Here is a 71,195-nt window from a genome sequence, read left to right as displayed (position 1 = left end):
TACCTTATCTCAATTTCATCCAATTTCTTTGATTCAATCCTTTTTCTGTGGCTTCTCATCAACGATTTTGCTCTTAATTCGGCTAGATCTCGTTTTGATCACTTTCCCCTAAATTCTAGGTTCCGCGTTCTGTTTTTTGTTCAATGTTCATCTAATTTCATGTGCGATTCACAATTCATGTTCAATTCGATTTTCAATTTTGTGTTTTCGCAATTCAGTTTCGATTTTCGGTTACTTCGACCACATCGTGTTTTTCTCTGTTCGTTCTACTTTGTTCTGGTAGTTTTGGTTCAATTTCATTCGTGATTCAAAAGTCTTGATCGAATTATTACTCGATCGCAATTTCCAGTTTCGATTCCAATTCTTGATTCGAATTCGTCTTGCGACTCATCTTTAACATATTTTTCGAATCAAGTCGGAGTCGTTTTTCGCATCGATTCTCTGCATCGTTGATATTCCAACTTCTTCCTGGTTTTAAAGTTGTGTCGTATTGACTATTCAGTCTTCAAAAATGTGTTGTGTTGACATTGCAGTATGTGACTATATTGCTCACTAGGTGTTTGTGGAAAGTCCTCGCTGATTTTTTTTTGGTGTTGCATTCAGTTTTCCAAGACTGGTTATTGGTGTTTGTTCTGTATAGTTGCGCATACATCATGGTATAATTGTGTGGGAACTGCTAGCTACTGGATTTACTCTCTTGCAAGGAGATGTGCAACATTGCAGAGTTTGTGTACTACAGTTTGGTATTGGTGCTGGTTTAGAATCCATGACAACTAATCCAATGGCATGGATGCTAAACGTGGTGGTACTGATGGGTCCATTCATTGTTGGAGGGCTGTTGAAGGTTTGCCCCATCTGTTTGAGCTTAGAAGCTCACAACCCAATAAGAATATTGAGGTTCGACTTTGGGGTCATGATGGTTCGGTTACTTCACTTGCTTTAGATTTGAGAAGGATTTATAGTGGCTCTTGAGACACGACTGTTCGTGTTTGGGACCGGCACTCGATGAAATGCACTGTGGTGTTGCGGCATAGTGACTGGGTGTGGGGACTTGTCCCTCATGATACTACAGTTGTCAGCACATCAGGTTCAAATGTCTATGTTTGGGATACAAATAGTGGTAATTTGGTGACTATTATTCTTTTATGCTCAAACATGGAAACCCAACACAGTACAATCCCTTTTCCTACTAGTGCACCTTTGATCATTGGTTATGGATTAGTGGATATGATTTGCTTGGTCTTCATAGTTTGGAGTGGTTTCTTTCTGAAGCTTTGTGATTTGGCCTATTATTTGTTTCTGGCTATTGTGACAATTGAAGAATTTTTTTGGATTTGGTTTAGCTTCATTATTGGAAGCATTGGTTTTGGCCTATGGTTTGAATGCATCAACATGGATTTGTTTTCTATGGTTTGAAGACACATCACATGGCTATGCATCTCTATTGGTTTGCTTTTGGTTTTTCTTGTCTCGGCTTGGCATAGGAGGGCATCACTTTTATCTTTGGAAGCTTGGTCTTGTTGCTTCATGGTACTTTTGGTGTGAAGTTTGTTCAACATTTGACCTCCTTCCATTGTTGACTATGGCTCTTCCTTGCATTTGGTTTTTCTTGTCTCGGCTCGGCATAGGAGGGCATCACTTTTATCTTTGGAACCTTGGTCTTGCATATGACCTCCTTCCATTGTAGACTATGGCTCTTCCTTGCACTTCTTTTTGGATATCATCATTGATTTTGGATATCCTTGTTCTTCTTGTCTTGTGCTTCTTTCTTGAGTTCTTGAGAACTCTTGATGGTTAAGCGTTGTGCCTTAATTGGCTTTGTTGATATTGGCTTCTACCGGATGGTGGTTAAGCGTTGCTTTGATGCTCCTTCCTTCCATTGGTTCAACCTTGAGTTGTGTTGCTTCTTGTTGGATGAGCACTTGTTTGATATTTTTCTTAGCCGATGTATTTCCGGCATCTTTCCTTGTATTTTCTCATTTCAAGTTGGATGTGTTTTTGAACACCTTCCAACTTGAGGGGGACTATTAGAGATACATAGTTTAGTTACAAGGAGTACTAGTCCTATTAGTATATATAGGTGTAACCTCCCCATAAGTGGGTTAACTCTCTCATATTGTAACATTTCATTTTCCATCAATAGAAAGAATTCACAAGCTTTTCTCTCCTTCATCAATGGATGCCATGTTTCATAACACTAGTGAAAAATATTCAAACGTGACACAGTCAATTCTACACCACTAAAATTAATTTTAGCACCACCAAGAATGAAATAACAAATATTCACATATTACTTGTAGCAAGTCAATAATGACTATATAATATGCAAGTTAGACAATGAGAAAAATTTCCAACAATATCTTCCCATGGAGTCATAGACCTTTACAGCCCTGCACTTTTCAACCAATTATTTAGATATATAGATTGAAATTAAGATTAATTGCTCCACTTGAAGTAAATTGATAAATTTACTCATTCATTTAAAATGCTTAAACATATTTGAAGACTCAAACCTCAAGTATTTAACCTTATCAAACCTTAACGAAGCAAAATACAGTAAACAAGTCAAATAACATGTGTATTGAAAACTATACCAAACCACAAATATTAACTAATCATTCATAGAGGTTTGCATTTGCTTACAAAAATAGAGCTAAGACGAGAAACCACTTAAAATATCAAGTGAGAACATAAAAACCTAGCAGGACTTGCCTATAATGCACTCATACATACTCTCAAGCTCATTCAAGTGATCCTGAAGAACATCAATTTTATTTTGATGGTCATTCTCGTCAAGCAACTTTGTGGCCTTTTTGATTGCAGCATTGATCTTCTTGTTTTCTTTTGAAGCGAGCTTTAAATTAATATCTTTCTTCTTCAATACATTTCCCAATTTGTAAACACAGTCGTCCAGTGCATTCATTACTTTCGCCTTTCTTAAGAATTTCTTATCATCGATAGAATAAGCCTCGACTTCTTTAATCAATCTTTTAATTTGTTCATCCGACAACCTTCCTTTGTCTTTTGTTATTATAATCTCATTCTTACTGCCAGTGGATTTGTCCATAGCAGAAACTGTCAAAATACCATTTTGATCGACATTAAAGCATACATCAAAAGGATGGCCACGAGTAGCAGGGGATATGCCAGAAAGAGTGAAAGAACCAAGAAGATGATTGTCACTTGCTCTTGGTCTCTCACCCTCATAGACGTCAATTACGGTCGTTGGCTGGTTATCTTTAACTGTAATATATTGTTTAGTCTTCTTGACAGGAATGGAAGTGTTCCTAGGAATCACCACACTCATGACATCATGTATTAAATTCGTACCAAGAGATAGTGGTGCAACATCGGTCAACACCAAGTTTGGAACATTCTTGACGCTTCCACTCAACAAAGCAGCCTGAACAGCAGCACCATAAGCAACAACCTCATCAGGGTTGATACTCTTGCATAATTCCTTCCCCTTGAAGAAGTCCTGCAATAGTTCCTGCACTTTCGGAATCCTAGAAGATCCACTGTAACAACCCGTTTTTCGCTAGAGTTATTTTATTATTTATTTATGTGTTATATGTGCTCTTATGTTATTATTTGCCTCTGTGTGTATTTTTGGTTGGGAATTGTAGAATTCGGTGTTAGAAGGGTATTTTAGTCATTTTGGACTTGAGAGTATTTGGTCATTTTGAGAGTAGGGGTAATTTGGTAATTTTGTTGAGAATTTTTTTTTTAGTGCTTAGTGAGCGTTGTTATTTTACTAAGTTACTGGAGAGTGTAGTAATTTATTTTGTTACCGGTAAGTGACCGTTAGTATTACCTTTTATCGTTAAGTTAAGTGAGTAGTAACATTTTGGGTTAGAATAGAAATGAGTTAGACACATTAAGATGTTGTGAGTTGAGCCCAATTAAATAAGACCTATATAAACTCTTGTTAGTAGAGAGAATAGGTTTTTAACCAACATTTACAATAGAGAGAGATAGAGATAGAGAGAAGATAAGGGTTGAAGAGAAGAACAAGAGAAAGGGGTTGGAGGCTAGAGCTAGAAGAGGAATTCATCATCTAGGAGCTAAATTGAAGCTTGGGTTAGAGATTCTTGGTGCTAGAGGTAAGAGGGTTAGATTTCAACCATAATTCATAACTTTTCCTTTTTACCCATTTTTGCGAAATTGCTAAATTGAATCTAATTGTTGTAAATTCGTGCATAATTGTTGTTGTTATGTTTGAGAACATGATTTGTATGATAATTGTATGTTTGTATGTGAATTAACATGTTGAAATGCATAATTGTTGGTATATTGTGTTCTTGAGCAAATTTGATGAGAAATGAAGTTGTGGTGTTGAATTGTGCATGAATTTGTGTTCATTAGTTGTTGTTGTTGATTGTTGAACTGTTGGAATCGAATTGGTATAGTTGGAATCGTTGTTTATGGATTTGTGGAGAAATTTTAAGTTTGTTGGTGTTTTGAGAAAATCTTATGATTTTGGTGAAATGAGTTGGATTGTTGTTTCTAATGCTTGATTCATGTTTGTTTAAGTGTATTGAAGCTACTTTGACCCATAAACACTTTTTGGAACACGTTTTGGGGCTTTTGGGGTAATCAAAATCGGGATTTTTGGGTGAAAATGGGTTGAACCCGAAAGTTTAATTTCTGAACTGAAGTAAGCTCGTTTAGAAGCTCGTGTTCAGAAGCTCCTGTTCAGAGCTCCTGTTCAGAAGCTCCTGTTCAGAAGCTCGTGTTTAGAAGCTCGTGTTCAGAAGCTCGTGTTCAGAAGCTCCTGTTCAGAAGCTCGTGTTCAGAAGCTCTGTTCAGAAGCTCCTGTTCAGAAGCTCGTGTTTAGAAGCTCCTGTTCAGAAGCGAGCCTGTTCAGACAGCACGCCCTGTTTTGCGTTCTTGCGTCTTATTCTCACATTTCTGTTTTGATTTGGCTTTTGACGTAAACACGAAAGTTGTAGATAATTGAATTAGCTTTCCAATGGCTTTGCATTGACTTGGAAATGTTTTATGGATTTTAAGTTATGACGTAAATACTCCATGTGGGTTTTTAGGAAATTTTAAGAAAACTAGCATAACTTATTCCAAGTTAGCCCAAAACCTATAGTTGGTTTCTAAACTTCAAAACTTAAGTATTAGAGGTTAAATTGAGGTGTTTTATGAGTATTTAACTTATGTCTTGTTTAATCAAATTTGATTTTCCCTTTGAAAAATGTTTTGGTTTTGCAGAATGATAATGTGAGACGAACTTCGTAAATTTGTGAATTCTTCATATGTGGCCGATGAAATGCTTATGTAACCTCTACTGCATGTATATGTGACTTGTGAGAATACATGGCATAGGCAATTGAGCTTGTTTACTTGGTTTTGACTTAAATGCTCAATTATTTTTAATGTTGTGAACTTGAGAGACGAATTTGATTGAAGATGAGTTGTGAGAGCCAATTGCATATGAATCCTTTATGGATAGTTGTTATACCTTATGTGAAGATGATTGGTGGTGTATATATGTGACAACTATATGTTGCTTGAATTATGGATGTTGTTGGTGATTGTATATATGTTAAGTGGTGGTGAATTGTTGTTGATTGCATATATACAAGTATTGGTGATGTTGAGGTGATTTGTTTGTGTGAACATATGCATTGTAGTCGAGTCATATGTTCATGAATTCATGACTGATGGTGGTGGATTATATATCCAATTGAGGTGATTACGATGTTTTTGTTGCATCGAAGGTGACGACCTTGAGGTGATATGGTACCGCATGCATCTAGATGAGTCTAGAGCCATTGCATACATTGTTGGTGAATTGAAATGCATTTGAGTTGTGCATGATGATTGAATTTGTTAATTGTTAATTGACATGGTTGGAATTGTGATACGTGTATGATACACTTGTTGATATGAATTTGGGATGTTGATATTGAATGATCTTGAATGATATGAGTGTGGTGAACACTTGTGGGTACTTGTATGATTTGTTATTCATCATTCTTGAATTATCTTTCATTCTCATTGTTCTTGTTAATATTTTTCTATGGATTATGATGATGTAATGCTAACCCTCAGTGGTTTACCACCTGCCTTTCCGTATGGAAGGGTAGATGGAGTGCAGGGTGCTTAGACTGTTTGCTTGATGTTGCCGAGGAGCGGAGTTCCTCCTTTTTGTGGAAGTGTCTAGATTAGGGCTCTGATCTAGGATAGTACTTGCATGTTGGATTTTGTTTTGATTATGTAGTTTGGAGTTGAGACATTGATTGTATCTGAGAGATGTATTTATTGTCATGAGATTTGAAGATGTTATTCATAAGATTTATACTTATGTTCCGCTGCTATGTTTATGAGACTTGACAATTTATACATGTATGTTGTTTGTGTTTTGATGACGTAGCGTCTATTTCTTGAATATTGTTATATTCGGGTGTTTAACCGCTTATTATAAGTAGGGCGTTACAAGTTGGTATCAGAGCCGTGGTCAGTCTTGTCCGGACTAGCATTCGTTGATTTTTCCTGTTAGTATGCGAATGGTAATGAGCTACCTTCGGTACTTGTTTGTTGTGTTGTTATTCTTATCTGTTGGTTGGTTTTGTGTAGTCTTGAGATGGCTGGTGGTAGAGATGATGCAGCGATTATGCTGGCTTTGGCTTCGATGGCTCAGGTGTTGGCTCGGGCTAACGAGCAGGCGGTGGTTGGTCATCGTGATCCTGGAGAGGCTGAAGAGCGGAGGCTTGATCGTTTCTTGAGAAACAGTCCGCCGACGTTCAAGGGTAGGTATGACCCGGATGTGAGTTTCAATGGGAAAGTTGAGATTTGACTTAGAAGATCGTCGAGGTTGTGGTCATCATAGAAGTCTGTGAGGTCGAGGGTATTGAGGTTGGTGAACCTTTTTAAGAGAAGAGGGAGGAAAGGACGAGTTTCCACTTTGACTCTGAGAGAAAATAGAAGACGATTGGTAATTAGGGCCGGCCTTAGGGCATAGGCCGCGAGTGCGACGGCCTAGGGCCCTTGTCGGTAAGGGGCCCACAATTTTTTTTTAAGGTCAGGGGTGTATATAGAAATATTTGGATTTTTGGGGGTATATATAGCAAACTTCTCTGAAAAGGCCCAAACTTTGACATGATATAGGAATGGGCTGAAATCTGTTAATGTTTTTGGCCCTTTTAGTGAAATTTGCTATATATATCCCATGCAGAACAAAACTTTCTATACACACCCTCCTATAAATTTTTTTTGGTTGTTTTTAATAATATGCTCGAAAATTTATTATGGAAGAAATTGGTGATATTTTTTTGGGCCCTTTATTCCTAATAATATGGTTTACTAATATTAAAAATATCGACGATATTTATTATCCAAGAAATTGGGATAATTTTCATAACAAAGCAAATTCTATTTTAGTTGAAAATGGGGTGCTAAAATTTCAGTCTACTTCACATGTGCTATTTTTCTCTACTTCTACAATATTTTATTTTGTTTTGGTGTATATAGAGTATTTAATTTATTTTCTGATGTTGTCTAAAAAACATTTATTTGGTAGTAAAAAGCGAAATAAAAAAAAACGAGATGAAGAGCTAAAAAAACACAACAATGAGCTAAAAAAAATATGATGTATTATGTAAGGGCCCTTTTTTCATATTATGCCTAAGGCCCGTAAAACTCTAGGAACGGCCCTGTTGGTAATGGAGAGGAGCTGTTTGGATACGAGAGAAAGAGAATTCAAGCAAGATCTATCGTTGATAATGAATCTGAAGACGCATTCCCAACACTCGTCGGGTAAATAGGAATCTGAAATTCTCTTCCTCCTTTTCGTTGGATTTTCAGTGTGTTTCGGTAGTGGTAAATTTTCCTGTGAAGATTTTAGGAAAGAAATTCTTTTCTTCTGTTTCATTGGATGGTTTGAGGATTTTCGATGAGAACAGAACAGAACAAGATGTAGTTTTTACCGTAAATAATGTTCCTTGGATGTTTTACCCTATACCCCTACATTTATACCCTTACCCTTACATTTTATCCAAACTGTCCATTTTACCCTTTTTATAAACCTTTTTTTTTTTTCATTTGTTCCACGTTAAAACTTGAACCCAGGAACTTTTTTTTGGAGCAAAACTAAGAAATTGGTTTTTTTTAGGAATTGGGAAATTGGTTGAACAATAATCAACTTTTTATTTTAGACTTTTGTGAAAATTACAGAGACATCCTTTCTTCTTCTCCGACACCAAGATTTATAAATTATCATTCAACAATATAAAATTCAGATCTATCATTATTCAACAATACTAAAAACCAAGATCTCATCTACTGCCACTGCCATGTTAATTTAATGTTATCATAAAATTGATCATCCAAACTAAATCCATTTCTAAGTCCAAACACACCCATATCGATTCCCGAGTTGTGTCTTAGCTGATGTGGGTCGTTATCCGCCGCCGCAGCCGTCCCCCGTATCGTGCGACCTCCACCATGTCAGTTTTGGTGTTAGGCTCCCTACACTTCTTTTTATCGTATATGAATCTCTTTAACATAACCATTTCTTCTGCAATTAAATGAAGTAAAGCAATTTGTAATTGGGACTTGGTTTGTCGGTAATTAGTTTTTTCTAAAGAATTAAAGTAACCAAATTCATTCCATCCAAATTCATTCCTAAAGAATCTTGGTTTGGTACTTGAAAAACATCTTGTCCATTAACCTAAAAGATAACTCATGGGAAAATATTTTAAAGGTTATTCGGTTTTAAAAATTGATCATCCCGGAAATGTTATAGAAAGCTTTCTAAAATTAATGTGTAAATGGTTGCATGTGGGGGTGAACTCATGTTGTAAGTGAGGGTGAAAAATAAATGGGTAATTTTGGAATTATAAGTGATTTGTTGGGGTGAAAGTATAGATGCAGGGTATAGGGTATAATTTCCCTATTCCTTCCTTCAATATATAAACAACCTAATAGACTTTTTTTTTTTGAAGGAAACCTAATGGGCTTTTTTTTATTACTCAAAATAATTTAATTTAAAATTATAAAATAACAAAAATTGCCAATAATAAAGTGTTATACCCCAAATTGTATGTATCTCTTTGAAGCGCCAATATATATCTCAAATAATTACTTTTTTTTTTTTTTTTACAAAATCTCAAATAGCTACTTCAATCAACATTGTAGAAAATGGCCCGGTTAATCTTGTATTGAACAAAAAATACTTGAGGTCTTCCGCCATTTCACTCATCCCAACTTGAATTTTATGACCTAATTTTTTTTAGTTTTAGTACACTCCTAACATTCATGTTACAATTTTGGGAGACATAGACTTAACTTATGCTTCCTTCATTTTTTCAAAAGAAAAGAAAATAAGTGCAAATAAAGTTTAATTGTCAGGTTATTGTTATTTCAACAGTTGCCTAAAGTAAAGTAAAAGTTATTTGTAATTTATCTTTAATATGCAAATATAAATATGAACAATGGATCCTTAAAGGAAGTGTTAGACTAACCTGTGGACCCTTAAAACTATCATGTGTTGCTTTGGGCTGGCATTCAGCATCCGGGTCAATTTTGTCAAGAGAAACATTGTTAGAGAGGTCTTGGCATAATAGGTTTGTTAGAGATGGAAGATGGTTGTTGGTCTCTAGAGGCCCTTCCTTTGGGGAGGGTCAAAGGGGGCCAGAAGATCCCTTCAGTTCGTTGGGGGAGGTGGGGGTAAGAGACTTAAGACACATGAACAAAGCTATGTTGGGAAACAACAATCTTTTAGAGTGTGTTTGTTTCAATCTATCTTTGTATATTTCTAAGAATAAAATGATATAAATGTGCATGCTTATGTTTGTTTATATTTTCGATATATAGTATTTTTTTCCTTAAAAAAATACTATATATCGAAAATATAAACAAATTCTCAAATAAAAGGGTTGGGGAATAAATTTCCAAGAATATTATAATATTAATTTTAGAGAGTGTTTGTTCAAATTATTTTTGTAGTTCCCGGACATAAATTGATTTAAATATGTATTCCTACGTTTATTATAAGTTTATTCAATTTTATTCTTGGATATAAAATGTTCCATGGAATAGAATAATTTTCCCAAAGAAAGGGGCGGGAATAAAGATGTCATGAAGATGAGAATAAATTTATGCATAACTATCTTTTAACCTCCCTATTATAAAGGTTCATATGAATATTGTTATACAACCAAACATTTTTTTTTTTTATAAAATACTTTGAAATAAAACTCCCATACTTATATTATCAAGAAAGTTATTCCTACGAATAAATGTCATCAACTTAAAACAAACACCCTCAGTCGTATTATTATTATTATTAGTTTCAAAAATGAATAAAACTTCCATCCTTACATTTTCAAGAAAGTCATTCGTAACAATAAATATTGAAAACTTGAAACAGACAGTCCTTAAATAATTGAATCAACCTAAGCAAATTTTAAGAATTTTCATTAAACTTCCTTAAAAACATGTTCATAACCCTAAGCAAATTTTAAGAATTTTCATTAAACTTCCTTAAAAATTGAGTGATCAAATTATAGCACTATCACAAAAGTTCTAAAAATTTAGAGCCTGTTCGATATAGTTTTGTTGTAAGGAAAAAATTATTAATTTTTCTAAAATAATAATCACTTTTAAGAGTAATCACTTTTAAGAGTATTGCATGCGTTTGTTATAACTTTTTAAAAAATCAGAAACTAAAAAGAAACAAGGGGACATATACAATGCATTTTCCGAATTTGTAATAAGGCATCCCATTTGTTGACGCAATTTTCCCTTACAAATGTAATTTAAAAAACACCAAATTGAACCACAGGCAAGCAAATTTCTAATCATTTTTCATGTGGGCATCAAGTTAGAGTACCATGTAGGCATAAAGTGTAAAAAATATCAATTGATCTAGGCTTTACTTACATGTGAGGATGGATATGTATTAAAATTAGGAGATTTTAGACATCTGATTAAAAAGTAGCAGATGCTCTAGATGCTTTCCTTCTCAATCGATATACATGCAATGTATCTGAGGGAATAGACATAAAAATTATAAGCTAAAATCTTCAATCATCTATTCACAGTTGAAGATGCATTGGAATGAGAATCTTCAAAAATAAAAAGACGCTGTATTCGATATCCATTTTGTGCAGTATCTGTACATTAGGGTCAAAAAATTTGCTATCCATTTTCATCACACTAATTAACATCTTGACATGTTGAGTAATTAATTGAAAAATATGACAACCATGGAATGAGTAATTAATCCTTTGAGGTAACATTCATAATTTGGCGAAGGAACATTCATTCACATATAGAAATAGAGGTGTATGAGATATTCTTTGAGTTTATTCATATAAGTTGGAATAACAAAATAGTCATAAAAAGGTGACAGACATATAACACCATCATCATCAATTATTGAAATTATGGACAAATAATAAAGCTGCATAAACATGATAAAACATGCACAAAACCCATATTAGAATCATTCCGGCTCCATAGCATTCATAGCCTGGTTAGTTTCTTCTTTAAATTGTTGAAGAATTTAACTCTTTCATTGTTGTTTTATTTGTTACTGAGTTTGAGTGTAGTGTAGTAAAATTTCTTATATACAGTGATTAGATCTAACAAAACTCACATACACCCATATTAGAATAAACAACACTGACGACAACAAGAACAAGTATTGTTGTTTTTGGATTTCCAAACTGTTGTATTTGGATTTCCAAATTCTATTATCTACCGAAGTTGTTACTAGGTTGAGTCACGACCAGGTCGCTCTCTTTAAGACGTTTCGTGGCACTACCCAAAATTGTGCAAGGTAGACTATCAACCACGCCGCCTCCAGGATAAAACAAGCCCAGCTACAACTGTGCGGTTAACTACTGCACTGTAGAAAACCGTTCGAGAATTACACCTTCAAATATGGTACTAAGACCACTCTTTAATGCTGAAACCACTTTAATATGGTATTATTACCATTCTATATGGTTCTAAGACCACTCAAATATGGGTGTTTCCACCATTCTAACCCTTAAGTTCTCCAAACTATCAATATGGTACTGTGACCACTCAAATATGGTGTTACCACCATTTCTCCTCAAATAGAAAAATATTGTTATAATATTTATATACCGTTAAGATCATTCTTGAATCCGACGGGACATTATTATTCCAAATAGGGACTATGATCTTAAAAGTACTCTTTATTCCGAAGGGACATATATTACCGAAGGGACTATGAACTTAAGACCATTCTTAATTCCTAAGGGACATTAAACCGAAAAGGGACTATGGTCTTAAGAACACTCTTAATTCCGAAGGGACAGAAAGGAGTAGAAAAAGGAGAAGGACTTGTTAAACAAGTCGAAGGAGGGAGAAGAGATGAAAGACTCGTCAACACAAGTCAAAAAAGGGAGAAGAGAGAAAGAGTTCCCGACAACTCAATGAAACTCTTTTGTGTGTGGAATGCACTGTGTGAGCTCTCTATTTATAGAGAAAATTCACAACTAATAAGTGAGAAACTTTGGGAACAAGTAATATGAGAAACTTTGGGAACAAGTAACATATTACTTTGCGATTAAGTAATTCACATATTAGATCTAGTACAAAAATATCTTAATTGAGTACTAAAATATATTAAATTTAGTACAAAAATATATTATATTATGTACCAAAATATTTTAGCAAAACTTGGGGACTAAGAAAGCACTTTCTAATAATGATTAAATTAATTATTTAATTTATCATTTCCAAATAATAAAATATATATCAATATATATTTTTTCTCTAGTGCTTATGTACCCCCATTAATTAGAGGTACACCCCCACTATATAAACACTACTAATGTGTGTGTTCCATCCGATGTGGGACTTCCACTTTTTTCAATTCACACAACACTAGTTCTACCCAACATGGGAATTTGTGTTTAGTCTTTTTAACTCAATTTCCACACATGTTCCAACAATCCCCCACTTGAATTTAAAAAATGGTTTCATAAATAACGTCAAAAACGTCTCCATAAGATTTGCTAGTAAACAAAGGTGTCGCCTACAACTTGAACCTTTGCATAGCGAGTAAAATTCTGATTAACCAGAGTTGCTTACAGCATTGAACTCTATCTCAGACATAGAACCCACACACAAACCTTTTCATAAGGTGTATTCTAAAAGCCCGTGCGTTTATGGCCTTGCACGTGTATCCCGGTTTTAACGAACGCTCTAGGTATTCTGCCCCGAATCCCATAGGAACCGGCCCTTAGTTCCACATTCATATAGGTGAGTCTATCAAGAGTACTCCTGTAGCTATGTACTCCACTCCAAATAGAGTATAGATCTCATTAAGAGTTTCTATTATCTCATCCTTCTATCGCTGCAGGAATCATGCTTTCTTACTTTTATCATAGCATGTTCTATCACTTGTGACTTGTTATTACCCATTGAACCTATTTCTTGGGATCTCCAGTCATGTAGGTCGGGTTACCATCACTTGTGACCTTTGGGCATTAGTCTCATCCTATTGGATGTGTTTAGGACTTTCTTTCTAGTAATTCCTTTCGTCAAAGGATTGACTATTCTTTATCAGTACGTGCACGATCTACTTCAACTGTTCCTTTTGAGAGTAGCTAGCTCTCTAATCCTTTATGTGTTTGTGCCTTAATAATCGTCTCTTGCCATTGTAGTAACGATTCTCAATTTTGTAATAGCTGCAGACTATCACAATAAATTAACACTTCTGGAAACAGTTTTACCCACTAAGGGTTCTCAGCTAGCAAGTATCTTATCAACTTGCTTCTTCACTAGTTTTCTCTAGTGTTCTCATCCCAGATTAATTCCATAGTGGACTGAGTCAATATCATTTGTTTTAACAAACAACTCCTCTAGTGATGCTCAATGTACAGTCACTAGTCGCTTTAAGACTCATCTGAAGGATGTTCTATTTTGTATCTTTTACCATTCATGTACAATATGATACTTCTCATTTGTATCTTGTACCATTCAAGTACAATAGGATACTTCTCATAATGTAATCTTAGAGTCATAGTCTTTTAAGGCACCTCATGACTCTTTCAATAGCATCACAATGCTTTTCTTTTGTCTACTAGTAAACTTGCACAAGATTTTTACGACATCGACAATGTCGGGTCTAATACATTCATTGGCTTACCTAAGGACTGCCAATGATGCTCGCATATTCTATTTTTTTAACTTCATCTCAAGTGTTCTTACACTTGGATCATAATATATGCTTTCAAGTTTACATTCAAATAATAACATTTTCTTAAGATCTTCTCAACTTTGTGAGATTTATCAAAAAAGTTCTCTTTTCTGATCTAGTAATCTTGAAACCAAGAATTACTTCAACTTTGTCTAGGTCTTTCATATCAATGTTGTTGATAAACAATGATTTCACATAATTCATAACATGAATCTTTAAACCAAGTATGAGCAAGTTGTCTTCATAGAGACATATGATCGTGCAAATATTATTTGTCACTTTCATTCACTTTATACTCATTCGATAACATTAGAATGTCAAATTTTTCATGTCATTCCTTAAGAGTTTATTTTTAAACCTCACAAAGAATTATCTAACTTACATAGCCTGTTTTTCTTGTCCATGAATCGCAAAACTTTCAAGTTGTTCCATATAGATTTCTTCTTTCAGTTCACCATAAAAAATGCAACTTTCACATCCATTTGGAGTACTATCGAGTTATGAACAGCGGCTAAAGGGACTAGTACTCTTATGGATATGATTTTCGTGACTGGTGAATGAATGTCGAAGAAGTCTATATTTTTCTCTTTGTCTAAAACCTTTGACTACAAGCAAAGCCTTGTATTCATCAACCGCACCATCAGGTTTTAGTTCCTTTTTCCAAAATCCAAATACAACCAATTGGTTTTGCAACTATGAGACAAGTCAACCAAGTGTCATGTTTTGTTAGACTCTAGAAAATTCATTTCATCGTTTATTGTTTTTGCCATAATTCAGCATCCAATGAGGATATAACTTCTTTAAGGCTTAATGAATCTTCTTCCAATGTATAAACCAAGTTCATACTCTTTAGCAATTTTAGCTTTCTTACCTCTTTGAGGTTCTATAACATCTCGTATGATGTTTTCATAACTATTTCTAATTACATGAATGTGATTAGATATAGTGCCCCCACTAGTTCTTAATTTTTAGAAGGGAATTTATTTCGCCCCCACTAGTGCCCCCACTATTCTTTAATTTACAGGGGTATTTACTTCATAGAAATCAACATCTTTTAATTCTATGATCACTTTAACATTTAGGTCATAAAACCTATATGCTTCGTTATTTATAACATACCTAATGAATACACATTCATAGGCTCTACTAGTGAGTTTATCTCTCTTGGGCTCAAGATCCGAACTTATGTCAGACAATCCCAAGTTCAAAAATAAGACAAGTTGGATTGTCTTTTCTTCAAAAATTTCTTAATTAGAATTTTTGTTCTTAGACTTTGGTACTCTATTCAATTTTGTTATAAAAATTGAACATATCAAGCGTATCAATTTTATTTTCCAAAATTCACAGTCCTCAATAAATATGATAAAAATATCATTTTATCATTTCTAATTAATTTATGTGCCATCAATTTCACACATATCATAATTTATTATGTTTAGAGATTCAAATTCTCTAAATTCTGATTTATATGAACTTTTGGTTCATATATCTTGACTGCAATAAATAAAATTGTCTAATCATATAACGTTGGAATTAAGTCCAAGTTACTCAAGTTTAAAATTAAACGCTTGTTCACATGTCAAATATTAAAATCACACAACTAATAGAAAGATGATTTAATTTTTGAACATATACCAACAATAAAGTAGTCTTTCCCAACAAAAATGTTGTATACAAGTCACTCAACTTGTTCTTAAAGGAACAAATCCAAAAATAATTTAGCAATCGAGTTCATATCTGTCAAAAAATGGTACTCGAGCTCAAATTCATAAAGATATACGTGTGGTCTAATTTACCAAAGAAAACTTAGACCAAGTGCTCGAACAGGAGGTTGGCTTATTGAAGCAAAGCATAAGATCCTTCTTATGTGGCAAGCTCATCCTTAAATTTATCGTTCAAGGGTCACACTGTACAAATTTTTTCAATACTTGACAACCAAATTTTATCCAACTCTGATCCGTTGCTTTCAGCACTTACGAGAAATATTTGTCTTTGTCAATTGTCAAGAATCAAGTAAAAATTTAAGGACGGTGCATCAACACTTGTTGGGTCTATTCCCTTGATCAATAAAGTTATTTATTCACATTGCAATTCTGATTTTGAAAATAAATTTCAAACAAATTCCGAGTCACACATGTGAATTTCTTAGTGTTATTGTTATAACAACAATCACTTCATTGTTTCAATCGAAGGATGTATTTCTAAAGCTTGATTTATCCTTAACATATTTAGGGACAATTTAACCTCAATAAGTAATTTCTTCGGTAGACATAGTAGATCGAAACGTCTTAAAATTGTTGTTTTTGGATTTCCAAACTGTTGTATTTGGATTTCCAAATTCTATTATCTACCGAAGTTGTTACTAGGTTGAGTCACGACCAGGTCGCTCTCTTTAAGACGTTTCGTGGCACTACCCAAAATTGTGCAAGGTAGACTATCAACCACGCCGCCTCCAGGATAAAACAAGCCCAGCTACAACTGTGCGGTTAACTACTGCACTGTAGAAAACCGTTCGAGAATTACACCTTCAAATATGGTACTAAGACCACTCTTTAATGCTGAAACCACTTTAATATGGTATTATTACCATTCTATATGGTTCTAAGACCACTCAAATATGGTGTTTCCACCATTCTAACCCTTAAGTTCTCCAAACTATCAATATGGTACTGTGACCACTCAAATATGGTGTTACCACCATTTCTCCTCAAATAGAAAAATATTGTTATAATATTTATATACCGTTAAGATCATTCTTGAATCCGACGGGACATTATTATTCCAAATAGGGACTATGATCTTAAAAGTACTCTTTATTCCGAAGGGAATAGACATAAAAATTATAAGCTAAAATCTTCAATCATCTATTCACAGTTGAAGATGCATTGGAATGAGAATCTTCAAAAATAAAAAGACGCTGTATTCGATATCCATTTTGTGCAGTATCTGTACATTAGGGTCAAAAAATTTGCTATCCATTTTCATCACACTAATTAACATCTTGACATGTTGAGTAATTAATTGAAAAATATGACAACCATGGAATGAGTAATTAATCCTTTGAGGTAACATTCATAATTTGGCGAAGGAACATTCATTCACATATAGAAATAGAGGTGTATGAGATATTCATTGAGTTTATTCATATAAGTTGGAATAACAAAATAGTCATAAAAAGGTGACAGACATATAACACCATCATCATCAATTATTGAAATTATGGACAAATAATAAAGCTGCATAAACATGATAAAACATGCACAAAACCCATATTAGAATCATTCCGGCTCCATAGCATTCATAGCCTGGTTAGTTTCTTCTTTAAATTGTTGAAGAATTTAACTCTTTCATTGTTGTTTTATTTGTTACTGAGTTTGAGTGTAGTGTAGTAAAATTTCTTATATACAGTGATTAGATCTAACAAAACTCACATACACCCATATTAGAATAAACAACACTGACGACAACAAGAACAAGTATTGTTGTTTTTGGATTTCCAAACTGTTGTATTTGGATTTCCAAATTCTATTATCTACCGAAGTTGTTACTAGGTTGAGTCACGACCAGGTCGCTCTCTTTAAGACGTTTCGTGGCACTACCCAAAATTGTGCAAGGTAGACTATCAACCACGCCGCCTCCAGGATAAAACAAGCCCAGCTACAACTGTGCGGTTAACTACTGCACTGTAGAAAACCGTTCGAGAATTACACCTTCAAATATGGTACTAAGACCACTCTTTAATGCTGAAACCACTTTAATATGGTATTATTACCATTCTATATGGTTCTAAGACCACTCAAATATGGGTGTTTCCACCATTCTAACCCTTAAGTTCTCCAAACTATCAATATGGTACTGTGACCACTCAAATATGGTGTTACCACCATTTCTCCTCAAATAGAAAAATATTGTTATAATATTTATATACCGTTAAGATCATTCTTGAATCCGACGGGACATTATTATTCCAAATAGGGACTATGATCTTAAAAGTACTCTTTATTCCGAAGGGACATATATTACCGAAGGGACTATGAACTTAAGACCATTCTTAATTCCTAAGGGACATTAAACCGAAAAGGGACTATGGTCTTAAGAACACTCTTAATTCCGAAGGGACAGAAAGGAGTAGAAAAAGGAGAAGGACTTGTTAAACAAGTCGAAGGAGGGAGAAGAGATGAAAGACTCGTCAACACAAGTCAAAAAAGGGAGAAGAGAGAAAGAGTTCCCGACAACTCAATGAAACTCTTTTGTGTGTGGAATGCACTGTGTGAGCTCTCTATTTATAGAGAAAATTCACAACTAATAAGTGAGAAACTTTGGGAACAAGTAATATGAGAAACTTTGGGAACAAGTAACATATTACTTTGCGATTAAGTAATTCACATATTAGATCTAGTACAAAAATATCTTAATTGAGTACTAAAATATATTAAATTTAGTACAAAAATATATTATATTATGTACCAAAATATTTTAGCAAAACTTGGGGACTAAGAAAGCACTTTCTAATAATGATTAAATTAATTATTTAATTTATCATTTCCAAATAATAAAATATATATCAATATATATTTTTTCTCTAGTGCTTATGTACCCCCATTAATTAGAGGTACACCCCCACTATATAAACACTACTAATGTGTGTGTTCCATCCGATGTGGGACTTCCACTTTTTTCAATTCACACAACACTAGTTCTACCCAACATGGGAATTTGTGTTTAGTCTTTTTAACTCAATTTCCACACATGTTCCAACAAGTATAAAGTATTTCTAAGGCTTATTTAGTAGAGCTTTGATTCTCTCTCTTTCTGAAACCCTTTCAATTATTTCAAAGCAGAAGAAAACACAATCTATAAGGTAAAATATCTTCTTTCCTAATCGAAAGAGTCAAAAACCTAAACAATTCTGACTTTGATAGTTTCATATTCCAAACAAAACACTACTACATATCTTTGATGAATCTCTAATCTCTTCTGCATATCTACTCCAACCGTGTATGCCTCCTTGCTCCCTTGTAGAGTTCTCCAGCTAACTTCTTAAACTGCAGCATAAACGACAAACTTAAATTTATACGATAAATTTGGTATCAAACAAGCAAATCCAAAAATAGATACATTTAAGCATGTAGATGAACAAAGAACATGCAAATTGCCATATTATGGTACTTACTAGTTGTGTGCAGGGATGTCATTTTAACATTACTTCCAAGTTCCAAGCGGTAAAAACAAACGAAACTAAAATTATATACATATCTTGAATATTCAAAGAAAGATTACAAACATTCTTGCTTTTTGATTATTAACATCATCATTAGATTCTTATCTCATTTAAAAAGAGGCAGGAATGACACATCCAAAAGATCATACGTATAAAGCAAAATAGTATTTTTCACAAAGATTTCAATAATATTGGCAATTTATTAGAAGAAAAAACGCTAACAAGAACGGTACTTATCATGGACATATGTTTTCACACTGTCATAGAAATATTATCTGCCTTACAACTTGATCACACTACACTAACCTTTGATAGTTACTGTCCACAATTCACTCATGCATGAACTAATACATTTTATTGGAGAAGCAATTGTCCAAAGTCAAAATAGAACACAGAGCAGATATGTAGAAGCAATTAAAGAAATTCATTGAATTCACACTAATTGATACTCCCTCCGTCTCACAATAATTGTCACTTTACCATTTTTCTTTTTCTCAAAATAATTGTCACTTTAGAATACCAATGCAACATTTATTTTTTTTTCATTAATATACCCTTATTTATTGAATTTCATCTAACTTAACTACTCCACTAACTACAATTAATAAGGGTGTTTTAGTAAATGACACTAATTTTACTATCAAAATCAACCCAACTAATCATTTCCTTAATAACCGTGCACAAACTTTAAACTACTATAATTTAGAGACGGAGGGAGTACTAAAATAAGTTATGTCGATCCCAAACATATTACCGCACACAAAAATGTTTCTGATATTTTTATAAGCCTTGTCCTCAAAATACAAATCTTAATGACTATAATCTCAAGTTATGCAGGACACTGAATTGTCTATAGGATGATTTATCTGAAAGCCATACAAAAGACGCACAGGTACACATATTATAGAGTTAAACATACATGAGTTATCATACTTCAAACACATATCATTAATCAATTCATAAGTTATATGCCTTATTTACTTCATATTAGCTTTCAAGTTAAATCAAAATTTAAATTAAGCTTGACAGCTGAATTGTGACTTATGGCGCTGCCATGGTGGGCATCAGCATTCCTTCATAAATTGACTGCAATGGTTGTAAAAAAATCTGTCATCCTACCATGGCGTAGCCTTTCAACAACGCTGGAGCCAACTATTTGTATTGCATTGTACATTATATAAACATGTTGCACTATTACTTGGGCAATTATAATTCAAATTTGTAAGATGCATTTTAAAAAGGAAATTTCTTAGAGAAGTAAATGTTGAAACAAAATGATCTTACAGTGTTCAAACTTCAGCATTGCAATTTCAGAATACTAGCAAATATGGCATCTTTATCTCTTAAATGAAATCCCGCCATATTTATCTCTCTCAATTGTGTGACTCCCTTACAATTTTCAAGTAATAATTGCAAAAGCCCACAACAATTCTTTGAGATCATATAAAGTGTTTCATTATCAACCTCTGTATTTGACAAGTTCAACACCTCCAGTTCGGGAACTTCAAAGTTCATTCCACGTAGTTTCACTCTTGAACAGAAGGCTAAGTTTAAATGTTTAAGCTTGCAACATTTCCTTAAAACCTGACAAATACCTTCAGATATTTTTGGGCAATCCTTCAAATCAAGTAGCTGTAAATTTGGGAAAATGGAAGCAAATAGTATGATTATTTCGGGTGAAGATCCTCTCCATTTCCTAAATAAAATGGAAATGTCAATTACTATAGTTTTGAAGTAAATATATGATATAAATGCACACATTTCAAGAATTGAAGACATTAATTGCACATTTATACACCAAAACTTTGGTAATGGAACAAATGGAGAGAACTTAAAATGGAGAGGATCTTCACCCGATTATTTCATCTCTTAACCGTGAATTGTAACCCAAATAGAGAGACTTTAATTGAGGGTATACACCAAAATGCCCTACAGTCTCTTTCCCAATAGATGTGTGTTCCATTTTAATCTCACCAAGTGAAGGACAGTTTCTAACGAGTGAAAAGAATGTTGTTTCTGTGAGATCAACACACCAACTAAGGTTAATAGACACCAAATTACCAAGAAACAAAGAGAAATCAACAACATATTGATCATTTAGAAAAGAAGTTCTCCGAAGTTCCAAATGCTCTATACATGGAGACTTGGATAACAGACGGTGAATAGTATTAACGAAGTTAGTCTGATTGTTAGGGAACACCCGAGGGTGATAGAGGTTGAGTTCTTCTAGCAAAGGGAAACAATCAACAATGGGTGACAAATCCATGTCACAAAAAACAGCTGCGCAACAAGTGAGAGATTTCAAAGTTGTAATATTTTGCAAGAAAGCTTGCAACCCATCTGCGGGAAAGCGGCATCCGAATGGGAGTATGAGTGATGTGAGTTTTAATGGGAAATTTGAGATTTGACTGAGAAGATCATCGAGGTTACGGTTATCATAGAAGTTTGTGAGGTCGAGGGTGTTGAGGTTGGTGAACCTTTTGAAGAGAATAGGGAGGAAAGGACGTGTTTCTACTTTGACTGTGAGAGAAAATAGAAGACGATTGGTGATGGAGAGGAGCTGCTTGGAGACGAGAGAAAGAGAATTCAAGCAAGATCTGTCGTTGATGATGAATCTGAAGACGCATTCCCAACACTCGTCAGCTAAATAGAAATCTGAAATTCTCTTCCTCCTTTTCGTTGGATTTTCAGTGTGTTTCGGCAGTGGTAGATATTCCGGTGAAGATTTTAGGGAAGAAGTTTTTTTCTTGCTTTTCATTGGATGGTTTGAGCGCATGGTGCCGCACAGTTTCAGCGATGGTTTTAGGGTTTTCGATAGGAAGAAAATAAGGGGCAGTTTTTACCGTAAAATATTGTTCCTTCCTTCTATATTTATACATGCTAATGACCTTTTGTGTTTTTTCCTCGAAATAATTTAATTTAAAATAATATTTTTTTATAAAGTAACAAAAATTGTCAATTATAAAGTGCCATACCCTAAATTGTATACATTTCCTAAATCTACTTCAATGAACAACGTAGAAACTGGCCCGGTCAATCTTGTATTGAACAAAAATACTTGTTTTTTTGGGGAAGCGTGCTTATAGCATTTCATTAATAATAATAGTCTCAATACAAGTGGGTATTTCATAATAAACGGCGTGACTAGCTGAACACGTGGCCTCTCGTGCAAGAGTATGAGCCACCGCGTTGGCTTGTCGCCTAACAAACTCCACCCTAGAGTTAGAAAATAAATTGCGAAACAACGAACAACAGGAAGAAATAATGCACCCAAATTCAGACAAGTCGTTTCTAGTAGAAAGGAAGGCATCAACTGTTAATTTATAGTCTGTTGCAAAGTCCACGTTATCAAACTGCATATCACTCAACCATTGCAACGCAGCGTGCAGCCCTAAAGCTTCATCCACATCCACCAAAACTGTACAAGGATATGTAAGAGTTTTAGCCAGAACAAAAATACCTTCCGAGTCGCGAAAGTATTCGGTTTATATGAGGTATATATAGCAAAGTTCACCGAAAGAATCCCAAATATTGACATGCTGTATGTTAATGTGATTGGCCTGTTTTGCGCAATTTTCTATATATACCCCATTATCACAAAGATTTCTATTTACACCCACCCTATAAAAAAATTTGGCTGTACTTAATAATGTGCCAAAAAAATTATTATCGAAGAAATTGGTGATATTTTTTTGGGCTCTTTGGTCATAATAATGTGCCTCACTAATATTAAAAATATTGGTGATATTTCTTTTTGAGGAAAACAATATTGGTGATATTATAATCTAAGATATTGAGATAATTTTATAACAAAATAAATTATATTTTAGTTAAAAATGAGTTTACTAGAGAAATTAATCTTAACCTTATCTTTTATCGGTTCCAAAAAATTAAATTATATCAATACAGTAATCTTAACTTTCTTGAATCGATTGAAAGGATTGCAAAAATTTCAATCAATATAGTTAAAATTTCTTACGTGCTAAATTCCAGTCTCTATTTTTCAGGAGTTAAAATTTCAATTTACATCGTAGGTCCTATTGTTCTCTACTTCTCCGATATTTTATTTTATTTTGGTGTGCATGGAGTATTTGATTTATTTTCAAGATGTTGTCTAATAGTTTTTTTTAATGACATATTAGGTAAGGAGCCCTTTTCTCATATTATGTCTAAGGCCTGAAAAACTCTAGGAACGGCACTGCTCCTCTAAGTATGGATCGGTTCAGAACTTTTATATATCGGTTCGATTCAATATTAATTCGGTTCAGTTTTTTGTTTTTTCCCCACCCCTACTCATTAAAGAATCCTATAAACAAATCGTTTTTTTTTACAAATTAGACGGTATTTTTGCCTCAAAATAAATTTGAAAAGTACCCCCACAAAAATAAAAAGACGTTGTATTTGATATCCATTTGTGCAGTACCTGCACATGTCATTATATATAGGATCAAAAAATTGATCATCCATTCATCACACTAATTAACATCTTGACATGTTGAGTAATTAATTGAGAAATATGACAACCATAGAATGAGTATTTGGTTCGGTTACAGATACGTAAATCCTTGAGTTAACATTCATAATTTGGCGAAGTAACATTCATTCACAAATAAAAATAGAGATATTCTTTGAGTTTATTCATATAAGTTGGAATAACAAAATAGTCATAAAAAGGTGACAGACATATAACACCATCGTCATCAATTATTGAAATTATGGACAAATAATAAAGCTGCATAAACATGATAAAACATGCACAAAACCCATATTAGAATCATTCCGGCTCCATAGCATTCATAGCCTTGTTAGTTTCATCTTTTGTTGAAGAATTTAACTCTTTGATTGTTGTTTTCTTTGTTAATGAGTTTGAGTGTAGTGTTGTAAAATTTCTTATATACACCCATATTAGAATCAACAACAATGACGACAACAAGAACAAGTATAAAGTATTTCGAAGTATAAAGTATTTCATTCTCTCTCTTTCTGAAATCCTTTCAATTATTTCAAAGAAGAAAACACAACAAATCAATATCAGTCATAGAAGACTAACGAACTATTTCAATGCAAGACTGAGGCAATTATTTTAAACAGATAAAACTTCTTTCTTCCCAAAAACAATCTATAAGGTAAAATATCTTTTCTCCTAATCGAAAGAGTCAAAAACCTAAACAATTCTGACTTTGATAGTTTCATATTCAAAACAAAACACTACTACATATCTTTGACGAGTCTCTAATCTCTTCTGCATATCTACTCCAACGGTGTATGCCTCCTTGCTCCCTATAGAGTTCTCCAGCTAACTTCTTAAACTGCATCATCATAAATGACAAACTTAAAGTTATACAATTAATTTAGTATCAAACAAGCAAATCCAAAAATAGATACATTTAAGCATGTAGATGACCAATGAACAAACAAATGGTATTTTCTAGTTGTGTGCAGGGATGTCATTTTAACATTACCTCCAAGTTCCAAGCCGTAAAAACAAATGAAACTAAAACTATTTACATATCATGAATATTCAATGAAAGATTACAAACATTCTGGTTCTAATTTATCATGAATATGATCTGACATCAAACAAAAAGAGGCAGGAATTAATGATACATCCGAAAGATCATATGCATAAAGCAGAATAGTATTTTTCACAAAGAAACAAAATCAAGACAATAACTTTACTAACTTGTAAAGATTTCAATTTACAAAAATTACTACTACTTAAGGATTTCAGAGGAATACAATTAATGTGACAACAGTAAAAGGAATTTCTGAAAATACATCTTTTATCTTTTCATTGATAATGATAGGGGTTTTTACAAGCAAAATCTTCTCACTTAATTATTATAGAGAAGATATCCTTATATATGTATAGCCCAACAACTATCCTAAACAGAAGGTTGTTACATAACACAAGTTAACAAGCCAATGACAAATTCAAATAATAATAATAACTAATAAACTTTTTAATCTAAGGTGTCCTTATGTTATACTAATCTTGAATAGTTTATGTCCACAATTCACTCATGCATGAACTAATACATTTTAGTTCAACATCTTTCATTCATAAATTATAACATCAAAATAAAGTTCCTTAAAAAAAAAAAACATCAAACCAAAGCCAAATCCAATATTCTCAATAAAGATTATTATCTTTTAAATTGTCCAAGGTCAAAACAGAACACTCAGAGAAGACATGCAGAAGAAATTAAAGAAATTGATTGAATTCACACTAATTGATGCTAAAATAAGTTATGTTGATCCCAAACATATTACCTCAAATGAAAATATGTTGATCCCAAACATATTACCTCAAATGAAAATAAGTTAAGTTATGATACTCTAAAGAAAATTCATGATGATTATTCATTAAAATTGCCATGGAACATGTTATTTATTGTTTTTGTATGTTACTGGATGTTTTGGTGCATTGCAGGAACCATTGAGATGTGTTTTGGGTCAAAAGTTGGAAATTTGGTACCACAGACCCGAAGAACTGCGCTATTAGCGAAATCTACGCTAATAGCGAAATTCTTCAGGATGAGCCACGCTCCAGGGGCGCTATTAGCATAGCCCTCTGGTTTGGCCAACATGCTTTTGGCCTGTTGGTCCATCCTGGGGTCCGTGGTGCATTCCGGAGTCTTACTTTCAACGTTTTACAACTTTATAACCCCAAAACGACATCTAGGCAATGCATATAACACGTAACGATTCTCGAATTAAAAATCATGGCAATCATAACATAATCATCAAGAACGACTTATGAGAGATTCACTTGAATGTGAAGGGGAAAGTAATATTTTCATTAAGGGAAGAAACATAGAGACTCGGCATAGTTTGTCGAGAATAGAATAACATCATAGAGACGATGTATGATAGAATGTGATACGATTAGATATCTTTTCACTAAGAATGTTTTAACAACATATGAGTGTCGCGTCTCTTCTGATCACACTAGGTTGGTTTCAAGAGGTTTCCATTAGGTGACACAGGATTAGCCGTAAGGGACCCACACATCACTTAGGGAGTTCCGTTGGCTTACCTTAGATAGGTTTCCATTGGTTAGATAGGGTTTGTGCTCGGGTTTACTCCATCCCGGGGCTTTCCGTAAAATGAATTCAGATATTGTTATTGTTCAACGCTAACTCCTAACCTAATTAGTTCTGGTTATGAAACAACGTTAGATACGTTCAAGCCTTTAACTAGAATAGTTAAGGATAGTTTTGTCGGTGACGATCTTAGGTTTTCCCCTAATCGTCCGACTTAGTAATGTGACATATGTATAGACCTCGATACTTAGAGTGTATCTTGGAATAGCGGTCTTAGACTTTTTCCCTTAACCGCGATGTCACATCTAGAGATATTAAGCCTATAACAAGTTTTGATGAAATTCTAGACATGATTAGCATGCACTACCGTCTATGTAAACATGACCACACACGTATAATCAACTGTCAGGTTGTATTCACTACTACAAAATTGGGAAAATATAGCGCCTCATAAATAGCGCTTTTAACACTAAAGCGCTATAAATTAAAACACGGAGGTCTTAGCTAGCGCTTTTTTGAAAAAGCGCTATCTATCATTTTAAGTATATATAGCGCTTTGTATTGAATGCGTCAGTATAGGCTAAATAAAAATAATAGTTATTTAAATAAAAAACATGATTAATCGTATATGGCACTTTTTATGAAAAGCGCTATATATAAATCAACCTTAAATAGCGCTTATAGGTTAAAAAAAGCGCTATTGTATGCTTGAGAAAGATAGCGCTTATAGGTTAAAAAAAGCGCCATTTTATTAACTGATTTAATGTACATTAACTAACAGGTCCCCTGCATAGCATATTTCAAATATTTTTTGAATTTTTATGAAAAATGGATTGCAGTAACAAAGCACACCTTTTTTTAAAAAAAAAAATTTGGTACAAACCTTTTTTAATTCTTTTATCATATATATAACAAACCTTTGTTATGTATATTATATATAACAAACTAAATCTAAACTTTAAAAAAAAAAAAAACAAATCTAAACTTTTTTCCAAAAAACAAATCCAAACTAAAAAACCAAATCAAATGTCCTGGTCCCACTAAATCCTACTTTTCCATAAATCCTACTTTGCACGTTGCGTTTTTTGTTTTTTTATTTATATTTGAAAAAAAAAACGCTTTATACACTAACAACAAAGCGTAACTTCTTTTTGTTATATACTCAAAAGTAACAAAGAATCCCAATTTTAATGGAAATCCCTATTTTAATGCATCCTAAAGATAAAATAAAAACTATAACATAATTTTCATGAAGTTTGCGTTTTTTGTTTTTTTATTTATATTTGAAAAAAAAATGCTTTTTTTTGTTACACAAAAAAAAAACGCTTTATTAACAACAAAGCGTAACTTCTTTTTGTTATATACTCAAAAGTAACAAAGAATCCCAATTTTAATGGAAATCCCTATTTTAATGAATCCTAAAGATAAAATAAAAACTATAACATAATTTTCATTAAACGTATTTTTTAAAGCAATTAATAACATAACCCAAAACTACTTTACTCAAAATTTTCATTAGATCGTGTGCAGGAAATTCAGTCCAGAACCACCACCTCTATTGATTCATTCATCACCAACCACCTATATCTATCAATTCATTCATCACCATCACTCGCTTCCTTTGATCTATTCCAAAACAATAACCGTCTCTTTCGATTCATTCCAGAACAACCACCTCTATCTCACTCTTAATTGCGGTGCATCATATCGTCGCTGCCGTCGACCGATTACAGCTTTTTCAATACTCAATTCTTCATCTCAGGTACCATCTTCATTCTTTCCTTACCTCAATTTAACTCAAATATTCTTTAATTTTTTTCATATTTTCATCTGGATATTTTAGGTTTTCAAGGTTCAAACTAAATTTAAGACTTCACTGTTAGTGATTAGGATGAATTTGACAATCGAAAATTCAAAATTTTTGTTTGATGAATAATTACTGAAATTTGACAATTGTTTATTAAAGATTTTGGGTTTAATTAAACTCTACACAACTAGTAAGATGAATAATTTTTCTTTTGGTTCAATTTTTTTTTTTATATATATAAACAATGACACTTTTTGTGTGTGACTAGAATTATTTTCTAATATACTAATTGAATGATGTGATAATATGATATACACTATGCATATGCCTTTTGTATAACCTACTAATCAATTCCATAATCATCCATCGTGACTTCTACATGGCATACCAAATAAACTAACTTATACAATTACTTATTATTTTATTTTTTGTAGTGTCCTTGCCAAGAAAATGGTATAGATTGCGGGTACTTTGTGATGAGGTTTATGAAAGATATTCTCATTTCAAAACTAAATGAGATTCCAAAGTTGGTATGTTTTTTTATATTAAAGTATAATATCTATGTATAATTAAGTTTATTAAGTAACATGGTTATTTTTAATGTTATAATATATACAATACATTGATGGTTTCAAGTGTGTGACATACTCAAAAGATAAACTAATAGAAATCTAAGAAGAATGGTGTCGGTTCATGATCAGCCTAAAAGTTATATGATTTTTTTTATAATAAGGTGAGTTTAATGTTTCTAAATATATTTGCTAGAAGTGGTACGTAGTTGTTTTAATTTATAATCTTGCTTTAATTTCTACTCATGATCAGTAGTACTTTGAATTTATCTCTAATATAATATAGCGTTATTGCTTAATGGCGTTTTCTGGTATATATTCAGGTGGAGGAGAGTGAACGAAATTTGGAAATGAATGATGATTTGCGTTCTTGTTTTGGATAAAAATGTTGAGAAGACCAAGAAGATAGATGAAGACTGCATGATACCATAGAAGATATTGATCTTTATGTCAACTAATTAGTTGTAACTCTTAGAGATATCCATGTTACCATATTAGAGGCTATACATTTCTGACTTTTATGCTATATATACATACATTTTTTATGATATGGTTATGTTTTATTCGATAAATAATAGTCTCAATTATAATGTGCCTAAATTATATACATTTCCCTTTAAATTTCAGACTTTATATATATATATATATATATATATATATATATATATATTACTTTAAATTAATAAAAAAAAACGCTATCTGGAAAGGAATTTTTTTTGACAAAAATAAAATAAAATAAATGCTTTTCCTAGCGCTTTTTTTCCTTTATAAAACGTTATCTAAACCTATTGTTACATAGCGCTTTTAAAACAAAAACGCTGTTTTTAAACTTGTCTTAGATGACGTTTATTTTTGAAAGCGCTATCTAAGGATAACCTTTGCTAGCACTTTTTGACATAAAGCGCTATATAAACCCTGTTATAGCTAGCGCTTTATACAGAAAAAAAAGCGCTATATTACCTTTACCAGCGCCATTTACAATAGCGCTTCAAAAGCGCTACCTAAAGCCAAAAAAAAACGCTATATAAGCCCATTTTTGTAGTAGTGATTGTAGAGGTAACCATAGGTGTTCCCCGAGGTTATCACTAGCTAGGGTTAGATAGAACTCACTGAGGCATTATGTCTCATCCCTCTCCTTATTTGTTCAGGTTCTTAGGTTTCACGTGGTAAAGGTAAAGAAAAGGTTCTGGATTGATTATGCTTGCAAGGACTTCATCTTGGTGTTGAAGTAGTTGATGTCTATGTATAATTATAGATGTTGTTGTAATGGTTGTAAATGTAGACTTGTACGATGAATCACTATGTGGAATAATGTATCATAAGACTTTGGTTGTTGTAGATGTTGAACTTTTGTCTTGGAGACAATGTTGTATTGTAAAAATTAATGCATCCAATATCAGGTTTAACGCGCTTTGATTATTCTAGACACTATCAAAGTGGGCGTTACAATTTGGTATCAGAGCAGGTCGTTTCAGATCGTGCCTTGGGTCATTAATATTACAATCCAAGTAGTCGTTCTTTTGAGTTTAGGATATTGTCCTCATTGTTATATTGGTTGAAATTGATCACTTTGACTTAAATATGACAGTTAGAGCGAAAATGTCCGGAGCACGAAGAGGACGAGGCCGACCAAGAGTTAATCAGGACGATGAGGATAATGTGAATCCTGGTGCTCAGATGTGGGCATAGTTGATGCAGCAGAATCAACAGATGATGCAAATGACGCAACAGCAGATCCAGCAGAACGCTCAGTCCCAGCAGCAGTGGGCTGCAGCTATGCAACAAGGTCCGGGAGTGCATCAACAGCATCCACCACCACCAGTTGTGGGGAATCCAGCTTTCCGAGAGTACAATCGAAACCATCCTCTAGAGTTTGATGGTAGCGGTGAACCGCCAGAGGCCAAGAGGTGGATTAAGCATATGGAAAAGATTTTCCTTATGGCTAATTGTACTGAGGAAGATAAGGTAATCTTTGCAACTAATCAATTCCGAGGTGAAGCACAAGATTGGTGGGAAACTGCTCGGCGTAGGATGGAGGCTAATGGAATAGAGTTGAACTGGGAGAATTTCAAACAAGTGATGAAGGAGAAGATTCTCCCTTTAACATACAAGGTCAGGAAAGAACAAGAGTTCCTTCACTTGAAACAGAGTAACATGTTCGTGACAGATTTTACCAGGAAGTTAGAGGAATTGTCACATTACTCGACTCACAATGAGTATGCGGGTAATGAAATGTGGAAAGTTATTCATTATAAGCATGCTTTGAAGGGCGAGTTGTATGCGGTGGTCAGTCAACAGAGATTGACAAACTTTGATAAAATGGTACATAATAGCCTGGGAGCTGAAAGAGGTTTTGACAGAGCTGTTAAAGAAGGTACCACTGCTTTTGATAGGAGAAGAGGTAACTTTGTTGATAGACATCATGAGAAGTTGAAGCCAAAGGGGTCTCCCCAGAGGGGGAAACAGTCGGGTTCATTCAGATCTTATCCAACTTGTAAGAAATGTGGAAAAGCGCATACAGGGGAATGTAAGCTGGGTGACAACTCTTGTTATGCTTGTGGCCAGACAGGACATTACATGGAAAATTGTCCAAATAGAGGAGATAAAGGCAAAGAAGCAAGCACTACAATGACTAGAGGCAGGGTGTACTCACTAGATGGGAAGAAGGCTCAGGCAAATGAAGATTTGATCGGCGGTATGTGTTTTCTTGGTCAGAATCCCATTAGAGTTTTGTTTGATTGTGGTGCATCATGTTCCTTCATTTCTTTTCAATGTGTGGAAACTCTTCAATTGTCTGTTTCATTACTAAATCCCCCTATGATGGTGACTACGGCCACCGATGGAGGAATTGTAGCAAATTATGTTTGTGAGAATTGTCCTATCACAGTGTCTAGCAAGACATATTATATAGATTTAGTATGTCTTCCGATGAAGCAACTTGATGTGATTTTGCGTATGGATTGGCTGTCAGCGAATCATGTGTACATAGGGTGTGCAGAAAAGAGTATTTACATGCCCACTAGTAATACAGTGGAAGGAGTAGCCTTGTCAGAATTGATTAAGCACACATATCAGATGACTCAATTTATCTGTGCTCAAGATAAGGGATTTTATGTCATGCTCACTGTGACTCCAGAAACAGATCTAAGCCCCAGCGATATTCCAATTGTCAGTGAATATTTGGATGTTTTTTTGGCTGATATCACAAGTTTACCCCCTGAAAGAGAAATTGAGTTTTCAATTGATTTGATTCCTGGAGCGGAGCCAGTGTCAGTAGCACCTTATAGAATGTCTCCCCTAGAACTCAAAGAATTGAAAACCCAATTAGAAGAGCTTATTCAGAAGCATTTCATCAGGCCTAGTGTGTAACGCCCGTCTTAATTATTTGATTATTTAGAAATATATTTACATATATGATTTAAGTGATTTTCATGATTGATATGTGTGAATTTTATGATTCATGAAGTTGAGTGGTTTATATGATTTATAAATAAATTATGTGGGGTATATGATGTTGTGAAGTTGTTATGTTGTTATGACTTATTTTATTATTGAATAAAATAAGATATGAAAATAAAATAAAAATATTAGAATTTGGGCTGTGATGTGAAAAGAGCATTTTTAGATGTGTAAAGAGTAATTAGAGTGAGGTTATAAATAGAAGGAGTTAGGTTGAGAAAAGTTTTAGGCAGAACGTACGTTTTTGGAGAAAAGGGAGAAAAAGGTCAGAAAGAGAGAAGAACAAGAGGAGGCTGTCGATTTTCTTCAATTACCAGGTAAGGGTGAGACTAACTTTCAATATTATTAAGGATATAATTCTGTAGAATGAGTTTAGCATGATTAGGTTGAGTTTTGGTGAGAATTGGGAATTAGGTTTAAGACTGATTTTGATGATTGAACCATGAAAAGATGTTAGATTGATGCCAAATTAGTGTACAGACCTTAGATATTGCCTAAGATGATAATTAGAAGCTATTTGGATGAAAGAATCATGAAGATAGGTGAAAAGTTGTAATTTTTAGGTTTCTGGCCGTACTGACATTCATCGCTCGCAACTGCGAGCTAGGGACCAAAGCTCGCCACTGCGAGCAATACAACTCGCAACTGCGAGTGACCTGTAAGCTCGCCATTGCGAGCAAGATAGCTCGCCATTGCGAGAAAGGACTTTAGGAATCCCAGAATGCACGCTTTGCTCGTCGTTGCAACCAAAGTTACTCGCCACTGCGAGTTAGGCTGTTAGTTGCCCAAAATTGTCCCGATGCGATCCTTTCGCACGTATAGTCATGAGTTGATCTTAGAAGTAAGAAAGAGGATTGTTTAGGATACTTTCAGAAGTTCCAGGAGTCTGTTTAAGTGACTGAGATTAGTAGTGATGATGTATAAGAATTATTTATGATGCTTTATGATGATAAGTTGTTATGATTCATTTCCTTTAATGTTGATATGTTATTTTAAACACTGCTATGTGTTGTAATTGTTGTTGGTTGCTGCTGTTGATTGTTAAAGTCTTGAAGTTGCATGAGTCGGTCTAAGTTGCAAGAATTTAAGAAGTCGTCCATGATTATGGAGTTGTATAAGATGTTCACGTTGTTGTCTAGGTTGTAGGAGAGATTGAGTCCATTGCATACTCATTAAAGTTGGGGGCTTTAGGCCCGGCAGCCTTTGTGCTCACTAAAGTTGGGGGCTTTAGGCCCGGCAGCCTTCGTGCTCACTAAAGTTGGGGGCTTTAGGCCCGGCAGCCTTTGTGCTCACATGTCGAGAGCCTAATTACGCTCATTTACGTTGCTGAATGGTACCACATGCATTTGCATATCGAGAAGTTTCACAATGGTTTAAAGTTGTTAAGTTGTTAAGTTGATAAGAGTTGCATTGTCAAGTTGAGTCATGTTGTTGAGTCAAGTGTTAAGTTGAACATGGTATTTAATGATGATGATATATGATGATGGTATTTGATTATGAAATGATGAGGTGCTAAATGATAAATGTTTGATATGTTAATAATGTTTTATGTTGCTAAATGCCTTTTAATGAATTACATGCTTAATTTATTGACTGTGAAATCCCACCCCTTCTGCTTGAAAATGTTGCCCTTCGTATGGGTAACTTGCAGGTAATAAAGACTAGTGTTGTTCGTGAGTGGACTCCTCACTTGTGTCTAGGTGCTCTGATACGTAACAGAATGGGACTTGCTTTCATATCTATTCCTTACGTGTCCTTTATGAACCCTTTTTATGATTGAATATTGAACTATTTTATGAGATTTTCGATAAGGCCTGCGTGCCAAGACTTAGTATGCTGAATTATTTTCCGCTGCATGGTTTTAGAATTTGATGTTGAATTGTGAGATAATCATTATTATCCATTTTATGATTTTTCAAGAAGTATGTGACACTCTGTTATGATTTAAAATACTTTGATTTATGATGAAATTTTTATGTTGGGAAAAACGGGATGTTACATAGTGTGTCTCATTGGGGTGCACCTGTATTGTTAGTCAAGAAGAAGGATGGCAGCATGAGGATGTGTATTGATTATCGCCAGCTGAATAAGGTGACTATCAAGAACAAGTATCCTTTACCAAGGATTGACGACTTGTTAGATCAACTCAAGGGGGCGTCAGTGTTCTCGAAAATTGATCTCAGATCGGGTTACCATCAGATTCGTATCAAGTCTTCAGATATGTCCAAGACAGCTTTCAGAACACGTTACAGGCACTATGAATTTTTAGTTATGCCATTCGGTGTAACTAATGCTCCAGCAGTTTTCATGGACTATATGAATCGGATTTTTCAGCCATATTTAGATCAATTTGTCATTATTTTCATTGATGACATTTTGGTTTATTCCAAGAACCCGCAGGAACATGCTCAACATTTGAGGATAGTGTTGGACATTCTTCGAGAGAAACAATTGTATGCAAAGTTCAGTAAATGTGAGTTCTGGCTCTCAGAGGTTAAATTTATGGGTCATGTTATTTCTCAGGGAGGTGTAGCAGTTGATCAGTCGAAAGTAGAAGCCGTTCAGAATTGGACTAGACCAAAGAATGTGTCGGAAGTTCGAAGCTTTTTGGGACTAGCTGGTTATTATTGCCGTTTTATAATGAAGTTTTCCCAGATCGCTTTACCTTTAACCCGACTAACAAGGAAAGATGTACCTTTTGTGTGGGATGAAGAATGTGAGAAGAGTTTCAAGACTCTGAAGAAGAAGCTAACTCAAGCACCAGTCTCGACCATTCCAGACCCGGAGAAGAAATATGTTGTGTTTTGTGATGCATCGTCTAAAGGACTCGGAGGAGTACTTATGCAAGGAAACAATGTGATAGCTTATGCATCTAGATAGCTCAAGACACATGAAGAAAACTATCCCACCCATGATCTAGAATTGGCAGCCATAGTTTTTGTTTTGAAGATTTGGAGACATCATTTGTATGGAGCACAATTTGAGTTGTTTAGTGATCACAAAAAGCTTGAAGTACTTGTTCGATCAGAGAGACCTGAATATGAGACAGAGGCGTTGGATGGAGTACCTAAAAGACTTCGATTTTGATTTGAAATATCATCCAGGAAAAGCCAATGTTGTAGCGGATACATTGAGTCACAAGGCCTTAGTTCAAGCCGAAGTTAAAATGCATGTTTGTAAGTTGCATGAGAAGGTCCGAGATCTTAACCTTGAGGCCACAGAGGATGTTGATGGCATATGGTTACACAAGTTAGAAATCTCTTGTGACTTGCGGTCGATAATTGTACAAGCACAGAAAACAGATGTTGAGTTACGAAAGAGAATTGGTCATCCATAATTTTCTATGGCTTCGGATGGAGCGATTTTGTTCGAAGGAAGAATTTGTGTACCGAATGATTCAGAACTCAAAAGGATGATTTTAGAAGAAGCACACAAGAGTAGTTTCTCGATTCATCCTGGTGCTACCAAGATGTATCGAGATTTGAAGAAAGACTATTGGTGGCCTGGTATGAAATCAGATATTGCTGACTTTGTAGCAAGATGCATCGTGTGCCAACAAGTTAAGATTGAACATCAAAGACCAGCGAGTTTGTTAATGGAAGTGGGAGCAAATATCTATGGATTTTGTGGGAGGCTTACCCCATACCCAGAGGGGACATGACTCAATTTGGGTAATTGTGGATAGATTGACCAAGTCGGCTCATTTCTTACCGGTTAAGTCTACCTACAAGACATCTCAGTATGCAGAATTGTTCATTTCAGAAATAGTTAAGTTACACGGTGTTCCAATGAGTATCGTGTCAGATAGGGATCCCATTTTCACATCACATTTCTGGAAGGCTTTCCAAAGAGCTCTAGGGACTCGCTTGAAGCTGAGTACGTCTCATCATCCACAGACTGATGGTCAATCAGAGAGGACTATCCAGACCTTAGAAGATATGTTACGCGCTTGCATTTTGGAAGATGGTGGAAGTTGGAATCACCACATGCCTTTGATAGAGTTTTCCTACAACAATAGCTACCACTCGAGTATTGGAATGGCACCTTATGAAGCATTGTATGGTAGGAAGTGCAGAACTCCTTTGTGTTGGGCTGAGGTAGGAGATAAGAGTATTCTTGGACCAGAAATCATTCAAGAGACAACTTTGAAAATTAAAGCAATTCAGGAAAAGATGAGAACAACTCAGAGTCGTCAAAAGAGTTATGCAGATAAGCGTCGGAGACCTTTAGAGTTCAATGAAGGTAATCATGTGTTCCTAAAAGTTACTCCCAAATAGGGGCTTGAGGGGTGTTTTCAAGACTAAGAAATTGAGTCCGAGGTATGTAGGACCGTTTTTGATACTCAAGCGTATCGGACCAGTGGCTTATCAATTAGCTCTACCTCTAGCTATGTCGGGTTTACACGACGTGTTTCATGTATCCCAACTGAAGAAGTACATACCGGATCCTTTCCAACCAGTTGAATTAGATTCTATAGAGTTGAAATCAGATTTGACATTTCAGCTGGAACCGGACAGGATAGTGGATCGCGATGTCAAATCTTTTAGAAGCAAAGAGATTCCTATAGTAAAGGTAGTATGGAAAGGTTCTCGGGATGGTGAAGCTACGTGGGAACTAGAATCAGAAATGTTGAACCAGTATCCGCATTTGTTTCCAGGTAAGTTCTAAATTTCGAGGACGAAATTTTTTTAAGGGGGGTAGAGTGTAATACCCCGTTCATTTATGTTGTGAACAATATCAGTTAACGATAGAATACGCGCGTATGAGTTCAGGGGCGAATTTGGAATTTGAGCTTTAGGGGTATTTAAGGACAAAAGGTCCCAAAATATTCATTTTCTCTTGAGCTTTCTCTCTCTAGGTTTGCAATAACATTTCTCTCTTCCTTCTCTCTAAATTTTCGGCCCCAATCTTCCTTCAAAACCATTCACTCTTTGTGTTAATTCCTGGAGGCAAGCATCATGGAAAGGAATAAGAAGTTCTTGATGGAAAACAACTAAGGATTGTAGAAGCAAGCTTCCTCTTTTGATCCTTCTCTATCTAGGGTTTTGGTTGAGCTTAGAAACACTTGAATCCTATTTCTTTTGGGCAAGGTGAGTTCTTAGATAGAAAACCTTCCTTTGGTTTGAGCTTTCTTAGTGTGTGAGCTATGATTTGTGCTAGATGTGTTTATGATACTCTAAAGAAAATTCATGATGATTATTCGTTAAAATTGCCATGGAACATGTTATTTATTGTTTTTATATGTTACTGGATGTTTTGGTGCATTGCAGGAACCATTGAGATGTGTTTTGGGTCAAAAATTGGAAATTTGGTACCACAGACCCGAAGAACTGCGCTATTAGCGAAATCTACGCTAATAGCGAAATTCTTCAGGATGAGCCATGCTCCAGGGGCTCTATTAGCGCAGCCCTCTGGTTTGGCCAACATGCTTTTGGCCTGTTGGTCCATCTTGGGGTCCGTGGTGCATTCCGGAGTCTTACTTTCAACGTTTTACAACTTTATAACCCCAAAACGACATCTAGGCAATGCATATAACACGTAACGATTCTCGAATTAAAAATCATGGCAATCATAACATAATCATCAAGAACGACTTATGAGAGATTCACTTGAATGTGAAGGGGAAAGTAATATTTTCATTAAGGGAAGAAACATAGAGACTCGACATAGTTTGTCGAGAATAGAATAACATCATAGAGACGATGTATGATAGAATGTGATACGATTAGATATCTTTTCACTAAGAATGTTTTAACAACATATGAGTGTCGCGTCTCTTGTGATCACTCTAGGTTGGTTTCAAGAGGTTTTCATTAGGTGAAACGGGATTAGCCGTAAGGGACCCACACGTCACTTAGGGAGTTCCGTTGGCTTGCCTTAGATAGGTTTCCATCGGTTAGATAGGGTTTGCGCTCGGGTTTACTCCATCCCGGGGCTTTCCGTAAAATGAATTCAGATATTGTTATTGTTCAACGCTAACTCCTAACCTAATTAGTTCTGGTTATGAAACGACGTTAGATACGTTCAAGCCTTTGACTAGAATAGTTAAGGATAGTTTTGTCGGTGACGATCTTAGGTTTTCCCCTAATCGTCCGACTTAGTAATGTGACATATGTATAGACCTCGATACTTAGAGTGTATCTTGGAATAGCGGTCTTAGACTTTTCCCTTAACCGCGATGTCACATCTAGAGATATTAAGCCTATAACAAGTTTTGATGAAATTCTAGACGGGACTAGCATGCACTATCGTCTATGTAAACATGACCACACACGAATAATCAACCGTCAGGTTGTATTGTAGACACGTGGTAACCATAGGTGTTCCCCGAGGTTATCACTAGCTAGGGTTAGATAGAACTCACTGAGGCATTATGTTTCATCCCTCTCCTTATTTGTTCGGGTTCTCAGGTTTCACGTGGTAAAGGTAAAGAAAAGGTTCTGGATTGATTATGCTTGCAAAGACTTCATCTTGGTGTTGAAGTAGTTGATGTCTATGTATAATTATAGCTGTTGTTGTAATGGTTGTAAATGAAGACTTGTACGATGAATCACTATGTGGAATAATGTATCATAAGACTTTGGTTGTTATAGATGTTGAACTTTTGTCTTGGAGACAATGTTGTATTGTAAAAATTAATGCATCCAATATCAGGTTTAACGCGCTTTGATTATTCTAGACACTATCAAAGTGGGCGTTACACTTCAAACACATATCATTAATCAATTCATAAGCTATATGTCTTATTTACTTCATATTAACTTTCAAGTTGAATCAAAATTGAAATTAAGCATGACAGCTGAATTGCAACTTATGGCGCTGCCATGGTGGGAATCAGCATTCCTTCATAAATTGACTGCAATGGTTGTTAAAAATCTGCCATCCTACCATGGCGTTGCCTATCAACAACGCTGCAGCCAACTATTTGTATTGCATTGTACATTATATAATTATGTTACACTATTACTTAGGGAATTATAATGCAGATTTGTAAGATGACATTTTAAAAAGGAAATTTCTCAGAAGAAAATGTTGAAAGAAAAAGAACTTACGGTGTTCAAACTTCAGCATAGCAATTTCAAAATACTAGCAAAGACGGTATACTGCATGACGCGAGAAGAGTTTCCTATTTTTGTCACTTAAATGAAACCCCGCCAAATTTTTCTCTCTCCGTTGTCTGCAACGTTTCACACCCTTCGCTGAGACACTTTTACAATCATCAAGTTGTAATTGCAAAAGCCCACAACAATTCTTTGAGATCACATAGAGTGTTTTATCATTAACCTTTGTATTTGACAAGTTCAACACCTCCAGCTCGGGAACTACAAAGTTCATTCCATGTAGTCTCACTTTTGAACAGAAAGCTAAGTTCAAATGTTTAAGCTTACAACATTTCCTTAAAACTTCATAAACACCTTCAGATATGTTATAGCAATGACCCAAATCAAGTAGCTCTAAATTGGGGAAAATGGAAGCAAGTATTTTGATGATTTCATCACTTAACCCGTAATTGTGAGCCAAATAGAGAGACTTTAATTAAGGGTATACACCAAACTCAACTAAAGAATCTGAATGCCGTACGCTCGCTTTCCCAATAGCCGTGCATTTCATTTTGATTTCAATAAGCGAAGGACAGTTTCTACCGAGTGAAATAACAACAAGCACTAAGGTTTATAGACACCAAATTACTAAGAAAAAGAGAGAAATCAACAACATGTTGATCATTTAAATTAGTGTTACAAAGTTCCAAATGCTGTATACATGGAGACTTGGATAACAGACGATGAATTGTATTAAAGAATTTGGTCTTATTGTTACGGGAGACACCAGAGTGAGAGAGGTTGAGTTCTTCAAGCAAAGGGAAACAATCAACAATGGGTGACAGATCCATGTCACAAAAAAGGGTGGCGCAACAAGTGAGAGAGTTCAAAGTTGTAATATTTTGCAAGAAAGCTTGCAACCCATCTGCGGGAAAGCGGCATCCGAATGGGAGTTTGAGTGATGTGAGTTTCAATGGGAAAGTTGAGATTTGACTTCGAAGATCGTCGAGGTTGTGGTCTTTATAGAAGTCTGTGAGGTCGAGGGTATTGAGGTTGGTGAACCTTTTGAAGAGAAGAGGGAGGAAAGGACGGGTTTCCATTTTGACTCTGAGAGAAAATAGAAGACGATTGGTGATGGAGAGGAACTGCTTGGAGACGAGGGAGAGAGAATTCAAGCAAGATCTGTCGTTGATGATAAATCCAAAGACGTATTCCCAACAATCGTCAGGCACATAGGAGTCTGAAATTCTCTTCTTCCTTTTCGTTCGATTTTCGGTGTGTTTCTGCGATGGTAAATTTTCCGATGAAGATTTTAGGGAAGAAGTTATTTTCTTCCGTTTCATTGGATGGTTTGAGCGCCGCACGATTTTGGTAATGGTTTGAGGATTATTGACGAGAGCAGAACAAGGGGCAGTTTTACCGTAAATTCTGTTCCTTCCTTCAATATATAAACAACCTAATGGGCTTTATTTTATTACTCAAAATAATTTAATTTAGATTATAAAATAAAAGAAATTGTCAATAATAAAGTGTCATACCCCAATTTGTCTTGGAAGGGCCAAATTGTATATATCTTTAATTGAACAAAAATATTGAGGTCTTCCGGCATTTCACCCATCCCAACTTGTATTTTATGACCTAATTTTTTTTTAGTTTTAGTACACTCCTAACATTCATATAACAATTTTGGGAGACATAGACCTACCTTATGCTTCCTTCATTTATACTTCCTTCATTTTTTCAAAAGAAAAGAAAATAAGTGCAAATAAAGTTTAATTGTCAGGTTATTAATTATTCAACATGAACTTGAGCTACAATGGACCCTTAAACTTGAGCTACAACTTTGGGATAAAGAGACCTAACTTAAACTTGAGCTACAATTTTGGGGGGCTTATTTTTCTTCAAAATACAAAAGCATTCTCAATTTTTCCCTATATTTCTTCCCCCCAAAGCCTTTCCGTCCCCTCCCCTCCAAACACCCAAACAAAGCCTAAAGGAAGTTTTTGACTAACCTGTGGACCCTTTAAACTATCACGTGTTGCTTTGGGCTGGCATTCGGCATCCTGGTCAATTTTGCCAAGAGCAACATTGTAGGGTCGGGTTTGTTCTGTTTATCTACTTCTACATCTAGGGGCGAACCCTAGGCTAGACAGGGCTTGGAATAACAGGTTTGTTAGTTTGAAGGTGGAGGATCATTGTTGGTCTACAGAGGCACTTCCTTTAGGGAGGGTCGAAGGGTGCCCAGAAGATCCCTTCAGCTCGTTGGGGGGTGGGGTAAGAGACTTAAGACACATGAACAAAGCTATGTTGGGAAACAACAACCCCTTAGATAGATTGAATATTATAATATTCAATCTATCTTTGAATATTCCTAAGAATAAAATGATATAAATGTGCATGCTTATTTTTGTTGCAGATTTATTAAATTTTATTCCTAAGCATACAATACTATTGAAACTATAAACAATTTGCCATATAAAATGGTTGGGGAATAAAGTTCCTAAGAATATTATAATATTAATTTTAGAGAGTGTTTGTTCAAATTATTTTTGTAGTCCTCAGACATAAATTGATTTAAATATGTATTCCTACGTTTGTTATAAGTTTGTTGAATTTTATTCATGGATATAATGTTCCAGGAAATAGAATAATTTTCCTAAAGAAAAGGGCGAGAATAAAGATGTCTTTAAGATGAGAATAAATTTATGCGTAATTATCTTTTAACCTCCCTGTTCATATGAATATTGTTATACAACCAAACATTTTTTTATAAAATACTTTGGCTGCAAATCATTTGGGCAGGGACATAGCAGCGGTGTTATGGTGCATATGGCGCCGCCGTAATGATAAAGTGTGGGGAGGCGAAGTACATAATGTTCGTATGGCTGTACAGCTAGCACGTGAAGGTATTTATCAAGGGGAGGATGTCCCTTAAGGCCAAAAAAAAAAGAGAACAACAGCAGGAACGTCAGGAATAGCAGCAAAATATCATGTGACAGCCACCGGAGGAAGGATATGTCAAGTGCAATGTGGACACATCATTATTTAGTGATCATAAATGCTTCAGTGTAGGTATGTGTATACGAAACTCTGAAGGACGTTTTATTAAAGCACTTTCAAGATGGTTTGAGTGTACTCCACCTCCTTTAGAAGCTAAGGCGTTGAGTTTGAAAGAGGCTATTTTAAGACTTGGTGAATTGAGTCTTTCAAATGTGCTTATTGAGCTAGATTGTAAGCTAGTGGTGGATGACATCGTTGATGGAACCAAAAACCAGTCCGAATTTGGCAACATTATGTCAACGTGTAGCTCACTTTTAACTCATTTACCAAACCTTAAGATAAGTTTTGCTAGGAGACAAGCAAATTTTGTTGCCCTTACATTAGCTAGGGAGTCAAAATTGTATGCTAGTCGTCATGTTTTTGATTGGATTCCATCTTGTATTACGACTATTATTATGAATGAAATAATATAAGTTTATGTTTGTAAAAAAAAAACTTATTCCTACGAATAAATCTACTAAACTTAAAACCAATACCCTCAGTCATATAGCCTAATAAGTAAACAGTATGACCCAATAACTCAATTGCTATATGGACATCCACTTATAATATTCATAACACTCCTCCTTGGATGTCCATCAAGGATATGCCTTATTAAAACCTTACTAGAGAAAAACCCGGTGGGAAAACAAATTCTAGGGAAAGAAAAAGAGTACAACATCCTTTTGTGTGATAATCTGCCTCGTTAAAAACCTTACCAGGAAAACCCAATGGGATATAACCATGGATAAGGGAAACAGAGTGTAGACCACATTTATGTCTCCCCCTCATAAAGACAATCGTATGTGAGACAAAGAAAGTCAACTCGTCTTCTATTCTAGTTACTCAAAAGCTTTACTTGGCGGTGACTTTGAAGAGAGATCTGATTTATCTCCATACCCTTCTCCAAATGAGAAGTGGTTGAAATATTATCTTCATATTGAGTTGTTGAAAGAACATTCTCCTATTCCTTGACCGTGTTGTTTCTCTAAGGTACAAAATGTATGCTTGACTTTGTTCTGATATCTGTAATTACTAATATTGACAAAAAAATACCACAATACATATAATTAACAAAATACATTAAAATGGACATATGATGTCATTTCTTCAATATCTCACAAAAATCAACTCTATCAGAGAGTTTCATATACTCATCACTATCACATGAGTCATACAACTATATTGCAACACATCTTTCATATAAATTGAGCCTTTCATGTGATGCTAAACTTAATCAAGCAAGAAAAAGTTCTTGAATTCACTTCAGGTGAATATCTCTCTTAAACGTGAATATCTCTCTTAAACATAAACATTAAACATATATCATCTCACTTCCGGTGAACATATCAAACTCTATACATATGTATTTTATCAATATAATTCTCTTTCGCACGAAAAATTGTATATATCTAATTAACTTCACATCTTCAAGTGTGCGGACTACAAGTCCAAAAAATTTAGCTTTGAAAAGCGAGTTTGATTTCTTTTTAATTCATGATCCTCTTTATCACTCATCATATATAACGCTATGTTATAAGCAAAAACATCGTCAACGTTGACTTTCATTTTTGTTCCACCTCATTCCATTCATGACATAATTTATCGAGATCTCTTTATTTGGTCAGTTCTTCTGGAACTTAAAATCAATTATGTCAGATGACTCTTTTAGAATTTACACATCCTTATTTGGGTTATCTTTCCTTTTAGCTCCTTTCTTGTTTGAGGATTTTTTTTTATACGTGGAACTAATTGGTCTACCACGCTTCATGCGCGATTGGGGCTCATTTGCAATAATCCAACAGGGACATCTATTTCATTTGGAGCATTAACAGCTGCTATTTTATTTGTTTAACTTTGCAAACGAGTTATATTTTGAGGATCAAGATGAGACAATAATATTTCCTTTCAAATAATTCATTTGAACTTCATGTTCACATTTTCAGCGGCTTATTCTCTCCCCCTAATATTGGGAAAACGAATTCATCAATTGATAATCAACCTACTGGGCTGTAAACAAGTTTGCTCAATACAATTTTTAATAGATGAAGATTCATATAAAATAGATTTTCCCAATATTCTTTCAAGATATATCTAAGTGTATTATATTGGAGTAACTGTGATTGACACAACACATCCAAAAATTTACTTAGATGAGAAATATTAAGTTGTTAACCTGAAATAAATTATAAAATAAGGGGAGGACTTACATATGGTAACTTGTTGGCTTGATGCGAATCAATATATCAACGTACATGATTGTTGACTCCCAGAGTAAAGTTTTAAGGTCTCATAAGTATCAATTACACAATTAACTTTAGACGTTTAAAGAACGGATCTTCAAGTCCATTTTATGAGCATATGCTACAAGCTATTCAATACTAATTTCAATCGATAATTGATATTTTTCAAATGCTTTATGAAAAGCTCATAAAAAAATCTCTTGGTCAACTTAGTTGAGAAAACAATTACACAAACTTCTGGTTGTGAGTTGACAACAAACATACATGTGATCATTTCGTTGATGCATCAATTAAAGTCATAAAATATCGATGTGATCCACATGATCGATGTATTGATTTACAAATATCACTTTATATAAGCTCTATCAAATTGTCAACTTTCTTTGGGAATCAATAGTACACATATATTTTTGGTTTGAGGAATCTTCTGGTTCTTTAATAAATGCGCATAGAAATTGTTTACTATTTTCGCATCATAATAGATCCGGGATAACCCATCTGGTCATGCCAACTATAAATTTAATATGTAAACTTCTGGTTTAAAATAATTTGCTTCCATTGCACTAATATAATAAAGAAAGAAGAAATAAGAAACAGTCTTGCAAAATTCTAAAAAGAAAACAAACCATATCTTGTAGAATAAAGAAAGAAGAAAATCAAAATCAAATATTCGGTTATAAAATAAGGAAACAATCTTGTAAGATTATAAAAGGAAAAAAAAAACATAATATAAAATTTTAAAATATTACCTCATCAATTCCTAAAAAAAAAAATATTACCTCATCAAAGACATTCTTTGACAAATAATAAAATAAAAGAAATTTTTGACATACTAACCGAATTTTGAGACATTGACGTAAGGTTTCTGTCCGTCCTTAATTGAGATTGAAAAGGGAGGGATCATCCACTTATAGAGGAGTATGAGTGATATGGTAGCCACAACATTGGATATATAAAATAAATAGTATGATCTTTCAATTTTGCTACTTCAAGAGCATATTTGATTGGTTTCTTCTTTAAATTAATACAAAGATCAAATAGATTTTATATTTCTATCATGGTCTAAATGTATTTTTCTTCAAGAACTCAACATCAAATAATCTTCATATTTGTTTTAGACAAATACGAATATCAATTGATCTTATAAATTGCTATCGTATTTTAAACGTGTGGTTCTTCAGGAACTCCACATCAAATCTTCATAAACGATGATCAATAAAGATCACACATTATTCAATGCTACCACCAATATAAATGGTAGAAATATTTCTTAGAGCAATACTACAAGGATGCTTGAATATAATTTATTTTATTTACTACTTCAAGAATTTTATAGCACTCAAAAGCATTGATCAATTCAAATTTATTCTTCAAGAATTCCTTTAATATTAAATATTTAGTTCTTCAGGAACTATGTCACATATGATCTTTATAAACAATGATTGAGAAAAAAATTGCTTTATAGACTATAGTCTATCCTTCAATAATAGTTTATTATACATGGTTTTAATATGTAGTAAACGATTACACAAGTATCTCAATATAAAATAGAATCAAATCATTCCATATAATACATAAATATATTAATGACTTTTACAAATCAACAAAATATTTCGTAGCAAAAGGAAAATGTCTTCTTTGCAATATATGACTCGATAATAAATATATTAAAGAAAATAAAATATCTTGGTAGAAGGTATATTGGCTTTTTATATTAAAGATAATAAATCTCATGAATAATATATAATCAAATGCAATCAAATATAATTTGCGAATCAAATAATATATAATTGAATGCAATCAAATAATATATTAAAGACTGGCAATTTATGAAATTGGGCAATCCATGTTTGGAATATAAAATTTTAAGTTCTTCAGGAACTGTATAAAATTATTATTATTTACATCACTATTGAATTCTTCAAGAATTCATGGAGGATGAAATTAAATTTTTAAGTTCTTCAATAAATATAATCATATAATCAATATGCTTATGTTATGGATGATCGAGGTGTTGATGTTTCACCATACTTGATGTCGGTGACGAATGATATTGATGCTTCACCAGATTGGTGTAGGTCACGAAGCACAAACAACATCGATAACATCCAAAGACATAAAGTCATGATGTCAATTTATTTATTTAATTATATTTATTATTTGATCTTTATTAATATACAAGATTCATTCGATTCATAAACAATATCCAAAACAAAAACTGACTCATGATTTTGTAAGTAGATGTATCTATAAGGTACTGATTCCAATGGATGAAATTTTTAACATTTAATCATTGATACAAATATCAAAACTCATTTTCATAAAAAATTAAGAGATACATACCTGAGTTGGTAAACTCGTGCTGATAACGTGTTATGAAAATAATGAAAGTTGGTAAGCTCGTGCTGATAAAGTGTTATGAAAATAATGAAATACAAACAAGAATAAAGTACAGAAGTAGAGAAGGAGAAAGAAAGAGAAGAGAGATGATTCTATTATTCTCTTGTAGTATACAATTAGGTTACATACAGGGCCGTCTCTGAGCGGGTGCAAACAGCTCAAACGAGCTGGGCCTCCCTCAAGGATGGGCCTCAATTTTTTTTATACCCAGTAGTAGTAATAGTATCCTCCAATAAAACAAATGAGTATTGCTTTTTAGGCCCGCTTAATATCTCCATTCCAGCAACTTCCATTCCAATCATAGATGGCTGGAAAAGGACTTCTAGGCAACGGAACCTCTCATCCCCAATTATGATAACTTGTCCATTAGGAATTTCATAGTTTTCCTCAATTGAAGAACTTCTCTTTGCAGTCTCAAGCTCTTGTTCATAATCCAAGGCAATAAGAACAGAGGTGGTGAACAAGAAGCATTAGTGTTGCCACATTATCTACTCTAGATAATTATCACCAAATTGACCTCTTAATAATCTTACATGTCTAACCTCACCAAATATACAATACGAAGAGTTGATTGATGAATTTGCTTCAGTAAATACGCGTAGGAAGTCTCGTTTTGGTGCGAATGAAGACTCTTTTTGAAGGTATTCGCCTAAACTCGTTTTATATTATCTATTGCTCTTTTAAAAAAAAAAACGTTTTGATTTTATCACTGGCCTCTTTTCATTCCCTGAGCCGAGCCTCCGAATTCTCAGGGACGGCCCTGGTTACATATGAGCTCTATTTATAGAGAAATACAACGACTTGGTGGGCAAGCAGAATATAGCCCAATAAGTAAACAGTATGACCCAATAACCTAATTGTTATATGGTCATCCACTTATAATATTCATAACAAATATCAAAATATATATATATATATATATATATATATATATATATTTATAATTTTTAACAAACATATTCATAACGCTAAGCATATTTTAAGAATTTTCATTAAACTTCCTTAAAATATGAGTGATCAAATTATAGCACTATCAAAAAAGATCTATAAATTTAGAGTCAGTTCGTTATAATTTTTTGTAAGGAATTTTTTTTCTAAAACAATAATCACTTTTAAGAGAATTGCGTGCATTTGTTATAACTTTTTAAAATATTATAAACTAAAAAGAAAAATCTAAAAACTAATTCAAACGAGAAGTTGTTAACAGTAGCTTCTCAAAAATAGATTTTTTTTAGAGGAGAAAGAAATTAAGGGTCCTTTTGTAGTGTAATATGTTTTTGTTATAATTTTTTTAACAAAGAAATTTTCAAGGAAAACTTCAAATAAAAAATTCATTTGAATAGCTTATCTTAAAATGTCATTCTATGTATTTCATCATTTTGTTATAATTCTTTTTGGATATTACAATTTTGAAAAAAATCTATAATAAAAACCTATTTCAAATAACTTTTCGTAAAGATCCTTTTTGAAAGATGTCATTTCGAAAAAAATTGTGATTTTTATTATGTCAAATCTCGAACAATGAATATTTAAGTTAGTGAATGTCAAAATCTCTTTTTTAACTTATAGCGAATGAGTTTTAAAGCTGGACAACCTTTTCAAAGGGTTGTTTTTGAATTTTTTTTGTATATGGTTCAGGCCTCTCCTGATGTTTAATCCATTTCTTGCTTGATAAGAAAAAAAGTTTGAAAGAACTTCCACTATTGTTGAGTAAATTTTCCAAAAATCCATTTTTACAAATACAAAGAAAAATCATTTTTTTAAAAAGAATCTAAAACAAACTTGCCCTAAATGTCTAAAGATTGAGGTAAATTTGTAAAAAAAATCCCTTTTATATAGTTATATCCAAAAATATTAAATATCTTTTTTAAAAAAGTTATTTTTATTACAATAAACAAACGTAAAATAGATTTTACTTTTTTTTTATTTATAAATTCTCTAAAAAACATTCTCTAAATTATTCAATGTCAAAATTACTTTTGTGTTAATATGTAACAAACGCGTCCTTAACCTAACCCATTGAAGTACACCATTTAGCAATTTTAAAATTGCCTTTTCATTTAATAAATTCAAAATTTTGACCTTTCCCTGCAATAGCTTCTTCACAACTCAAACACATTGAATTGAAAGTGCGATGGAAGAAATTGAACAACACAAAGGCATCCATCACCGAGAAGAGTACTCTATTTTTGTGACTTAAATGAATATTCCCCAAATAAATCCCTCTCAATTGTGTGCAGTTTTCTATCAATTGTTGAATAATAGTTGCAAAAGGACACAACAATTCTTTGAGATGACACCTCCAGCTGGGAACTACAAAGTTCATTTGCTTAAGTTCAAATGCCTAATCTTACAACATCGACTTAAAACTTGACAAATACCTTTAGATATGCGATTACAAGAATTGCAATCAAGCACCTTCAAATTGGGGAATATTCAAGCAAACATTTTGATATTTTCCCCGCACAAGATGAACGGCGAAAGTGAAACCAAAGAAGATAATACAAGGGGACGTATACAATGCTTATGTATAACAGGCATTTTCCTAATTTATAATAAGGCATCCCATTTGTTGGCGAAATTTTCCCAATGTTCCATGTGGGCATCAAGTTAGAGTACAGCAAGGCCTACAACTGACTTTAGGGTACCAGGTAGGCATAAAGTGTAAAAAATATCAATTGATCTAGGCTTTACATACATTGTGAGGATGTTAGGATCTCCAGATCAATAACATGGTAATCAAAATACCATCAGCAGATGGCCACTGAATTCTCAAACATCCAACACTTTCATCTCCATCACCAGTAGGGAATGGTAGCAAAAAAAAAAAAAAATGCATCAACATCATTTACACTCATACTCAATTTAATCAACAATAATACCCCTTCCAAGAACCAAAACCCCATGAATTTAAATAATCCGAAAAAGTAATCATTTTCCACACAATACTCATTCTCCTTAATCTTAATGTCCCTAAATCTAATTTGAGTTCAGTAAGGCCTACCACCAGAAAAGTTCCCAAGTGATATCTGTTATTATTTATGAAAACTGTGAACTCTCAAGATCCTATTATTTTATAGATCTATCAAAAAAAGTTTAAAGAAAAATGTCGTAATTGTTTTTACTGTCATGTTAATTCCAATAGATATATGATGCAAATTAATAGTTTGGATTGAACAGTTCCCAAAGCTATAATTGGAAAATAAATAGCAGGTGTGTAGTCAAATTTGTAAGTTGACAATTTAAAAATACCAAATAAAAAATTCTCAGAGAAGTAAATATTAAAACAATGACAAACATACGATGCTTAAACTTCAGCAAATAAGGCATCCATGGCATGAGAAGAGTTCTCTGTTTTTATCACTTATATGAAAATCTCCCAAATAAATCTTTCTCAATTGTTTGCAGTTTTCTACAACATGTTTCACTCCTTTCTCTGTGACATAACAACAATCTTCAAGTAATAGTTCCAAAAGACCAGAACAACTCTTTGAGATCACATAGAGTGTTTCATCATTAACTCTTGTATTTGACAAGTTCAACATCTCTAGCTTGGGAACTACAAAGTTCATTTCAAAAAGGTCTGCCTCTGAACATCCGGCTAGGTTCAAATGTGTAATCTTACAACAATTTCTTAAAAGTTGACAAATACTTTCAGATATGTAACCGCAATAATTCATATCAAGCAGCTGCAAGTTTGGGAAAGAAGAAGCAAACATTACGATGTTATGGTCATTTAGCCAGAAATTGTCACCCAAATAGAGAGACTTTAATTGAGGGTATACACCAATATCCATCAAAGAATCACTATTCTCTAGAATCTCTTTCCCAAAGTTTGTGCGTTCCATTTTGATGTCACTAAGTGATGGACAATTTCTAACGAGTAAAAACAAGGACGATTCTGTGAGCTTGTAACATAGACTAAGGTTTATAGACACCAAATCAGGAAGGAAGAAAGACAACTGGGCAACATGTTTATTCTTCAGAAAGTAATTGCGATCAAGATCCAAATGCTGTATATGACACTTGGATAACAAAGAGTGAATTGCGCAAGTGTGATTGATGCTCAAAGTTTTACCGAGGTTGACTTGTTTGAGCAAAGGGAAACAATCGGCAATGAGTAACAGGTGAGAGCTTTTAAGAGAATGAATGTCGGAAGCATTAAGAGAGGTCAAAGTAGAAACCTTTTGGGAGAAAACTCGCAACCCATAAGCAGGAAAGGTCAGACTATTAGAGATATTGAGTGATGTGATATTTAATGGGAAACGAGAGATTTTGCGGAGAAGCTTGTTCAGGCCATAGTTGTAGCGCGAGAGGTTGAGGGAGTTGAGGTGGGTGAACCTTTCGAAGAGGCGACGACGAAGAAAAGGGCATGTTTCATGGAAGACGGTTAGTGAGAACAGGAGACGGTTGGTGATGGAGAGGAACTGTTTGGAGACTAAGGATAGATAATTCAAGCAGCAGCGGTCGTTGTCATTGATGATGAGGAATCTGATGATAATTTCCCAACATTCCTCAGGTAAATATGAACATGTTTCTTCCTTAACTAATTGGTGTGAAGATTTGAAAGAAGCTCTTTTCTTCCTTTTCATTGAATTTCGGAAGAGTTTCGCTGGTGGTAAATTTTCCGGTGAAGATTTTCTTTTCCGTTTAATTGGCCGGGAATGGTCTGAGGACCTCCGACACCGGTGGGAAAGGAAATAGAAGATATGAGAAACCATGGTGCTGGTTTTAGGGTTTCAGATGAGAACAGAAGCAGCAGGGGTAGTTTGTTTGTTGTAAACCAAAATAGGGTTCTTTTCATCTTTATATATACGCATATTGGCTTTGTTTGTGGACTTAATTTCTTGTGAGTGAAGCACTGTTGCAACTCGATTAATACATACATTCAACAAGTAAAACATATTTTTCATTCTTAAAATAAAAATGTTATATTTTTTTTTAATTTCAAAATAATTTAATTAAAATTTCAAAATGTGGGGTTCGAAACTGGCCCTCCATATTTCAACTCATTGTCTACTAATTTAACTTAAAATTAAAATTTTGGTTTGTTATGTTAATTTTAAGTTTTTTTTTTCAAGTAGCTAAAAATTAATCTTTTAAAGATGAATAAGTGAGGTGTCTGACGTATATGTTTTATTAAGGATATATGCTTAGTAAAATATTTTACTTTTATAGGTGAATAAGTTCTTTTAAGGATATGTGCTTAGTAAAATATATTTCAACACATTGTCCCTAACAATTGTGCCAAGCTCACCGGATATTTAGTTTCTCTAACTTTTTCTTTTCATTGTGATTTCTTAAGTCATAAACCTTAGATACCTTTATTATTATTATTTTTTGGCTTTCGCACCGGTTTCCGACCCATCAAAGATGGACTACTAATCTGGCTCATGCGCACTGGCCAAGCGTTGTTCCCCCTGAAAATCGAACCCGGTATTCCCCGGGTACATCCTTGGAAGGAGCTCCTTGCCACTGGAGCCCAAACAACTTGGTTACACCTTTATTATTTCTGTTGTTAAAGTTTCTTACATTAATAATAACTTAATAACCAAAATAAAATGAACTTAAAGCACTAAAGTCTTTTCTGTACAAAAATAAAAAGCACTAAAGTGTTTAATGTGTGTTACTACATCTCGAAAACAAATAATTATAACTTAATGGATGAAAAAACGTAATGGATTTTTTTAACAGCTAAATATTATTGAAAAACACCACATCTACCCAAGACGAGCTATGATAGGAAAGAAGGAGTCCTCGTGAGCTTAGCTCAGTTGGTTGGACGATGCATAAAATATGCAAGGTCCGGGGTTCAAACCCCGGCCACTACCAAAAGATAGGCATGAAGGAACTACAAACACTACTGCCAGAGCACACAGCGGGAGAATCTATCATTTTCTCTCCTTCCAAATCACTCAAATCGCGGCGCGTCAAATAAAGACAAATGCTTTTCCTCAACTTCTTCGAATTGACCTCACGAGTTCAACAATCAAGATGCACAAACAAATCCGGAGGTGTAAGAAAATCAATTACAAACCAAGTAAAAACCTTACGCCACACATTAGAGGTCACCTCACAATTTAAAAAAAGGTGAGTCGCGGACTCCTCCAAAATACCACAAAGAATACAATTTGAAGTTGTTCCGGTTTCTAAAACCTCCACCTTGTGAGATTCGAACGAGACGGTATTCGATCTAAAATAAGGTACCAAGAAAATGGCAAACAGACGTGTATGTAAGCCAAAGCTCCCCACCCATCTCCACCCAACCTAGACCCAGACTTATCAATAAGAATCCTCTTCTAACGTGGCCGGTCTTCACAGAGTAGCTTCCATCGCCATTTAGCAAGAAGACTAAATTTGCCAACCTAACATCCCTAACACCTAGACCTCCCTTATTTCTTGAGTGACAAACCTTATTCCACTTCACCCAACAAATCTTCCTCCCTCCACGGTTCCTCTCCAAAGAAAATTTCTTTGAAGTCTCACTACTAACTTAATTACCTTTGGCGGCATTTTCATATAAGAAAGGTAGAAAATAGGGACTGCATTCAACACCAAATTTACGAGAACAATTTTACTGAAAAATAGAATAGAAAGAGTAATTGGAACCAAAAATATATATGATAGTAGTGATTGTAAGTTTTGTATAAATGGAAATAACATAAATTTTAATTCCTCATTTATTTGTATAAATGGAAATAACATAAATTTTAATTCCTCATTTAAAATGATGCTGCCATTGTCAAAAGCTCTAACTAAGGAAATAACAGAAATTTTAATTCTTCATTTAGAATGATCACTTCAAAGAAGGTTTCAGGCTAACGCAATATACCAGAACATATACTTTCTAAAAAGATTCAAATATAACTCTAATTATTATTGCTAAGAGTAATGCTAGCGTCAACCGCTTAGCTACTCTCTCTCAACCACTCTCTCAATGATACGCCCACGTAACCCTATTTTTTAGACCTGTAATTGGCAACCGGCTCTTCCTTTTCTTTTTCTTTTTCTTCTTTTTCCTTTTTTTAATAGATGCCACCATATTTTCATCTCATTCTTTCTCTCTCTATCAACTGAAAACCATCGGCCACCGCTATGTATCAGCCGCCCCAAAGGCCAAACCCACCAACCACACCTCTTTCCTTGCATAATGGTATACTTGATGAAAGTCAGTCTTTTTCATTTTTTTTATCAAGAGAAGCTTTCTTTTTTTATTTTGACATCATCGAAGAGATGATTTTATATGTTTCCTAGTTTCAGAACATCTTATAATTCATGGTAATTAAAAAAAAATAAAAAAAGTATCTTAATTTTGACTAGATTGATAAAAGAGAAGGAAAAAAATTACTCACCATCACAATTCCGTGAACCTGTCATAATCCCTCTTTCCTTCATTGTATAACCCCATCAAAACGCTTTTGATTTGAAGCTTTAAGGGAGTCTTTTTGGAACATAAACATCACAACACCACAACGGTTGAACTCGGATACTGAAGTGGTGTTAGAAGAAGAAATGACATTTGCAAACAGCAGATTTGCGTTGATTTTGGGTTTTTGAGGATAAAGTCATCAAATTTTAGAAACTGCCTAAACCAGTTACCCGGTGCATGATTTAACAAAACAGATGACGTGTCTTAAATGATGAGCGAGTGTCACTAGGAGAGTGTGTAAGCGATTGTCGCTAGCACTGCTCTTATTGCTAATTCATAGGTTTCTGGCTAACTGATTGGTTACTTTTCCACCAGGTTTACATATAAGTCTGAGACTTATTGTTCCAATGGTGGAAACAAATTTGTGAATGGTACAACACATATTTTACTTGTGCATCATAGAATTAGCCGTAAAACCAACGTCAAAGTTAAATTAGGTGGTTCGAAACACTAGTATGACATTTGAGCAATTCACAAGCTATACATAGAATTCTTATAAAAACAATAAAAAATCAAATTGAAAAACCGAACTCTGATTGATAGTTTATAAATTGAACCAATTCAGTTCGGTTCAGATGAACCATCTGTTACAATTTTATTCATGAACCAACAAAATTGCAAAGGCAGTGATTGGAAAAACAAGAAAAGTATGACATCAATAGCAACCCGAAAATTGATAGAAACTCACATAAGCCACGTATACATAAAAATCCAAATGAAACACATGTACTCAAACATAACACACAAGAACCACAAAAGAAACAACAGTCACGATACCAAAAACGGCAACGGCCACCAGAACCCAAACATAACACAAGAATCACAAAATAACCCCCAAAACTGCAGAGTCGAAGCAAAATCAAACTTCACACCCATAAAAATAGCAATCAGTCCCTGCTAGAAGCAAGAAGAATAACTGCTGCACAAGAAAAAGACCAATGAGTACTAGAAAACTTCCTCCATCTGCACTGGAGAGTGATCACTGAAGCACGGAAAGAACACACCCCAAAATAAATTTAGAATTTGTTTTAAATTTGATAAAGAGAAGAATAGGTATCTGTCAATACTGAAGGGCTTGCATATGTCTACATAACAAAAGGTATAACTCAAAAGGGATAACTCAAATTGTTTAATGCTTTTCCAAAAAAGTTATTTAAAAAGAAAGTCAAATGACGTTGAATCCTATACTTAACATAGCAAAACTAATTTTTTAAGTAACATAGTATTAAGTATATAATGTTCGTGACCTCTTTCTGTTTACTTTCCATAATTTCTATGTAATTTATTTATCATGTATATGTTTAGAATCTAATTGGCAACAAAGAAAAATCAATTTCAGACTAGAGTTTTCAATGAAGGAAATCCTTATGTTTAAAAGAAACAAACAACTTACATTGCTTAAACTTCAAAGCAATATACGCCGCAAAGAAGGCATCCATGACGCGAGAAGAATTTCCCATGTTTGTCAATTTTCTGCCTCAATTGTGTGTTGTTTTCTACCACATGTTTCACTCCTTTCTTTGTGACATGATGACAATCTTCCAGTAATAGTTCCAAAAGTCCGCAACAATTCTTTGAGATCAAATAGAGTGTTTGATCATTAACCTCCGTATATGACAAGTTCAACACCTCCAGCTTGGGAACTACAAAGTTCATTCCATGTAGCTTCACTTTTTTACAATAGGCTAAGTTCAAATGGCTAATCTTACAACATCTCTTTAAAACTTGACAAATACCTTCAGACAAGAGATAGCAACTATGCAAATCAAGATGTTGCAAATTGGGGAAAATGGATGCAAACATTACGATGCTTTCATCACTTAACCAAAAATTGTGACCCAAATAGAGAGACTTTAACTGAGGGTATACAGCAATATCTGTCAAAGAATCAGAATTCTCTGCTCTCTCTTTCCCAATATTGGTTCGTTCCATTTTGATGTCACTGAGTGAAGGACAATTCCTAACGAGTGAAAACAAGGCTGATTCAGTGAGGCGGAAACATGCACTAAGATTTATTAACACCAAATCAGCAAGAAACAAAGACGACTCGATAACATGTTTATTATTCAGAGAATAAGTGCGATGAAGATCCAAATGTTGTATACATCGACACTTGGATAGTAGAGATTGAAGTGGATCAGCGCTATTGTTTATAAAAGTGTTACCGAGGTTGAGTTCTTTGAGCAAAGGGAAACAATCGGCAATGAGTAAGAAGTGAGAGCTATTAAGAGAACCACAATTGAGAGAGGTCAATTGTAATATCCCGCCTGACAGTATCGGTATATTACCAGTTGATCGTGTCAGAGGAATTAAATTCATGGAAAGTAAGTTATTGGAAATATTTTATGATATGTCAGCTATTTACGAGAAAAGTATCAGAGAGGTTTTAAACACTCTAGAGGCAAGGGCATAATGGTAAATTCATGTGGAAAGGATATTTATTTGGATTTGTCCCAAAATATCTCACTTTCTTCTTCCCTTTCTCTCTTTAGGTTTTGTTTGTGATTTTGCTCTCCCTTCTCTCTTCTTTCACGCCACCCTTTTCTCTCTTCTCCACCAATCCTTCTCTAATACTCCTTCCTTGGCAAGCATATTCTTTTGTTCTCTCAAGATTTATTAAGTTTATGGAAGGTGGGTTTTGGTTTAATCCTCTCCTTTTTCTCTCTAGAAAACTCATACCACCTCTTCCTCTCTTTATCATCAACCTTTCAAGTTGTTTAGATGATGAACCAAGCATGGATGCTAGCAATTTCTTTGTAAGCAAGAAACTACAATGATTTAGAGGTGGAGTTTTGAAGTCATCTTAGGAATGGAATCAAGAATTAGGGTTTTGAATATGTGTTTGAGGAGGATATTAGGAGCATGGTTTTGAGCATGTTAAGGTGTCTTAATTTGCAAGGAATAACAACAAGTTTGATTGGTTTGGGCAAAGGAAGCAAGTGAACAAAAGTTAAGGTTTTGGGCATGTTTGAGCTTGGAGCTTGTGGATGCTTCAAGAATTTGTTTAGGTGAGTTCCATAGATAGATATCCTACCCTTGGAATTATGTTTATGTCATGAATGATATTTCTAGGGCTTTAACTAGTGTTTTGTTATCCCTTTCCATTGCTATGCTTTATGTACTTGTGTTTGCTTGCTTCAAGATTTCTTTCAGGTCACTTTGATTACTAGAGATGTTGTATGCCTTGGGACAATGTGTGTTGAAGATTTTTGAGTTAAAACAACAAATGCAGGCGCTGTCTGCACCAACTCACCACTGCGAGTAAGAAGCTCGCCACTGCGAGCAACAAGGGCAGGGAGGGGTGTTCACTCGCCTCCAGCTCGCCACTGCGAGTGCAAGGCGAGTGAATGTGGGCTGCTGCCCTGTTCGCTCGTCTCGGCCCTTTCGTTGTGCGTGGTTTGGTTTTCGCTTAGGCATCCTTCTATAAATGCAAACCCTTCATAACTAACCCCCAAGGCATATGTTTTCTAAGTAATTCTTTTATAACGTGAAGCAAGTATTTAACAAGGTAGTAAAGCATAACGTACGAGAGAATTATGTCATGAAACGGGTAGCAAATTATTCATTAAGCAAGGGGAAAACTAGAGCCTCGACATAGTTGTCGAGAACTAGCTAGTTAGCATGAATCTCTAGAATGATAAGACGCGAAGCTTGTTGTCTTCACACATGATCAAGAGTGTTGTAGCAAGTATGTTAAGTCGTGGTTTGATTAGTTAATCACTCCACCACGATTAAAAATTTACAAGCATGAACAAGTATAAGATTACCGCTAATCGGATCGATTAAGGTTCCGAGGTATTAAGCAAGCAAGTATGAATATGTTTAAGTATACGTACGACAAGACCATGACTATTAAGTAGGTGGCATGTCTCTTGCTATCCACATCAGGGGGATACAAGAGGTTCTCGATCTAAGGGGAACGATTCAAGCCGTAAGTGACCCGCATGTCACTGAAATAAGCAAGACGTAGGTGCTCGTGTCTCTTGTTATCCACGCTAGGGGGATACGGGACGTTCTCGACCTAAGGGGAACGGTTTAAGCAGCAAGGGACCCGCACGACACTGAGGGAGTCCGATGTACGTACATCGGTCATGTATGGGATTGATCTCGGGGTGTCTCCACCCGGGACTATCCGTAAAATGAACCAAGATAATAATTGTTTGTTCAACGCTAACCTAATGAATGAACTTAGATACGTTTATGTATAATATGATTATGATTATGTTATGTTCATGAGTATGAAAGAGTGAATCCATGCAAGTTTATGTTTAAGAATAAGAGCATTAGATGCTACATGATAAGTACAGGGAATGGATTAGAGCAAGTAAAGAGCATGATACAGATGACGATTTTAGGTTTCCCCTAATCGTCCGGTTTAGATTAATGTCATGATATGTATGTTTAGGCCTCGAATACGTAGAGCGTATCCTTGGCAATGCGGTCTTAGATTTCCCCCTCGACCGCCATGACATGTATAGGAAGTGAAGCCTATAACAAGTAAGATGAACTATGACGGCCCTAATATGCACAACCGTCTAAGTATGCAAGTCCCCACACACGTATAATCAACCGCCAGGTTATAAAATAGACACGTGGTGACCGTAGGTTCTCCCCCGTGGTTGCCTATAACCTAGGATTAGGTGGAACTCACTGAGACATTATGTCTCATCCCAATCCTTATTTTGTTTCAGATATCAGGTTGGTTTAGCAAGCTAGTAGCCGAATGGATGATGCGACAAGTGTTCGTTTGTACCGCTGCAGGACGTATGGATATTCAAGGTTAAATATAGTATATTTATTAAGAGTTGAGTAGTATTTATGTTGTACAAACACATTTGTTGTATAAAATTATTCATTCGAAGTTTTAATGTTGTAAATTTTTAATGTATCCAATACTAAACTAACGCACATGCTAGACTTTCTAGATACGTCTAGTATGGGTGTTACATCAATGTGGTAACCCTTTGGAAGAAAGCTCGAAACCCAATTGCCGGAAAGGTGGAATGCTCGGGGAGTTTGAGAGATGTGAGTTTCAAGGGGAAATTCGAGATTTGACTGAGAAGATCGTCGAGGTCGCGGTCATCGTAGTAGTGTGTGAGGTCGAGGGTGTTGAGATTGGTGAACCTTTTGAAGAGAAGAGGGAGGAAAGGACGGGTTTCCTTTCGGACACGGAAAGAATATACAAGACAATTGGTGATGGAGAGGAACTGCTTAGAGACTAGGGAGAGAGAACTCAAATTTCCGTCATCGTTGTTGATGATGAATCTGAAGATGGATTCCCAACATTCATCGGGTAAATAAAAACCCATTTGTTGATGTCTTGGGAGTGAACTAGGGGTGCCGTTTCAGTGATGGCTTGAGCATTTTATGTTTCAAGGGTTTCCGATTAGAAAAACTAATGGTACAGTAAAATACTGTTCGTTCTTTCTATATATACAAGTAATAATTTTTTTGTTTTCTTTCTGTTAATGGGCTTTTTCTGTAGACACAGTTTCCCTTGTGTAAAGCAGTTTTGCAAAACATAAACAGAAGTTAAGCAATTTGATTTAGGACAAAACTTATTTGCATTTGATTGTCTCCCGATTTGTTCCCGGGGTTTTAACCCCGAATCTTGCATATATTATGCATTGTCCCCCGATTTGTTCTCTAAAACAATTGGATAACATCCTCTAAAATTCTTTTACTAGAGATTACAAAAAAATGGATTCTTTTTAAATTGGATTTTTTTATTAATATTAATTAATATTATATAATAAAAAATATCTAATTAGATATTCAATTGCATTAATCTAACTAATATGGAATAAAGATACAATAGTGCTTTTCATATCGTTCTTAGCAAAAAATACACTTTTTTTTTATACAACAAACTCCGAGAAAATGATGGATTTCATAAAATCATGGTGAATTTATTCAAGAACCATACGAAAAGCACTTTAGGGATTGTACCTAATTTTTTTTTTTTTTTTATAAGAGATTAATTAGAATAGACCAACGGTATAACACAACTTTACACTATCAACAAATTAAAATCATTCAATTAGACACATCATCTTAAGTGTTAAAAAAGGAAAAAATCAAATAAAATCTTTTCCAATAAATATCTTCTATCACGTTTCTTAATTTGGACAGATTTAGCATGTGTCCTTTCACTCTCCCAAACCTATTGTCTATAGAGACGAGACTGAAGGAGACTGTGAGATTTGAAGACCATATCGTAAGGCTTGTAAATTTTCTTCATCGTCTTCGGATTTTTTTTTGAAGGATATCATGCTTTAAAAAAACAACCATACTAGTTAGAACTAAATCAAAATCAATTCATTTTATAGAATTAAAAGACCAGGGCATGAATGGGCAATTTATGCAAGACGATTAGAGATTGTTTAGCGAATGATTTTACTATATTTGTAATTGTGTGCCAGTGTCATTGATATTTCGATTACTTTAATAATAATCTACTTGTACTCTTATTATGTTGATCAAAGAAAGAAAGAAATGTGAAATCAAGGAATTTGACAACAAACTAACTTTATTCATTAATACTCAATTTTAATATTTTACATGTGGTCAACTTTACAATCACTAATACAACCATGCATGGCAATAGGGTGGGGTGGGGACGGGTTTTGTCATCCACATCCCCATCCCCTACTCCCATATACTTACCTGTTACACTTAGTTCTAGCCTAAAAGTGAGGAAACCTCAAGTGTTTGTACATATGCAAGGAGACCGGAATTCATTGTTTAACTCGATTGTGTTATTTTAAATCCAATAATTGTTTTAAATTGTGTGAAGGCATGGATGTGATCAAGACACATTTTTGTTAATGAGTGAAACATACTTGACCACAATTAGCCTACCTTGTGAGAAGAGCGAGTATTTGCTAACCCATTTGAGCCAAATGAATCGGAGTCGTCAATTTTGAACTGTCAATTCATAAGTGTTATACCCTAATTTTGGACCTAAAAATACTAACTCAATTCTTCTTTTCTTGCATTTCAAGTCATTTGATATGTCTCTGATCAATTACATCTTTCTCTGCATTTTATTTCAATATTACTTGCAAAATTCACACAAAAGGGTATTTTAGTCATTTCCTGTGTCCAAACTCATTTTAATCTTTTAAAGATTGTTTGAGTCTTTTCAACTAGTCTGAATAAGTCCTTATTTCAATTCTGTGTCAAAATCCCTTTTAAAAATTGCATTTGAGGTCATTTTGAGTCAGTTTAGCCCTTAGGGGCATTTTAGTCTTTTCATGTGTTAAAACTCTGTGTAATTTCCAAAATTGTCTCTGAGTCTTCTCATTTGGTTTAAATAAACTCTTGCTTCAATTCTCTGTTAAAAAACCTTTTTAAAATTGCGTCTGAGTCATTTTGAGTCGTTTTAGTCCCCAGGGGCATTTTGGTCATTTCACACGAAATTTCGGCAGAGAGAGGTTACTTTAAAGTACCTCATTTAAGTCATTGGTTCATTTTAGTCCGTTTTGTCATTTTTAATCGTTTCACTTTACGTTTAGTCAAATTTATCAATTTTTTCTAGTCCAATTTTATTTTTAATTTTCTTTTAAATCCTCAAACTTCCAAAAATTGCATTCAAGTCCTTTTTCTAATTCCAAGTTTTTTTTTTTTTAAGTCTTTTTGTTGTTGTCTATTTCGAAATTTTATTTTTTGCTTAAGTCTTTGTTTTATTTGCAGAATAGTCCTTAATAATTTTTGCAGGTCAGTCCTTAAAGTCTCAAAATTGCAAAGAGGCCCTCAAGTCCAGAGACAGTCCAATTTCGAACCCAAGCAAGTCCAGGGACACATGTCAACAAGCCATTGGCCACCAAGCACACATGGCAGCCTATAAAAGCAGCCACATCACCAATTACACAGGGGAATTACCATTCAATCACTGACACATCATCAGAAAACCCTAACAGACTCTCTCTCTCCCAAGCCTTAACCACCGTAACTGAATCAAGTCACCACCGTAACAAACTCAAAACCACCGCAACAAACTCTCAGATTCATACCAATTCGTACCAATCATCATCAGAAAACTCAATTCAACAACATTTACACAAAATGGATTCGAATTCGTAGAAGATTCTCAGAGAAAGCATCATCACTGAATCCTCACCTTCGCAATTCAAGCAAACATCCGTCAAGGACAAATTTGCGATCACGAAGGATTTTTTGAGGTGAGAAGAAGAGAGACCAAAGCAATTTTGAACCACTGAAGAAGAAGAAGAAGATTACCGATTTATTTTCGGTTCCAGAACTTACCAGAAGCATCAACAAGGATCTTTTCGTTCGAATCTCCAAGTAAAACCAGGTAATCCTCAAAGAACCCCTTCGTTTTCATCGCAAAAGCTCAACGAAGATCCACAAACACAAATAAACGGTGAATTGAAGAAGAACTTCGAAAGGATTCGAAGGACTTTGAAACGAAACCCTAAAGATGTGAATCTTCAAAGATTCACCGTTTATTTCTCGAAACGAGGCTCATAATCGTCATAAGTGAGTAAAGTAGTTCAATTTAGGGTTTCGTTTCAAGATATTCCAAAAACATTTAAAAAACTTCGAAACCAAACCCTAAAATTTGGATCTGCAAAAATTCACCGTTCATTTTACAAAATTAAGTTCAAATTCATCATCAGCAGAGAAAATAACATAGATTAGAGCCTCGTTTCAAAAGATCTCGAAGAGATTTGAAGGACCTAAAACCGAAAGGTTTAAACTCCGATCTGCTTAGATCCAAGCTTCGTTTGCAATTTCTGGTGTTTGTTTCATGTTTAGATTGAAAAATGAACGGTGAAAAGTCTTAGATCATGAAGATTTGGTGAGTTTAGGGCTTCATCGTCACCGGCGGTGGTTATTTCCGCCGGAGAAGACGGTGGAAGATTTAGAGAGAGAACGAGAGAGTATGAGAGTAAGAGAGAGAAACACAAGGGACAAATGAATTTGGACCGGTCTCCTTGCTTTTATAGAGGAGTGAACCAAACCGGTTCGTCTAGACCAGTTTGGTTCATCTCCAGACCGGTCTCATCTTCTTTGTCCCACCGTTTGATCTAGGGTTGGGTCCCTGGGTCAATCCTGCGGCCCCTGTGTCTCCCTGCGACCCAGGATCCATGGTCCTTTGGGCTTGGGCTTAAGTTGTTAGCCCCCTGCGTTTCTTTGTTTTTTGTGCTATTTTCATACTGTTTGTTTCATATTCACACCCCCTGTCTTATTGAAAACCCTTTAAAATTCCTAAAAATCTCCAATGTGTTTTAGTATATTTCTTGGTGTTTTTCTGAATATTTCGCATAATAAAAAAATTGATAAAAATGTGCATGATATTACTTGTGATTAGTTTGTTTTCTTGAGAATTTGTGCTAAGGTTTTGATGTGATATTTTGTTAAAATGATACATGTGCTTGTTATGTAGTTTTGTAATGTGCTTGTCCCTGATTTGCATTTTTTTTTTGTACTGTTTGGGATTGGGATTTGTCATTTTCTTGTGTTGCAAGTTATGTGGATAAATAATGCAAATATGCCTAGATATGCCATGAATCTTGACTTGAATGTGTTCTTATGATTCTCATATCATTAAAATGTAATAAAACCTTTTAGAAAATTGGCATGATATGAGGATTATGGGTCACATGTTTGTCTTGATGTCATGGTAAATTTTAAGTGTATCTTGCCACTTTAGGTTAAGAATTCCATCACCTTTTGTCAAGTTTTTAGTATGTCTCTTGCTTATAATTTTCATGCCATTACACCTTATGCTACTAACCCCTTTCATTTCATATTTCATGCATCTCATAAGCCCCTCTCATCTCATATTCATCTCTATTGTTCTTGCAATTTAATTTGTACCAAGGCTTAGAATGTAAATATCTAGGGATTTTGTAATATTTTTCTTATACTTTTAATTCCTTGCAAGACTATAGAATGTATCTAGGCCAATGATGTAATAAGGACGATGGACTCTAATAATGTACACCGACACAAGCACCGACACATGCACACACATCACATAGATACCTTTAGATATATACTTAGGTTATGCATGTTTAGATGTATGTTTAGGATTGTATGTTTAGATGAATGCTTAGGCTTTACACTTAGAAAAATCATTTTTTCCAAAAAAATATGAACAACATCACTCAAATATTTTTCTTAATAAACCTTGGGATCAAAATCCCATTGATTTTCCTTTCATTTTCTTAATAAAAATTTCAATGAATCTTAATCATACTTGACTTTTCTTTCCAAAATAACTAATCAAACCTCACTTTTTCTTAAAATCTCATGCCTTTAAGGCCTCTCAATCTCTATTCTTCAAAATTCCATTTTCAAACTTAAAATCAACCAACAAAAACAAAAACATTTTTGGAAGAGAACCACGGTGGATTTGATCCCTTAAACGGGTACGTAGGCAAGGAAACAAAATTCCTTCAATTCAAATAAAATAAAAATTCAAACACATTCTTCTCCCTCCAATTCTTCATTTAGAAAACCCTTAGGTTTAAATAAGCACTTTCAAATAGCATTTAAAAATAAAGCGCGCGCGTAGAAATTAAAGACGGTTCCTATAGGATACTATAGTCGTTATGGGTGCCTAACACCTTTCCGTAGCGAAAACAACTCCCGGACCTCGATTCTCAAGGGTTTTGCTTACTTTTTCCCTTCCCAAGAAAAAATAAGATATCACCGGTTAAAAAGGTTCAAACGTAATCAATGTTTGACACCCGAAAACCAAGATAAAACAGCTGGCGACTTCACTGGGGAGATTCGAGAGTTACGCCTAGTCTTTATTTCCACGCTTGCGCTCTTTTTTGCTTGTTTCTTTTACTTGCTTTCCTATGTGAATAAATGTTTAAATTCTTGCAAACGTGTGGGGTGAGAATATCAAAAGTCCTGCACCCGGGATGAGTGAACTTAGGATTTAGGAGGGATATAATCGACAATTCATTCCGGGGGTTGCCTCGTGTTTTGGATTATGCGATCAATCCCACATAGCTAAGGCATTTTGGGGGTGATGTTGTCGGCGCGTGTTGTCGCGTTTAGGCACTTTACTTCTAATTGTTCTATGACGCTATGAATCGTAGATAACCAAACCCATCCATGGCCATTTTCTAGGACGTAGTGCGGAGGCTAAACCGAGTGTTGTCTCGAATTTTAGTCGTCACGCGATACTACACTCAAGTTAGACCTTCTTACGGATAATCATGGAGCGAGTGTTTGTCTCGTGACACCGTGATATACGTCGGAGAGGTTGCAACTTGGGAACCTTTTTAGAACCCAGCTACTATTATCCTAAAGCCCTAGTTTCACCGGACACCGTGTTCGCCCATGACTCCTCGACTTTGAACTTTAACCCACCATGTTTTCTCCGAACTTGAACATAATCATGCATTCATGCATACATGCATACATGCATAAACTTTTTCCATGCATTGTTATCGAAGGGCTTAGACAATTTGAATTTGTAAACATTGTAGGAATGGGAAAGACTAAGTCCTACAAGTTCAAGGAAGTGGATTTGGCTAGTTTGAGAGATTTGGCACTCAAGGTCGAGGATCCGACTGGTTGTGCACACTAATGTGGCTTTACTTACTATTCTCCACACTAATGTGGATGAGAAGCTTGTGCACACTCTAGTTCAATTCTATGATCAGGAGTATCGGTGCTTTACTTTTCCGGACTTTCAGTTGGTGCCTACTCTAGAGGCTTATTCTCACTTGATGGGTCTATCTATTGCTAAGGGGGTACCCTTTACGGGACTCGAGAATCCTCCTACTCCATTGGTTATTGCTAAAGATCTCTATCTCAAGACCACCGACGTCTCCAAGAATCTTGTCACTAAGGCTCGTATCCGAGGGTTCACTTCAGAGTATCTACTTGAGAAAGCCAACCTCAATACCACTTGTCAGGACACTCTTGAGGCTATTCTTGCACTTCTCATCTATGGGCTTATTCTCTTTCCAAATCTTGATGACTTCGTGGACATGAATGCTATTATGATCTTCCACTCCAAGAATCCGGTTCCTACTTTGCTAGCTGACACATACCATGCTATTCACGATCGTTCCGGCAAAGGTCGTGGATATATTCTTTGTTGTGTGCCTCTCCTCTATAGGTGGTTTATTTCGCACCTTCCGAAGTCTTTCCACGACAATCCAGAGAATTGGTCTATTTCACAAAGGATTATGGCTCTCACTCCTAATGAAGTGGTTTGGCTCACTCCCGCTTCTAGGGTTAAGGAAATCATCTTTGGTGGTGGGAAGTTTCTTAATGTACCTCTTCTTGGTACCCGGGGTGGAATCAACTATAACCCGGAGCTCGCTTTGCGACAATTTGGTTTCCTGATGAAAGGAAAGCCCATCAATCTTGCTACATCTCCTTACTTCTTCCACTACTCCAATGCTCCCACGGGATTAAGGGAGGATTTCATGGAAGCTTGGTCTAAACTTCGGAAGAAAGAGGTGAAACATATGGGTGTAAGGTCCGATATTGCTCATGAGGCCTATACACAGTGGGTGATAAACCAAGCTGAGGAGATTGGTATGCCTTACCCCTCTATGAGATATGTGTCTGCATCTGTTCCTACCATGCCTCTACTCCCACCTACCCAGGAGATGTATCAGGAGCATCTAGCTATGGAGAGTCGGGAGAAGCATCAGTGGAGGGCTAGATACTATGAGGCTGAGAACTTGATCATGACTTTGGATGGAAAGGATGAGCAGCAGACTCATGAGGTCTTGATACTGAAGAAAGAGTTAGCTAAGGCTAGGAGAGAGATTGAAGAGAAAGATAGGTTGCTTATGAGAGACTCCAAGAGGGCTAGGGGTGCCCGTGACTTCTATGCACGATACTGCAGTTAGGAGTCGGAGTCTGAGGATGATGCTTCCACTTCCTATGCTTGAGGATCTCCATTTCCTGTTGTTATTTCCATTTATGTTGCTTTACATTTCAAAGTCTATCCCTTGGCTTAGCATTTCAAAGGGAACCGTCTTGTAAAACTATATGTTGGTTGTTTGTTTCCCGTTTATGTTAATTATTGTTTAGTAATGTTTACAAACTACTAATTTGTCTAAAACCCTTCGATAACACAAAAAGAGTCCTTTTGCATATGCATTTATACATTTCATGCATCATATGCATTCATTGGTCACAAAAGACTTCTCTCGTGCTCATTGCCTCCTGGTTTTGTCCGCCGCAGTCTGAAAAGTGGCTCGTGCTCGCAAAGTCTACCAACCAGATAGAATTCATCAAACAAGATTTCACAAGAGAAGAATTATGGCTAACTTTGAAGAAGAAAATGCTAAGCTCTGTGCCGAATTGGCTGCTATGAAAGAAGATTTGGCTAAGGCTCATGACGCTATGTCCACTATGATGGCTGCACAGGAACAACCAGCCACATCTGTTCCAGTTTCTACTGAAGGGATTCCCTCTATCCCACTGTCTACTGTGGCTACTGATGCTCGGTTTGTTATGCCCAATGGGCGTCCTTATGGGCTCTCAGCTTACTATTCTCCTAATACTGCTGCTGGTGTCTCTGGTTTTGCTGGTCAAGGACAGATTCCCGTATCCACCTCTATGCCTCAAGTGACTACCGTTGTTACCGATCCTATTGTCCACACTGTGCAACAGGTGATTGATGTCGATACTCCGCGTGGACAAAACCCTGCAATTGAGGCTATAAAACAACAGTTGAGAGAGTTGGCTGGAGAACTCCGTGAGGTCAAAGCTAGCCGTGGGAACGGTGTCTCTGCTAAGGCTCGTGATCTATGCTTGGTATCCCGATTTGAGGTTCCTAAGAAGTTTAAGGTGCCAGATTTTGACAAATACAATGGATCTTCCTGCCCACATAGCCATGTCATTCGGTACGTCCGAAAGATGGCCAATTATGCAGATAATGATGCACTGATGATACACTGCTTCCAAGACAACCTAGCAGAAGATGCGGCAGATTGGTACACTGGTTTGAGCAAAGACAATATCCATACTTTTGAGGAACTTGCTGCTGCTTTTGAAAGTCATTATGAGTTCAACACCCGTCTGAAGCCAAATAGAGACTCTCTTAATTCTTTGTCTCAGAAATCAGATGAAACTTTCCGTGAATATGCCCAGAGATGGAGAGGGGCAGCTGCCCGTGTTTTTCCTCGGCTTGATGAGGAAGAATTAACACAGACATTCCTGAAGACTTTGAAGAAGGAATATAAGGAAAGAATGATAGTCTCTGCTCCAAACAACTTCTCTGACATGGTTACCATGGGAACTCGTCTAGAAGAGGCCGTCAGAGAAGGTATCATTGTTCTTGAGAAAGGTGAATCTTCAGCCAGTGCACCAAAGAAGTATGGTAATGGCCACCATAAGAGGAAAGAATCCGAAGTAGGGATGGTATCTGGTAACCCATCTACAACTGCTACTCAATTACCTTTGCCCTATCAATACATGCAGTACTCTCAACATCCTTTCTTCCCGTCATTCTATCGGCAATATCCTCTGCCACCAGGTCAACCACCAGTGCCCGTTAATGCCATTGCTCAACAAGTACAGCACCAGCTTCCTGCTCAACAACAGCAGCAGCAACAACAGGGTTCTCGACCCAAGACTTACTTTCCACCAATACCTATGCGGTATGCTGAGCTGCTCCCAACTCTACTTGCTAAGGGCCACTGTGTCACTAGACCAGGCAAGCCTCCGCCTAATCCATTGCCTCCTAGGTTCCGACAGGATCTCACATGTGAATTCCATCAGGGTGCTCAAGGCCACGATGTTGAAGGTTGCTATGCTCTGAAATATATTGTGAAAGACCTGATAGAAAAAGGACGGTTGACTTTTGAAAATAGTGTTCCTCATGTTCTTGACAATCCACTTCCAAACCATGCTGCGGTTAACATGATCGAGGCTTTCGAAAGAGTTCCTGTTCCTCAAGAGGATCCCATGTTGGATGTCCGTAATATTGTTACTCCCTTGGTACCGCTGCATGTCAAACTTTGCCGAGCTTCTTTGTTCAATCACGATCATGCTTCTTGTTCAGAATGTCTCCAAAATCCCATGGGTTGTTGTGTGGTGCAAGATGATATACAGAGCCTGATGGATGACAAACACTTGATTGCCAGTGATGTTTGTGTGATTGTGCCAGTGTTTCATGATTCTCCTGTTGAAACTGCATCTCAGACAAGGAATGTTGAGCCCTTAGTGATCAGGTTACCTGGTCCGGTATCTTATGCCTCTACAAAAGCAATCCCTTACAAGTACAATGCAACCATGATTGAGAATGGAGTGGAAGTGCCTCTGGTATCTCCGGCTACAGTTGACAATGGTGCAGGTGAAATTACAGCTATGAGAAGCGGAAAAGTCCGTCCACCCTTGTTCCAAAAGAAGGTGGTTACACCTATCGCCACAATAACTCCACCAGTTGCTCCTCCTATTGACAAGAGCCCCGGCCCAACAGGCCAATCTATTAACGAGTCTAATCTGGATGAAATTCTGAGGCTTATTAAAAAGAGTGACTATAAGATTGTTGACCAGTTGCTGCAAACTCTGTCAAAGATATCCATCTTGTCTCTGCTCTTGAGCTCAGAAGCTCGCAGGAAAGTGTTGATGAAAGTACTGGAACAGGCCTATGTTGATCATGAAGTCTCTGTGGGTCAGTTTGAGGGAATAGTGGGTAATATCACTGCTTGCAATAACTTGGGGTTTGGTGACGATGAACTCCCCGAAGCAGGGAAACACCACAACTTGGCTCTGCATATCTCAGTACACTGCAAGTCTGACATGATATCCAATGTGTTGGTGGACACTGGATCATCCTTGAATGTAATGCCTGAATCTACACTAAGGCAGTTGAGTCATCATGGAATTTCTCTGAGGGGAAGTAGCTATCTGGTTAAAGCTTTTGACGGATCTCGCAAGGATGTTCTTGGGGAGGTAGATCTACCAATTACCATTGGTCCCGAAACATTTCAGATTACTTTCCAGGTCATGGACATCAATGCTTCTTACAGTTGTCTCCTCGAAAGACCATGGATTCACGATGCTGGGGCAGTAACTTCTACTCTGCGCCAAAAGCTCAAGTTTGTGAGGAATGGTAATATTATCACTGTACATGGTGAAGAAGCATATCTGGTTAGCCAAGTGTCATCTTTCTCTTGTTTTGAAGCAGGGTCCGCTGAAGGGACGTCATTTCAAGGCTTGACTGTTGAGGGTGCAGAACCCCGGAGGGCTAGTGCTAGCATGGCTTCATTGAAAGACGCCCAGAAAGCTGTTCAAGAAGGGCAAGCTGCTGGCTGGGGCAAAGTGATTCAGATTTTGGAAAACAAGCGTAAAGAGGGCCTTGGATTCTCCCCAACCTCTGGCGTTTCAACAGGAACTTTCTACAGTGCTGGGTTTATCAATGCTATTGCTGAAGATGCTGCTGAGAGTAATTATGTGCCTACATTTGTTGTACCAGGAGGCACTGTGAGAAATTGGGAGGCCATTGATGTTCCTTTAGTCATGCATGCTTCCATGTAATGTGTCTTGTTGCTCATATTTTTCTTTGTTTTCAAAATAACAATCATTTCGCTCTGCCCAAGGCGAAAGTGATATCATTGTAAGGGCATGTTTGTTTCGGCATTGCCGTTATCAATAAAAGTTGTCGTCTTTCTCGCGACTCTTTGTTTTTTACTTTTTTAGTGCCTTTTTCTTGGAAATAATGGTAATGCCAGAAAAAACCAAAACATCTGTATTTTCTAATTAATTTCAAAAATCTGCATAGAAAACATTTT

General features: G+C 35.2%; 5 protein-coding genes, 1 long non-coding RNA gene and 1 pseudogene across 6 annotated transcripts; 2 read left to right on the top strand and 5 right to left on the bottom strand.

Moving 5' to 3' along the window:
* Positions 1 to 2,698: 2,698 nt before the first annotated feature.
* LOC146906606 (heat shock cognate 70 kDa protein-like) lies at positions 2,699 to 4,154 on the bottom strand. The gene is made up of 2 exons (XM_085728896.1): positions 4,138 to 4,154; positions 2,699 to 3,518 (listed from the first exon to the last, which is right to left on the bottom strand). The coding sequence occupies exons 1-2, from the start codon at positions 4,152 to 4,154 to the stop codon at positions 2,699 to 2,701; spliced, it is 837 nt and encodes a 278-aa protein (XP_085585022.1).
* A 16,554-nt stretch (positions 4,155 to 20,708) lies between these two features.
* LOC146906605 (F-box/LRR-repeat protein 16-like) lies at positions 20,709 to 22,210 on the bottom strand. The gene is made up of 2 exons (XM_085728895.1): positions 21,287 to 22,210; positions 20,709 to 21,108 (listed from the first exon to the last, which is right to left on the bottom strand). Exons 1-2 carry the CDS (start codon positions 22,186 to 22,188, stop codon positions 20,709 to 20,711), a joined length of 1,302 nt encoding a protein of 433 aa, XP_085585021.1. The 5' UTR covers positions 22,189 to 22,210.
* Positions 22,211 to 28,570: 6,360 nt separating this feature from the next.
* LOC146906604 (uncharacterized) lies at positions 28,571 to 29,382 on the top strand. Its single transcript, XR_015019438.1, has 2 exons — positions 28,571 to 28,998; positions 29,158 to 29,382. It is a non-coding gene; the product is annotated as an uncharacterized LOC146906604 (long non-coding RNA).
* A 1,171-nt stretch (positions 29,383 to 30,553) lies between these two features.
* Positions 30,554 to 32,203, top strand: LOC146906603 (uncharacterized). The gene has a single exon (XM_085728894.1). The coding sequence runs from the start codon at positions 30,554 to 30,556 to the stop codon at positions 32,201 to 32,203; it is 1,650 nt and encodes a 549-aa protein (XP_085585020.1).
* Positions 32,204 to 39,379: 7,176 nt separating this feature from the next.
* On the bottom strand, positions 39,380 to 40,676 carry LOC146906602 (uncharacterized; annotated as a pseudogene).
* A 9,653-nt stretch (positions 40,677 to 50,329) lies between these two features.
* LOC146906601 (uncharacterized) lies at positions 50,330 to 51,607 on the bottom strand. Its single transcript, XM_085728893.1, has 2 exons — positions 51,104 to 51,607; positions 50,330 to 51,028 (listed from the first exon to the last, which is right to left on the bottom strand). Exons 1-2 carry the CDS (start codon positions 51,605 to 51,607, stop codon positions 50,330 to 50,332), a joined length of 1,203 nt encoding a protein of 400 aa, XP_085585019.1.
* A 3,475-nt stretch (positions 51,608 to 55,082) lies between these two features.
* LOC146906600 (uncharacterized) lies at positions 55,083 to 59,815 on the bottom strand. The gene is made up of 4 exons (XM_085724683.1): positions 59,398 to 59,815; positions 56,603 to 56,698; positions 55,838 to 56,518; positions 55,083 to 55,363 (listed from the first exon to the last, which is right to left on the bottom strand). Exons 1-3 carry the CDS (start codon positions 59,751 to 59,753, stop codon positions 55,843 to 55,845), a joined length of 1,128 nt encoding a protein of 375 aa, XP_085580809.1. The 5' UTR covers positions 59,754 to 59,815; the 3' UTR covers positions 55,083 to 55,363; positions 55,838 to 55,842.
* Positions 59,816 to 71,195: the final 11,380 nt, after the last annotated feature.

This window comes from Medicago sativa, chromosome 7 (genome assembly GCF_051527215.1).
Source record: "Medicago sativa cultivar Bolivia chromosome 7, Bolivia_mono, whole genome shotgun sequence".
NCBI classification, from domain to species: domain Eukaryota; kingdom Viridiplantae; phylum Streptophyta; class Magnoliopsida; order Fabales; family Fabaceae; genus Medicago; species Medicago sativa.
This window is presented reverse-complemented; position numbering and strand designations above follow the sequence as displayed.

Excerpts from the sequence above, each read along its gene's own strand:
- LOC146906605 (XM_085728895.1), bottom strand. The coding sequence starts at position 22,188 with ATGCGCTCAAACCATCCAATGAAAAGCAAGAAAAAAACTTCTTCCCTA. Across the intron at positions 21,109-21,286 it reads TATTTGGGTTACAATTCACG|GAAATGGAGAGGATCTTCAC; the intron begins GTTAAGAGATGA and ends CATTTTATTTAG.
- LOC146906603 (XM_085728894.1), top strand. The coding sequence starts at position 30,554 with ATGACGCAACAGCAGATCCAGCAGAACGCTCAGTCCCAGCAGCAGTGG.
- LOC146906601 (XM_085728893.1), bottom strand. The coding sequence starts at position 51,607 with ATGAAAAGGAAGAAAAGAGCTTCTTTCAAATCTTCACACCAATTAGTT. Across the intron at positions 51,029-51,103 it reads GTTTCCCTTTGCTCAAACAA|CATTTGGATCTTGATCGCAA; the intron begins GTCAACCTCGGT and ends TGTCATATACAG.
- LOC146906600 (XM_085724683.1), bottom strand. The coding sequence starts at position 59,753 with ATGGGTTTTTATTTACCCGATGAATGTTGGGAATCCATCTTCAGATTC. Across the intron at positions 56,699-59,397 it reads TTCTTCCAAAGGGTTACCAC|ATTGACCTCTCTCAATTGTG; the intron begins ATTGATGTAACA and ends CGGGATATTACA. Across the intron at positions 56,519-56,602 it reads GAACTCAACCTCGGTAACAC|TTCTCTGAATAATAAACATG; the intron begins TTTTATAAACAA and ends TCATCGCACTTA.